This window comes from Charadrius vociferus, unplaced genomic scaffold (genome assembly GCF_000708025.1).
Source record: "Charadrius vociferus isolate BGI_N301 unplaced genomic scaffold, ASM70802v2 scaffold134, whole genome shotgun sequence".
In the NCBI taxonomy this organism is placed as follows: domain Eukaryota; kingdom Metazoa; phylum Chordata; class Aves; order Charadriiformes; family Charadriidae; genus Charadrius; species Charadrius vociferus.
This window is the reverse complement of record NW_009648333.1, coordinates 369183-421987: the sequence shown is the minus strand read 5'-3', so window position 1 is coordinate 421987 and position 52805 is coordinate 369183. Positions and strand designations below refer to the sequence as shown.

The following is a 52805-nucleotide window of genomic DNA, read 5'->3' as shown; positions in this document are numbered from 1 at the left end:
GGAGGGCGCGGGCGGGCGGAGCCGGGCAGGTTTCCGCGGACACCCCCGCCCGTCCCGTCCTTCTCTCCCTCCCTTCCTCCGCCGGTGGAAAGGGAGGGGGGGCGGCGGCGAAGCCCGGCGAGCCCCCGGTGGGTGGTGTAGGGAGGGGGGTGAACTTCAAGCCTGTTGGAAGTGCAGGGACGTCCCCGCCGCCGGGCGCTTCGGCGCTTCCCCGGGAAAGGTAAACAGCGGGAGAGCCGGAGCCGTTCCGCTCGTTATTAGGCAGCCCTCGTCCTTTCCCAACCGGCCCCTCGCCGCCTTTGCAGCTGGTCCGTTTTGGGTGTTTCGGGTCGTTGGGGTTTTTTAGTGCAAAGTGGCACCCTTCTGTCGATCTTTATTTATTTATTTGATTTTGTTTTAAAGGATCTCAGTCTGATACTTTGAGCCAAAGGTTTTTAGTTTTCTCTCTTTAAAGGAGGTGGAATTTGCATGGTGACACCAGGGTACGTGCGCCCGGGCTGCTCCCCGCTTTTTGAAAAGCCCGTGCAACTGAAGTGGGAGAAATTGAACGGTGTCTTGTGAAAGATCAATCTCAGGAAAAGCACAGCGTCACACTGCCATTAATTTATTAAAGATAGGATTCCTGCCAGGAACTCTGCACGTGTGAGCTCCAAGATGCGATGCGTAGTTGATTACAGTGGGGAAGGGATGTATTGGCCTTGGAGACGACAAGATACCGTCCATGGTCATTCCTCCACAGCTGTCACTATGCCAGGTTCCCCAGATGTCCTGCCCTGTGGTTCTGAGGCCTCAGCTGACCACTGCTCGTTCATGAATGTGGCACATGACCTGTATCAAAAACTTTTGTTTCCTGGCAAACACCTGTTTGTCTAGTCTGTCTTCAGGATTGTGTTTTAGATTATAGATTTGTTGGTGTTAATGTCGCTGAGCATCCATGTCTATGCATATAGATAGTCTTGAAAACCATCTCCGGTTTTTAGAGGTGAGGACATCTAACTTTTTTGGTCTTAATAGGTTATTAATGCTGCAGTAAGCATTAGTGGGTTACATCTTGGGAGGCTTTACATGCTTAGCTGTTAAAGTGTTATCCACCTTTACTCATTTCTGTTACTTTCCTAAAGCAGTCATCAGCTCAAAAATATCAAAATGAGGCAAAAAAAAAAGATAATCATAACTTTTGATTTCTTCCTGTATACAGTGAGAGAGAATAAATCCTTGATAATTCCGTCTACTTCTTGTGACCTCTCGAGATGAAAGAAGTCAAGCTATTGTTGTTGATCATTGGTTTGAAAAAGTGACCCTGTCACTGACAGCGTGGCTTGAAACGGTAGAAGCAGTTGGCAAAATAAACGTGATTGTAATGTTAGCAGTACATTAGTCAGTTCAGTCCTGAGTGCTGTTCCTTCCCGTGCCACTGAAGTGGGTGAGTCCAGCCTCTTTGGTTCTTTTTGTCCCATTTTGTAAAATACAAGATCTACAATTTTTGCCTAACTCCAGAGTGGTATAGAGTTCTGTATTTTAAGTGGTTTAAGATTATTTTGTATAAGGCGCGCAACAAGTGCAAAGCTGTACTGGATGTGTTATTGGTCATTCCACAAAGTATTGTCACGTGTGCTTCTCTGGCAGGCAGGGACGTCCCCAACACACTCAGGACCATAAGCCAGGAAGGTCTGCTTTAGAACTGAGATGGTGGTAGCAGTCATTCTGTAGCTCTGGGTGGACCTTATTTTAGCCTAGCTGGATGTTATTTTGCTGACTATAGATATAAATATAATGAACATGGTTCTGTGAAATTCCTTATACCATGCGCATCGTGATGGTTTTGCAGCACCCAAACCACCGTCAAGTCCATTAAGTCCGAAGTGCATAGCGCAGTTACATGGACAGCATTCTGCAACCCATGTTCTTCCCTCGTTCTAAGGGGAAAAATAAGATTAATACTCTTGTTGTTAGAGAAGTAGTATGCATAAAAACAATTTCAAAATTTTAATCGCTTTGTAACTATTGTACCTTCTTTCAAAAGGTTGATATTTGGTTTTAGAGAAAGTTAGTTTCTAACTGACTTCTTGTTTTGTTGTTAACTTCTCATTTTCTACTTTCATATATTTAGACTTCAGAGTTAGTGATGTGTGAATGTCATTTGCATAACAGACGTGTAGTAAAACAAAGTCTATGTTCGTGTTTCAGAATTTTCCCTCCTAGATATTTTGGGTACTTGACATACGTTCTTAAAGACCAAATTTTGTCTCTGCTGAAGTTTGTCATAGCAGAGTTTGGCTTAACAACATCACAAGTCTTCACAGGGCCAGTACAATGAAAGCAGCAAGATCCTCTTTCTCTTCTTATAAGCACATATGAATGAAGAAATTGTACAGTGCCCTGACAGTACCAAGTATCAGATTCTTACTCTGTGTGTTTGAACATTTATCAGATTACTCATCACAACAAATACAAAAATATTTTGGCAGATACATTTATACATAGAAAAATTGATGTCATCTGCCTATATGCTGCTTGGGAAGCAAATCAGAGAGCCCGTGAGCCTGCTTTGCACGCATGCTATTACATACGTGCTTTGCATACATGCATTTACATAGATGCTATTACACTTGATGTTAAGCATGCTTTCCGTTTTAACTTCCTAGGTTATAGATTCAATTTATTAATACGTAAAGATCTATCTAGTTGTTAATGAGGCGCGTGATTCTGCAAGATGCTGAGTACTTCTTGGAAGATCCAAATGCTCCCAGGTCCTCTATAAGTACAGTGGAAGCTAAGAAAACTTTGCAAGGCTATACCACAGAGCCAAATCTTGCACTCCTTATTCAGGTAAAAAAAAAAAAAAAAAAAAAAGAAAAGAAAAAGGAATTCTTTTCCCAGAATAGCTCTTTCAGCTTGTATGCCTTGACTTACCAATGGCTAGCTTCCCCAGTTCCCAAGGAGCCTCGTTTGAAGAAAGACTCCTTAGCTCCTCATTGTGAAGGAATACAGCCAGGGATGTGAGAAGGATCAGTCTGTGTTAGCTGTGTTAGTCTTACTTCTGCTGGACTTCAGTAGCAGTACAGTGGAGATGTATGGTCTTATCCTCCTGTTTCTGTCCCATCACTTACTCCACGGTATTGGCTGGGGCAAGAAAAAGGTCCCTTAGTGATGATTGATGTGGCTTTTCATGAAAGATTTGAAGGTGTTTGGGGAGCAGCCTCTGGCATGATTGAGTGGTTATACATTTGCATGGTTATTAATTGAACAAATATGCTTCAGAGGCTTTAGTCAAAATGTCTAGCTGGTACTTTTACAGATAATGGAACAAATTAGTCCCATTTGGGTGGGAACAGATAGAATTACATTTGATAAAAGTTTTCCTCATTAAGATTAGTTCTGATTCTTCTGCAGCTTTGCATGCATTAAAAACCATGGCTTTCTGGAGCTAAATATAGTTTTATTCTTACTTTATAAAGCTGCTAGACAAATGTCAGATACAAAGAACTGAGCTCTCCTAGGAAAGAAAAGATTTTTATCAGAAAGAACAGAAAAGCTGTACCAAAATGTAGCACCAATCACTTGCATGATATAAGCAGCTGCAATGCTTTATTTGTCAAGTCTTTGTTAAATACAGACCTCTAGTTGAAATAGTTTATGTCAGTTTTCATACATTAAAAAATTAGTTTAGGGAAAAAACAGCAGTTGGAATGAAATTACATGAAGATGTGAAGAAAAGTTGGGGGTTAGCTGTTCAAATAGTTGGACTAAATCAAGTGTGAAACAAAGCTTCCTGGTGTGAGTGGCCTTAGTTTAACAAGAATTCCTATGCAAGTGGTTATGGTGTTGTTAGGGGCTCATCACTTTCATATCTAGGTGAGACTGATTAGATGGCACCTGTCATTAAGCACCCCTATTTGAAAATAGGAGACAAAGCTTTTATTGGAGAGCTCCATGAAATATACAAATATTCTTATATGTACACTTTTCTTGAGCCATGGAGATTGTCGGATGCTTCAGTTTCAAGTTAGTACCTAGAACAAAAGTGTCTAAAGATGAAAAATACCTTCTTTTCTGCAGGAAAACTGTAGAGCCAAAGGTGAGATGCGTGTTGCAAACTAATCCTGATCTCTTGAAATAGTACCATAGGTTTTCCTTGTGCAAATTAATGTCATAGATTTAAAAATCTGTTGCTAGTAGTTGCAGGGGAGACTTTTAGACTTGTATAATTTGCATGGCACTTTCCTTTTGATAATCTAAACTAGTCTGTGAGTCTGCTGAATTAGATGGATGTTATTCTCTGGTAAAAACTGGGTCATCTTTTAGCTAAACATATGTAAATAACCAAGCCCAGAAATCCTGTTAATTGGTACAGATTCCCTCTGGTATAAGTACTGATTAAAAATATTCTAATTGATAAGCTTCAAATTGTTTACTGCAGGTATGTAGAAAACCTGATTCAACTTCCCTTGAAGTCAAAGACAGGCACCCGCTAGCTTCAGATAAAATTTGATCTGGCCTAAAGGGGTTAGGAGTAGGGCTGCCAGGGAGTAGAGCTGCTTTCATCTGAAAATTGAAAATCCTGCTATCTTTCTCAGCATGCTGCTACCCTGCTAAATCTGTTTGCTCAGCGGCAAGTTATTAGAAACATATGTCATCCCTGGAGAAAAAAATAATGAAAATATTCCAAAGAATTTCAGTATAATTCTGTGTTTTGTATGTGGTTAGAGTAACATTAAGGAATAGTGTATTTTTACAGTTTTAAGGATTTAGTAAGGTATTTTGTAATCTAAACAATTGTACTCTTAATAAACAAGTCTCAAAAAACTTCATAGCTCATGGTTCAGGGCTACGCTTGCTGGCTTAGTATGGTGGAAAAACTTTATTTGTTTTGGAACTGTACATTTTGTAAAGGCGTGAATAAGGGAATTTTTTTCTGCTTATTTTTGCAAAGAGATGAAATGTCTAAAAATATCTGAATGATTGACTGTCCAAAAAAATTACTTCAAAATAAGGAGGTTTTGCAGGCCACCTGATCTGCGGTAACTGCCTGGGTGCTCACGGTTAGCTCAGGGCAGCTCTGAAGTATCTCAGCTTAACTTTTTTCTCTTACAGACTGTCATGGTCAGGACACAGACTAAGCAAAATCACGTTTGCTCACAGTTCCCATGGGCTAAGAGCATGTGTGGGGACCATTGCCACAGCTCAGCTGCTGTGCAGTGGCTTTGTTACACCATGGTAATTTGCTCATTAGTTTGAGTCCTGAGCCTCACTGGATGAGCTTTAAAGTTGGATCTGCTTTGAGCTCTCAAGTTGCTTTGGCACATTTGAACATATTAATCATAACCTTGATCCATAAATCTTTTAACAAAAGCAGAGTTGGTTTATGAATAGGTTACATAGTTTGTTATAGGAACATATTCTTTTCCCATACTTGGTCTTTTAAAGTAAATGATTAGTTTTGTGTTACGAAGCCGGAAAGTTAAGCGCAAAACATCTCTTGGGTGGGGTAACTGACAGCAAAGTTGGTTTCCCTGTTCTAATCACATGGAGAGGCTGATGCAAGATGCTCACCTCTGCCATTTTCCATCTGCAGGGAGTACCCTTTATTCTCGCTTCCCTGCAGAAGTCTGCACCCTGGAAGGCCAGCTCCTCATTCGTGTGTAGCCACTTGTTCAGAATCGGGCCTGCCAAAACATTGCAAGACAAGCCTGTAGCCCTGCTTGGTGTAGCACAGCGTGGCTGTCTTCTCAGTGCTGGTGCAGAAGTGCTCTCGGCAGGGGTTTCAGATTCAGTAGGTGTTGCTTCCAGCAGTAGTGCATCACCTGTACTGCTGCAGGGGTGCCGAATTTAGGAAATGGGCAATTGTTGCTGGGGAATGGGAAGAGGAATGTCGATACAAGCAGTGGGGCAGTCTGTAGTGCCAGAGACACTAACCAAAAGCAGAAGAGTAAGCAAATTTTCCTCAGAGCTGGCTCTTCTACTTACCACTCAAGCAGAAAATCCTGTTAAAGTCAAGGAGAGTTCTTGCTTTACTGAAGACCACAGGAGAGGGCTCCCAGTTTGCTCTATAAACTGGTTGAAGTACAATGTGTTAGTGATTTTACAGAGGATAGCCCACCCTTTTGCATTAACATATGTCCAACAAAGTGATTAAATAGCCATTAGTCATTCAGTGCAATAAGAATAATTTTGTTGCCCTGGACCATTGTCTGAGTCTCCTACAGTAGAAATAAATATTAAAGTGAAGCTGAAGCATTTACTTTGCAGAAAGAGGGTATTATTCTTGGACAATGTTCTGTGTCATTGACATCTCTTAATTAGCTTTCATATTCCAAGAGATTTCTTTCAGAAAAATGTCATCATTTTAACAAAAGGGTGACCAAATGCTGACAGCTGGAGTTTGGCAATAACGTTCTGTATCAAATATCAGTAAATGAATTCTAAAATAGCTGGACTGCTTTTTTGGTCCACGACTGGATGTGCATAATTAGCTCCTTTTCAAGTGTTTTGCCTAAAAGAAATGTTAAGCCACCTGCATGGGAATAAGTAAATAGCTTTTTTTAATCTTGGTGGGTCTTATTTAGCTCCCTTGGGGAATTCAGTTTTGATCACTGACATCAGCCTTATAGCCTTAAAGCCTGAAATCTCTCGCTTTGCTCACATATTGGGGACTGGCCATGAAAAGAAAGGTGGGAAACAGTACTGGAACGGTGGAGGGTTTTAATGTGTGGGGTTTTGTTCTCTGAAAGTTGTATTTGACACTGACAAGCCTTAATTAAACTGAAAAAAGCGTCTCTGTCTTCTTCTGTATTTCCCCGATAACACCATTCAGTGTTGAACTGACGCACCTCAGCATACCTGTAACCTTGGTTAGCCTTGTCCACAAATAGTAAGTTTCCTACTGGGTTCCGACTAGATCCTGCCACCCTCTAAAATGGTGTGAACTTTTTCACATAGTTCAGTGAGAGAAAAGTTGTGATGCTTGGCTGTGGAAGGACTTTGACCACAATTGTAAGTCTTTTAAGTTTTCAGGCTGTGGTTCCTCCTTCACTGCTATAGGTGCTAGTGCTGTTGGCAGAGTCGCCAGAAGAATTTCCTGACCCACTCAGAGCAAGTCCAAAATGTCCACATCAGGGTGAAAACTCTAGTGGCTCAGCAATGCTCACAAAGTTGTGGTGGTCACACAGTGGTGGACTTGCGCTGTGCGGACAAGGGATGTACCCATGCTCCAGTAGTCTTGTGAGACCATCAGAAAAAAACCCATCAGGAAGATCCTTAGTGCTTACTTCTTAGTTCTGAGCCTGTCCCTGCTCAAAAGCTCCTTCTCTTATTTTGGCATGTCACTGTAGTGTCCTTCAGTGGCTGGCTCAGCATTTCTTAGTTTCTTTGGTTTTGCTTCTATTTTTAAAGGGTTGCTTTGTATTAAAATAGCATTTGTAAGAAGCACCAGATGGATGACACTGGAAAATTAATTCATAATTTGCTTACATACCAAATGAATTGTGAGACAGTAGCAAAGTTACCCACCAGTATGGCTTGAGCAGGATGTGGCTGGGTGAGCAGTTCTCTTGTGGACCTCCTGCTGGTCTCGATGTCTCTGTTAAAATCAACAGGAACGGCACCAGGTGAATACATCTGTGTGCATGGTTAAGCACTGACTTTTCGATGAGGAAAGGAACTGGCTTAGCGTAATCTGCATTGAAAAGTTCATCTTGGATCTTGTTAATTATCCTGAGAAAAGTTGCAGTGCAAAAATATACTTGCCAACTCATTAGGCTACAGCTGGAAGTCCAGGGAGACATGCTGATGCTTTCAAGTACCAAATCAGCTGCTTTCCCCCCCGCCCCCTAGAATGATAAAGAAAGAGTGGAGAGGATTGCTTTATACTCTGAAAGTGTTGCTGTGTCTAGGAACCCTCTTTGGGTATTGTATCAGCCATCAAAATCAGTGCAGCTCTTTTCCCTAGAAAAGCTAAGTGGATGATCTGAACTGGGACAATTAGTTGGAGAAAGCTGTAATTGGAGCCACGCTTTACTGTGGCAGCACTCCTCCTGGCAGAGCCCACATTTATATCCTGCTGTTTTGCCTTTGCTGCCCAGCCAGGCAGTTGGTTTTCTTTTGTCCTGAAAACTTAATTTAATGCCCAGGAGGAGGCCTGGTAGAAAAGATCATCAGTAGTGCTCTAGAGATCTGTGACCTTGCAGAGCTACTAGATCCTGGTCCACTGAAGCCAATGGGAGTGCTGGTATTTGTTTCAGTAAAAGGAGGATGGGGCTATAAGTGTGGTAGCAATGATGGGAGAGAGCTTCTCTTGCATTGTTAATAAAAGGGATTAAAAATTACTATTATAAAAACGCCGAGTTTACAGTGTTGCAGTGATTCAGATTTAGGTTCTGTGAGGGAATATTGACTTGAACTATCTAAATTACAATAATAGAGGACAACAGATCCTTGGAATGTTTTAATTAGTATCAATTTGTATACAAGATTATTCTTTTTTACAGACCTATTTTTAGCCTTGTTTGAACAGAGGAAGTTGCTTTGTAAAGGAAGTTTCCTTAGAAATCTTTGAGCTTATTTTTGCTGGTTCTATAACCCCGACAATTTAAAACTCTTGAGTAAAAAATCCAGACCACCTTCATTGGGTACTTAGGCCAGCCCCTTGGCCTTTGGATTAATTTTGATTTAGTGCGGTGTCCTCCCCTGTTCCCTTGGGATCACACATCCATTAACTTCAGACAGAATAGCTTTTATTTATTTTAAAGTACTGCTATTTTTCTCTTTATTTTCTCCATATTTCTGTAGTTCCTTTTGTGATCTTTCATCCCTATTCAACTACAAATACTTGTTTTCTTACACTGTCCTGTAGTTTTATCCTGTGTTTAGTTATTCCCTTCCTTTGCTTTTTTAATGGCTCTGTTATAATTTCTGCCTTGTTCCCCCTTTATATTGCTCTGGTGATAGGAAACACGCTGCACTTCTGGTAGTAGCAATTGAAAAAAACTAGAAATTTCACAAAGATCTTTGCAGGTAAAATCACCCAGTCCTATCTATGCATATCTCTGGTTTGGTTTTTTTTAAGAGAGAAACCCCAAATACGTGCTTATTATTTTTCCCCTCTGTCCTCTAACCCAGTCTGAAGACAAACTTGATGCAGAAATCAATGTATAAAGTTACCTGGCCTGTCTTACTCACAAAGTTTAGCTGTAAAACTGAAATAATGGGAAGTTAAATAATAGACTGGTGAGTTGGATATAGGTAGTTAATCAAAATACTAACCAAACATGCAGGAGTCTGTGGGAGGGTGGGTGTGCATGAAGTACAAATATTATAGAAGATGGAAATCAACAGGAAAATGCATTACATAACAAATACAGAAAATTCTGAGTTTGGCTGGGATTCACTGATTTTGAATGTTTAGGCTCCCCTTGGTTGGTTGGTCACAGGTAAGCAGTATTGCCCTACTGACTATCCCTTTATTATTCTACTGTATGCCTAATTGATATTGAATTGGACTTTGTACGACTAGGCAGGATTCAGTGAGTCCAGTCCCTAGAAGAGGCAGGCTTAGAAACAGATTTTGGAGTAACTACTTGCACCAGGAGCATTTTCAAGTGCCTGGTAATGAGTCAGCTGAGGTGCCAGTTGCCCCTGGAGTGCTGATGGTACCCAGGGGGACAGAGTGACCAAGGAGGAGAAGAAAGAGTCCTATAAAAGCAGTGATCGGGAGCTTTATGATGAGCTGATGACAGCAGTCTCTTCTTGCTTTAACTGAAGCAAATTTCCACTCCCTGGGTTGACAGGTACTGTGGTCACGCAGCCACTGTGCCTGGTAGTTTCTCTGGGACAGGACTTCGTGTACAGGGTTGCAAGGGTGTTATGCTACACGAGGCCAGTGTACAGGATGTTTTAGATGCTAGAAGAGGATACTTGGAGGTCATTTGGAGATGGGTAAGATGATACAGAAGAACCAAACTTGGGGCATGCTGGCAAGAAAATAATCGCTGAAAGGGTCAAGTGTTATAAGAAAACATGGGTACTAAGATGGCTTAGGTGCAGGTAGAAAGGCAAGAGAACAAATCCTTTTTAGGGGACTCTGGATGCTTTAGGAGATTCTGGAAGAGTATATGAGAGAGGGTTTCTGCCTCTGACAGTAAGATAAAAACGAACATTTTATCTTTGAGGCAGTGAATTGTTCATGCTTTGTGTATGGCTTTTGCTATTTTAGCCCTTTATCATTTTTCAGAATGCCTGCAGAGGCATAACAAGTCATTTGCTTTCTTTCTACATTTTTATTTTAAATTTTATAAATATTTTCATTTGTTCTGCCGCGCTTCTCTCAAACTGAACTCAGAAGCAAAATTAACTTAATGGCTTGTTAGAGATATTTGACAATTTTGCTTTGAGTTATTACGGTTGGCTGAAAAACAGTAACAAGGAGCAGAATACAGTTTTGTTTCTCTTTAAAGTAACATGGAAAGATTCTGTTACTTGTCTGCTGTATTGTGGGGTATTTTGCTCCCAAGGATTTCTAACTTTCAATCTCCAAGAAGACAGCAACACAGCAAAAATAGTTCTTAGCAGAGGAAATCTTCAGCCACTGTATGTATCGTGTGTGTGACAGGCTACCTTTTACAAGTGTCTGGATCCAGGAAAGATAAGAGTTAATGGGCTTAGAGTTTTGATGGTGAAGATGCCAGGTTTAGTCCATGACAAATTTGCAGTGACTCTGATTTATGTATCATATAGAGTGAGTGTTTCTTTGAATACTAGAATTATAAATATTTTTATGCACTCCTTTATACCAAGGAGTAGAAATCACCAATGTGTACACTTTGACAATCTTGCTAGTCAGCATTGTATTGGAGTCACGTTGGAGGGCATCCAGCACATGGAAAATTGACAAAACTTCTTGTTTGCCTTCATGCTAGAAAGGAATTCAGTTTTGTAATGATTAGGGTGGAGAGAGGCAGAGTATAATTTTTCTCTCCCAGAGCTCACCAGCTGCATGCTATTTACTCAGGAGAGGTGTTGCTGAATTGGGAAATAATGTATAGTCATTGCAATAATTTAAAATACACAAGAGGCTCCAGGTACAACAAAACAATCAGATTGTAGCCATAAGGATTGCTTTTTTTGATAGTAGGGTGTATAAAATATAATACACAGCTGTAGGGCTGGGATTGGGGAAGATAATGAAAGAAGAAACAATTTACAATAATTACTATAACTGAGAATGCTATTTTTTAAATCATGAGAGACTAGAAATATTTTTCAATGTGGCTTCATTGCCTACAATTTCAAATAGATGCTCAAGTCAAAAGGTAATGGTGGGCTTTTATTTCTGTCTTAAATCATCAGAGATCATCTTCCACTTTGCTCCCAAATTATAGTAATTCCGGCTCTGACTGCAGTGTTTTAATTTCAATAGTACTGTTTATGATTGCCTCTGTGGGCCTCTTTACACTGGAAAGGTTATATTGACTGTTTGATGGTACGTCATATTTGTCCATGTTTACTAATCCTGTCCTTTATTATGCTCTCTATCAGTTTTCTTAGCCTAGAGGCCATAATATATACCTTCTCAGCTCTTATCAGTGAGAGCTTCAGCATATTTACCAAATGTATCTTCCAGCTGTTTGTAAACCCCGTGAATTAAATACTGTGCGAGCAGTAATATGGCCAAACCAAAATACAGTCATTTTAAGTAGATGAAAAGTAACTCTCTCAGAGTACTTGAAGGTATTTGACATCGTAGCCTTACCACTTACTGTGGTCTTACCAGTTACTCTATAAATTCCAAGAAAAACAAGGTAACGATAAACGGCAGAACATACAGAAAAATAAGTACAGTAAAATAAAATAAAACGGCAAGCTTTTTTTTTTTCTTTCTTCAGGTCATGAGGAAAAGAATGGAGCACATCCCCCCTTTTTCTGTGATAAATTGTATGTAGAAGGACTGTATTTGCAAAAGGTGGAGAGCTGGTGTGACTCACAGCGAAGAGGTCAGAGCTGGGCAGAACAAGTTAGCCGCTGACGTGAGATCAGACAATTGCAAGTACCGGGAGGCAGGCAGGAAGCACACTGCAATTCTGGAACAGGATTTTGATACAAACAGGCTGCCTAAGAGCATGCAGTGGAGCCAAGGAATTGTGTTCCGTGATATATAAAAATACTAGTCTCTTATTACCAGATCTTACATGGGGTCACAAAACATTAATAAACTTAAGGATCTGATTACAAAGCTTAGTTGATAGTTAATATTTTATGCATTCGAGGTGTGTTACAAATAATACAGTTATTAAGCCAAGAATGTTTTAATGAGGAATACAGATGTGAGAGTGTAATTTTAGAAGTGAAAATCATCATATAGTATAGAGTGGTTCTCTCTTCTTTATAACTGGCCAGCCACATATAAAAGTCTCTTGTTCCCTCCAGTTCCCAGCAAAAAATAATTGCATAAAGGGGGATTAGTTACCTGGGGTTTTTTTAAGTAATAAAATAACCCAAGTTTAGCATCTTTATCAGGGGAAAACTTAGTGCTGTTCCCAAAATAGATGGTCTGTCTTCGGTCCTTTGCCGATGAAAGAGCTTGTTATAGTCTCGGAGGAAGGAAAGATAAAGGATGATTCCTTTCAGCATCATGTGAAGGTGAGAAGGCTTGTAAGGGATCTTTTGTTGAAAGCTTGGATGACATTTTACTTGGTGACACATGTTCTGCTTTATTTTAGCTCATTGAGATAATTCGTCATGTACAATTCGTATGCCTTGGGGTAAATTCCTTCTAGCACACCTCCACTTAAATTTATGATGTTGTATGAAAGATTAATCTTCCCCTTTCATTGTCTAATCTTTTTCAGTTGTATGCTCTACAAAGAATGTTTGCCTTGTTTCACGGGTGGTGACTTTTATCTGATGTTTTGATTTCTTGTAGTCATAGATAGATTATCATTCCTCTATTAATTGCTGTGACATCAATGTGTGTTACTGACTCCTAAATTCTTTCAAGTTACAATTAAATATTGTTTTGCAACTTTACTGGTTCTAATACCTTCTTTTCGATGTCAGCATTATGTCCAGAGAAGCCTTTTTGTGCTATTTAGCAATCAGTGCTTTTACCTTTTCCTTGTGCTAAAACAGTTTTAGAAAGGTTGATGTGGCATATCATCCAAGGAGCTTGTGTAGTTAAAAAATTTCTTCTGTTGCTGTTGTGCAGTTCTTCTGAGATAATTGCATGAAAGTTAGCATAGTAGCTTTATAATTAACTCTCAGAAAAAATCATTAGATCATCTGGTCTCATCTCCTGTATATTGGAGAACATATCTAAACTTGGGTGCTTCTGTACTTTACACAGTAACCTGTATATGGCTGAAGCACATCTGAATGCATTGAGAGATGGGAAATCCACCCCTTCTTTGGCAGTTTGGTGCACTGGTCAGTGACTCCAATGGTAAAAATTTATACCTTGCTTCTCTTTTGAATTTGGTTGATTACAGCTTCTAGTCATTGGTTCTTGATCACCTCCTCATTGAAGAACTTTTTAGTACTCAGGTTTATTTTTCTATGCAAAAGGTACTTGTGTGCTACATAATCAGGTCATCGCTCAGTCGTCTTCTCAGTACTTTGCCAGGTTACTCTTTCTTAGTGTCTAGGCAAAAAGCCTTTCCTCCATCCCGTCAATATTTTTTTGTTTGCCCTTCTTCAGTTTTCAGTATTCTGACCCTAGCAGCTTAAGGGCACTGATGCTCAGACTCCGTAATGAAGATACAAATATCTCTTTCCTTCTTTTACTGTCTGGCTCCCTCCACCATGGCAGGGGATAATAAGGAAGAGTGGTAGGCATTGACAGAGGAAGGACTTCTGAAATGCATTTTCTTTTTTCCATCTTTTTCTTCCCCCATGGGGAAGAACTGTTGTCGTTTTTCATTCTGTTGAATGAAGATATCTTATAGCCATATGGGTTATTCCTCTTTCTCCTAGTGAGGTTAAAACATTAAAACGCTTCTGTGTGATCAAGGCTGTAAGTTTTTATAGGTGATGACTGCAGAGCACATCTGTTGATTCAGCACACCGTTGCCAAATGGCTGGCACCTTCATAAACTACTTGTTTTAGGAAATTGAGAGGATGTATCTGCTCTATGCTGTTGCATTTATTAAGCTTGCCAGTTATCTGACATTAAGGCCCCAGTGCATGCAACACGAAGACAATCTGAATCCAGCTTTATTGATGCCGAGTTAACAAAAATATTTTGAAAATATCGTCACACAGAACTGATCTAATACATCATAAGAGTCCTCATTCAAGAGAAATAAATCCCTGATTTGACCACAAGGGTAGAAATGCCTTGCAATCAGCTACCCATTTTGGCCATCACTTAAGTCACTGAGAAAGCTGATGGTAAATAGTAAAGATATGCTTGTATACGCTTGACATGTTTGGTGTAAGTGGTTTTAGCAGGTGAATAATCTAGAATTGATTCCCCACCATGTCCATTACAGCTTCTTTGAACTTTCTGTATTGCTAAGTGAGTGACCTATTTCTTCAATCTAAAATTAGTGTTTGTGGTTCCATTTTTAAAGTGCTTCCAAGTATATCCACTTTTGCACCCCTGCTGCTTGCTTTCATTATACAGTAAAGCTGATTGTTTCTCCCTGTAGCAAAGAAGTTACCACATTTTAAATTCTTTTCCTGTACATTGATCCAGAGGGAGAATGCCAGCAGTTTGTTAGGGGTTTAAGAGTACAAGTTCCCCTGACTTTTCAAATTGTATTCATACACATAGGAGTCCCACTATGCAGATGAGGGACCAGAATTTAATCTTTGTGGTTCTTGTTTGTTAGGATGTATTTCATAGCGGTGTGTGGGAAAACCCAGGAGAGATGCACAAATTCTTGCAAAAAAATTATTTGGCTCTCTAAGGAAGCCTGTGTGAGACACTGCTTTCAGCAACATCAAAATGTTAACTGCACATACCAGACTTCTTCATTCATGCTGCCAAAGGAATAATAGGATTACCCTGCTTTGTTTTGCTTTTTCACCCTGGCATTAAATGAACTGAAACTTGATGTGTGGGTCTCTGGAAAATAAGGTCAGTTGAAAAAGAGTTCATTGTCCTTTTATTCTTATTCTTCTTAGGTGTTCACAGACAAGTTCAAGTTTATTCAGAGAACCATGGCAGAAGGTGGATTTGATCCTTGTGAATGCATTTGCTCGCATGAACATGCAATGAGAAGACTGATTAATCTGGTAAGGGTAACATGAAGATATTTGGAAGGGTGATTATTCAGACATTACTTCAGCTCTTGCAGATTTGCAGTTACTGATGCTTTTGATTCTGCTTATTCAGATGCATGTACATTTAGAATCTGTATATCTGAGTTTCTGATGAGCTTTTGAATAGTTAATACAAATGATAGCTTTTTGTTTGTTTCCCAGGGCTGCATTTTGACAGCATTAACAGTATTTCTATTGAAGTGTTTCTCTGTAGCCCTTTTTTAGTCTGCATAAACCCAAAGAAACTACCCTGCAAACTCTGAGTTCAAAGTGATACTACACATATGAAGTTCCACGTGCTCATGTGGCAAGATAACAATGTCTAAATTTTTTAAAATTAACCTTTTAAAAATTCTGAAGTTGAGAATCCAGTGATTTTGAGTTCTGAGTTCTGTTTCTTGCTACGTCATTGGTATGGTTGAGCAACTTCAGGCAGATTATTTTAGATTGCTGTAACTGTGACCTGTAAAATAGCAATGATTCTTTGCTTCTGTATGGAACTTGGGTCACTATTTAAGAAAAAGGTACAAAGTGCTATTTTTTTTTTCTGAGTAAAAGTATATATTTTTTAAAATAATGCTAACTGGCATTATTGGCAATATTGGCAAACTGTGGCCAATTAGGTGAACTTGATTACAACTCAATTTTGGTTAAACTGTTTTTCAAGCTCACATTGTAGCTTCATTTGATGTACTTCCTGTTGTTGTTTTTTGTAAATTCGTTTTTATCCCATGACCTTTTAAGTTACTGAGTACATCTACTGCTCAAGGCAGTATGTGTGAAGAACATCCTCTCTAGGATCAGGCCCTTCTTCAAGAGGTTTCTTGTCAGTATTTTAGGAAGGTTGTCAGGAAAATACAGCATCCACTAGCCTATGGTAAGAGCAGGGCTAATGTGCAAGTCCCCAAATAACGTATATCTGGGAATAAGGAATCAATTTGTATGCTTGCCCTTAAAATAAAACCACTTCCATGTGCATACATCCACAAAAGAACAAACTTGTTTTAAACAGCGCTTTACAAGAATTATATATAGCTTGCTCTTGCAAATGTGTGGGTTGCACTCATGTAGCCCTGCTTCACCCTGAATCCTGAGTGTCCACACTTTCTTGGGCTTGGAGTGCATGGTTACGCTTTCTCATGCCAGGGAAGAGCCTAAAGCCATGCAGATGCTGTACCTGTGTGTGCTCTCAGGGAGCTTGGATGACCCTGTTTTCCAGAATTACTCTGCTCAGAGTAAGCAGAATTCATCACCCGTGTCCATAACACAGCACTGCAGAACCTGTGCCGTCATGTTCTCCCATTGTGCCCCTGGGCCCATGCACACACAATGCCTCCTCAAAAATGCATGGGCCATACTGGGAGCCAAAACACTCCAGACCAGGCTCTCTCAGTGGCAGGGCTGCAGCAGTGGCTGCGGCAGAAGGCAAAATGATCCCCCACAAGGACAAGAGGAAATGACAAGCACTTGTCATTTCACAGACCACGAGACCCTTGGGGCTGGAGTTGCCAAACAGACCAGATCCATGTAGTGGCGAGGTGCACCAAAGTCCAAAATGACACCAGACAAATAGGGCATGTCTGCTTAGCCAGTTCCATGGACTTTATGGGCCTGATATAATTTTTCTTTGGTAGTTCCCAAGCGTGGTACAGCCAGCGCTCTCTTGAGTCTCACAAGTCGTTAGAGGTTGACTTGTTTTCTCGTTGCTGAACTGGCAACAGGCTTGTTTGAAGGTGCAAGAAGTGAAAGGGCTGTGTGCCCATTTGCTGGTGTTGTCAGAATTGTTTAGGGTGGAAGGGACTTCAGGAGGTCATCTAGGCTGACCTCCTGCTCAAAGCAGGGTCAACAGTGAATTTGCACCAGGTCATTCAGGGCTTTTATTCCAGCTAAGTCTTGAAAACTTTCAAGGATAGCAATTCTGTAGCCTCTTGGGAAAATTTGCTCCAAAGTTTGACAGTCCCTATGGTAGAGGATTTTTTCCATCCACTGTTTTAGTTGAATGTGCAGCATGGTGAAGAGCCCGTCTCTGTCCTCTCGGTAACCTCCTTGTAAGTGCTGGAGGGCTGCTGTTAGATCTACCCAAAACCATCTCTTCTTTGGGCTGAACAAGCCCAGGTCCCTCAGCTTCTCCTTATAAGGCAAATCCTCCAGCCCCTGGTGACCCTGTGCTGAATTCACTTCAGTCTGTAAATATCTCTTGTGTAGGGGAGCCCGAGACTGGATGCAGTATTCCAGATACAGGTTTGAAGTGCTGAGTACAGATGTGTAATCGCATCCTTCAGTCTACTTATACGCTTTTTAAAGGTCAATGCTTTTGGTACAAGGGCGTAGAAAATTGCAGCTTCTGTGGAGGACAGTTGTCTCTTCTGTGGAGTCTTTACATCAGGGGCCAGCCATCCTATCTCACGCTTGCCAGTTAGAGGCACAATTTCAAAATATTCTGAGCTCTCCCTGCTACCCCCGTAGGGGTGCTCGTACGCATGTTCTTTCCCAAGAAGGGTTTTCCTCTTGTCCTCAATGTGACATTTGTGCCATATCCCACAGTTGTGTTGATTCTAGACCTTGAGGCTTCTGGACACATGCTGCAGTGATGACAAAGAAATCCCCAGGACCAAGTTTCAGGAAGTTGGGAGGGAGAAAGGAGGATGTGTGTTGCCTGCTCTGTTCTCTGAGGCTTGTCAGATGCAAATCTGAACCAGTATGGTTCAGACTTTTGACCGCCATTCAGCATTTTTTATCTTTTAATTTTTTTGCTAGAAGATACAGGCAATGGCACCAATCAGCCAGTCCTTTTTATCTTGTGGCTGGAGGATTCTAGATACGAATGATGTAGGTGAGTTGTGTCCAAAGTCAGAAGAAATGCCGCAAAGGTCTGTGAGATTTTGTTCCTGGGCTGCTCCATGCAGTGTAAGGTGGGTGTAAGTGGATCATCTGGAGATACATTAGTTCCTGCATTGTGAATGTAAACAGAGCACATCATCGGTGCACCCACTTGGGCAGTCACGAAGACCAGTCTAACAGTGTTCCTGTGTAGTTGCAGGAATGGAGTTTATCGCCCAGTGCCCAGCTTCCTAAAAGACCATACCAATTAGCACTGGAAACTGCGAGGAGTAAGGGGAAATGCCAGATCTCATCTATCCTAAAAAGCAAAAAAGATGCTGCTAAATATTTATAAGAGCAAATCACTAGCTGGGATAATTTGGTGGAATCTAGAAAGGAAAAGTCTCAGTCAGCATCCAGACTATCCTCAAGTAACCTGTTGCATGATTTTAGCAGGAGACTCGCTAAACCTTCATTGTTGCATCTGTAACTTTTACACTTCAATAAGAGTTTGCTTTCTAAGCTGCTGTTTTGTCACTCAATCTTACACAACATAAGCAAACAGGAATTTTACTATTTGTTTTAAAAGGAACCCCTGGACATCACTTCTCAGAGTTGCTGAACCCCACAAGTCTCAGTGGAGACTGGGGGCCCACTGCATCTAGTGCCCGCTACATCTAGTTGGATCCTCAAAACCTTCACTCCAAAACCATTGTGATGCAAGAAAGCTAGGCAGTCTGTAGTTGTTCAGCCTTGGGGGGGTGAAAAATATCCAAACATGCTGTATACCCAGAATGGTTCCCTATACCTACTTAATTGTTGATTCTTTTTGACCTAGATATGTATAAAACACACCAGAGCACATTTGAAGGGTGTTACAGCTGGGAGCACTTTTCGGGATTTGTGAGCAAATTGTGTAGCAAGGTGGTTGTAATTATCTCCAGACTGAGGAGTGTAAATCCAGAAGTTCAGAGTTAAGGTCAAATTTAACAGAATAACTATGTAATTATAAGAGATGCCCAAGTGTGAAAACGCACTTTTTGGATTCTTCAGTCCAGTAATGACATTGTGCAAAAAAACCATGATTGATGTAGGCTTTAATAACTTGCATTTGCATTGAAGTAAGCTAATTTTTACAGACTAACTTGTTTATGCCTGTATAGAACAGCACTGATAAGAATCATGGCTTATGCTAATGAAGAAGGCATGATGTATTCAATTATGACTATTACATGTACAGTTAAAAATTCATATTCAAATACACAGGATTTCTGTTAGAGTTAACTATGGGAAATTTGAATGACGCTGCTGTGCCAAGGTTAGAAGGAGGTCAAAAAGTCTGACTCTACAACCTGAAGTTCTCTTTTTAATTCCCGAAGTGTTACTTTTCATTTCTATTTTAATTGGTGTATTTACTTTGAAATTCTTAGAAAAGGTATTTGGTATTCAAAGTACAATTTGTGGATGAATACATTGGTTTTTTATATATAGCATATAATTTAAATCTCTACTTGAAATGCAGACTTCAGTTCATCTTGTCATTACAATTAATGCTTATACAATTAAAAAAAAAGCTATTGTCACTTAAACTATTTTTCCTTTCTGCTATTAGCAACGCTGCAGAAAATTACAAACAAGCAAGCTGTTTGTTTTTGAAAAGCCTAATTCTTACTAAACTATGTGGTTTGATTATTTTCCTGTCCTTCATTTTGCTTGACTAAGCAGGGGTTTGTTTTGTTGAGTTTTTTTCTTCTTGATTCATAATACCATGCAGATTTTATGGACAGCAGACAACTTCTCTAATGTGCATGATACTTTTAAAAGATTTTTTTCTGCTTATTAGGTTCACTGGGAGATCCTGTTCATACCCACAGTCCTTGTAACTATACATACATACTTCAGTGGTATTGAATTCTCTTATGCTGAGTGTTCCATCATGTTCCTGAAGTGGATTTTTCAGGGTTCTCCTGGGTGTCAAAATATGAAAATTTCACACATGGTAAACTTCTATAGTATGGCCACTGTAAATAATAAGCGAATATGATTTCCAAACATTCCTAGGAAGGAACAGAAATCTAAAGTCTTTGGCTGTGACTTCATAAATATCATTTCTAGGATGTAATACTAGAAACAGCTGTTATTATTTGGTGGTGTTGTGTAACAATTTGACTATTGTATGTTGGGCTCGCTATTTACTCTATGGATAGAGCAGATAATTGGGAACTTTCATAAGAGGAAGTAAGCATAGAAGAAAAACATCACAAGACTTTCCATCCTCTGCAGATATACAAGAGTGGTCTGAAGACAATGACAGGTCTGTTAGCTTGTATGACACTATCTCCTGTTCAGTCTCCTCCATCTACAAAACTTATTTTGACAAGAAGAGCCAAAGTTCAAGAATGAAGAACAACAAACAACATCAAGCACTTTAACTGCGGAGACTCTGTCAGACAAGAGGCCAGTTGTTTGAAAGAGTCGCTGTGAAGGATGTTCTGTGGTATCCAGAGGAAATGGTTCCTGTCTTAGTTGTGGCAGAAGACAGCAAATCTCTGGATATAAATGGTGTTATATTCAAACCTTTTTATTGCCCCCTTTCTTCCCCTACTTATTTTGTAAAATAAAAATCTGATTGCACTATGTTACTCCTCCAGACTTTGATGTTTTCTGAGTAGGCATGGCTGATTCATGGAGTATCTTAGCCCAAGGCTCAGTTTAAGTCTGAAAACTAGACTGAAAACACAGTGTATATGGTGGCAGGGGATAATTACACATAGAGCATCTTCCATGAAGCCTGAGACCTGTGTATGACTACTTTGAGTGGCCAGAAATGTCAAACCAAGCCAGTAACACGGGTAACTTTGTATGATGTAAACACCCTTTTTTTTCCTCTTGATACAGTGTTAGTTGCTTTACAGAAAGTGTGACTTTAGAATTATCTCATACTAGTTTCTATGAAGATGAGCAATATGTTCTTTAACCCAAAACATTTCTAATTCTGCAATACAAAAGGATCCGTTTTGATGAACTGCCAGCAGCTGTACAGTGGAGGTTGGATGGCTTTACGGACCTCTGTGGGAATTACAACCTTGTGTTTTGTTCTTCTGTAGCTAATTGCAAAGTAATGGCCCATGTCTAGTTACGTTGCTATACCAGAAGGCTTGAATGTCTCAAAAACTCTGGGGGATACAAAGCAAATCGTTCTTTATTTTAATCTCTCTTGTATTTTGAGGTCTCACTAGGTTTTTGTAGCAGGTGTTGCAAATTCTAAAATTATTTCAACACAATTCTTTCAAACACTCTTTTGTCAACCAAGTTTCCACATAATTCTCTTGGCCAGGTCATTTTAGAGTCTTACTATTATACACTGGCATAGTCTGAAATAGTATCCAGCATGGCCATGAATCTTGGCTGAGGGAGACCTTGTGCAAACAGCACAGAATAAACACAGATGACTAAAATAGATCAGCGTTGTGTGCTGCAAATGGTTGAAAACCTCTCAAGATGTCAGCACAGCTAAGCCCGACTTAAATAGTCCCTCAGGCAACCAGCAAAAGTGAGTTACCCTACTGACGTGGCTGCCTACTGAAAGCACAGCAGAACTATACTGAATATATTTGTGATAATTTAAAGTGACCTTCTAAATGTGGAGGTTGCCCTGGAGACTTCTTACACATGTTCCATGTTATTTGCCTTCTATTTTTTAAATTTTTTTTTAGTAGCAGTTGCTACTGTTTCTAGTCTATAGCCCCTCTTAGCCAACCACTCCAAGAGCAGGAAATTGCATTTTGCTCTCACTTGCCCCTTTTTTTTCCAGACCTGCACCTTCAATTCCCAATTTCTTAGCGTTCAAGCTGGTTCAAAAAGGACCTTTCCCAATAGCTGAGCCTTAGGTTGCTCATTAGGACAAAGAAGCTATCATCCTTCTGAGATGCAGAAATTTGATGAACCTCCTAAGGCACTGTGCCAAAAGAATAAAACACAAGGTTGGAGTGGCAGCGTGCAAGCCTGTTTCTGAGTGCTCTTGCTCCACTGACTTCCATTTCCCCACCTTCACTTGGTGCTCAAGGTGCTGGTGTTCCACAAGTTAAGGCCCCAAAACCGTATCACAGAATTCATGCGCTGCTAATGGTCTTTAACCTAGAAACTAGTCTAGATCAAGTAGTATAAATGGAGACTATTTTCTAGGCAGTTGTGGGTATTTAAAAAAAATAGGGAAAAAAGCCATGAAAAATGGTGTTCACTTAGGTCTGTGTCCCATGGAGACCGTTTTTTCATATAAGGGGTTAGGTATCAGGACTTAACTGAAAGTTGAAGGTGCCTGTCATTCTTTGCATTTCCTATTCCTGAGCTTTATAGTATGCTGGAAGCTGCTGCCTCTTCACTAGTGAATATATTAAAAAAAAAACTAAATAATCTCAGTCATGTCTCATGACTGCCTCAAAGCATGCATAGTGTGACAGTATTGCAAGCACTGTAGAAAATTATGCTTTGAAAATTCTGTCAGCTTGATATTCCAGAAGTAATTAATAGCTATAACCTGTATTATGAATGGCTGAACTGTGTTTGATGATCAGAGCTGTGTTGTAGCTATCTCATTTGAGGAAAAAGGAGAAAATTGTGCTTTTTCTCTCAGGCCACATGTGGATGTAATCAGCGCTTAGAGCAAACTGTACTTATCTGTTGGAACTCCTAGTGCTAAGCCTTTTCCTCAAGGCTGTCTACATGGGAGTACCCTTTTCATTTGCTAATATGCATCATTTTGCAGAAGATACTCAAATGTTTGGTCAAAAAAACCACATGTATTCTGGTTTTGTATTTTAGATAGAAGTTTGCTAATGCCTTCTTGGGAGATCTGCGTACGTTCATGATTGTGTTCAGATGCCTCTGTATTAATATCGTATGATATTCTATCTCACCCATTTGTTGTCTAGTATTTCATGTAGTCAGAGGTGCTGTGAGCTCCTTGTAATGATCCTGACTATCCCATTGCTTCATCTTCTTTTCCCTGACTCTCCCTGTTCTGCTAATTCATTCTGCTTTGCATTCACTAAAAGTCGGATGCCAGTGGTATCCCAGGTCCTCAAAGCCAACAAAATTATAAAATGAATTACCATACCAATAAAAGTCATGCAATTATGGGAAAGTGGGGGAAGTGTGGAACAGGGGGATCTATGCGGCGCCAAGTTGAAACAGCAATCCCAGGAGAAATGAGAAAATAAATGGAAGAATGAGTTCTTGCCCGAATCAGGGCTCCTGTTTGCACAGTGATCCCTCTGACTTGTTCGTCTGCTGCATCTTCCTCCATAAAATTTCATATCTTTCAGTATGAAAGTTAATGTTCTCCTTCTGTCATAACTGGCTGATGGTTCTGGGTCTTAAGAGTTGGTTTGTAATCTAGGAATATTGTTCTGAAAGGGACCAACCATCCTTCTCTCTCATTTGGCATGAGAGAGAAAATTACTTGTCACCTCACAAGCCCGAACTCCATATTTTTATCGCAGATTGTTGTTCTGTCCTTGTATGAACAATCATTTCTTTTATTTTAATTCTGCATATGCTCATAGAAAATGTACAAGTGGGGAAGGCAGTGTTCCCTTTTTCCTTGTTTGTTCCTTTAAGAGAAGCTAATGTAGTTTAAGAGACAATTTAATTCCATTAGCACGCCCTTCTTTTCCCCTTATTTTTCTGTCATTTCTCTTGGCCAGCTTGTAGCAGAATAATGCATGTAGGTGTCATTTTTTGCATCTTTAAATCTGAACTCTATCGATAATGCTACAATTCCATTTGCAGCCTGGCTTGTATTCAGGACTGGCCTATCCTACCACAGCAATTTATTTATCACTTTGTTTACTAAATCGTTTATATACTTTGGACAGAACAGACGTGGCTGCCAACAAAGCTTAAACAGTGATTTCATTACCCAGAAGCATGAGAATGCAGTCGGGAGTATGCCATGGTGTTGTCATCTTCTGGCATTGTTGGAGAGAAAAAGCAGAGCTTACAACTGATCTAAATGGCAAAAAAGTATTTTCACAAGGGATGATATTTTGCCCTTGTTATCACAGAAATTTTTCTATCAATCAACAGTCTTTATGATTTTAAAATTACTTTTAGTCGTGGGATAAATGACCACATCCTTAGTTATTTGTCCTCGCTTTCCTACTTGTCTATCCTTTTCTTTTCATTGCCACCATTATCCATTTCTGCTCTCTTATCTTTTAACTAATTTATCTGTTTCTTTCACACATCTCTCTGAGCTTTCTTCCATCACAATTTTTTATATGGAGGTCTTTTCCTGACCTGGCTCATGAACTTGCTAATTTTTCATTCATGTCTTTTCTGAGGCCTTATTTCTGCTTTGAGCTGTCTCAAAAGTTATTCTAAAAGGCAGTTATTTTAATTATCCCTACATAAATAATTGGCTTTCATTTCATCTGCCATTCACACTAGACTTCATTGATTATTGCACTGTATTCCTGCCACTAGTCCTGTTCTTCTTGTTTTGTTACCTCTCGATTGCACCATTTCTGGAGTTGGAAGGAGCTTTTGGACAGGGATTATGCCATCATTTCTTCTAAAAAATGACAAACTGGTGAGCTGTCTGATCATTGCTATTTTTTTAAATTAAAGTCAATAGCATCTTGCCGGAAAAAAGACTAAATGTTCCTATACAGTACGAACTCTTTTTCTTTTTAACACTTAAGGGTATTATTTAAGAGTTAAAAAAAACCCAACAAAACAACAAAGCATTTGTCTGAGCAGAGATTGCAGGAGCAGTCACAGAGTTTGTGAGACTGTTGAACTCTGGGGTAGCAAATTCTGAAAACTCATCTGAACAGTTTCAGAAAACTCCTCTGAAGAGGAAGCAAGGGGATTGACACAAGAACGAGTTACTGTGGAGGAAGGCAGAACTCTGACTTTCCTTCTCCACAGTAGCTATCTGTGATGAGCAGTAAATGCAAAGTAGTTTAACTTCTTTCATGGGAAGACTGAAATGATCCCAGTGGCTGAGGACTCTGTATTGGAAAAACAAGTTCTCTGTTTAGTTAGATGAAGCCGTTTCACTGGGCTTACTATTTCACTTGGACTTCAGTGATTTTGTGGAGCGGCTAATGTGGAGTAAAGGTTCACACCCTGCTTTCACCACACAGTGGCACGTTTGTGTGCCCATAGTAGGTTTGCACATGAAAAAATAGAGACTTGACTTAATATAGTGACTTCACAAAAAAGTTTCCAGGGGCCGATAGTGGTGTCCCTTTACAGTGACTGTTCACGTTTTGTTCACAGCTGGGGAATTTGTAAAGTGGTGGCTCTCATTGCTAAAAACTGTGCAGACTGCTGTTGGTTCATGGCACCTGTTGTAGCGGTAGCAGCAGAACACAGTCAAGTTTCAGGGTAGATGCTGTTGATCCACAAGATGGCATGTTAAAGCTATATATATAGTGTCAAAGGAGCAGGATCTAAGCGCTTTTTTTGTTAGTGTGAACTGGGGCTAAAAGCTGTGTCTTTTGGAAAAAGAAAAAAAAAAGAAAGGAAGAGTAATTTCAAATTTTAACTGGAAGCCACTTTAAATGTGCTCTTTTTATTTTTGCAATGCTAAATTTGAGTGTCATGGGGAAAGACTGAGGAAAAGCCTTTTTCTGTCTTACCAGTAGAAGTAACTTGATTTTTTTTTTCACAGCATTGTGTTGAGTTTACATTCAAAATATGCCAAAGTCAATACTCAAAATATGATTTGCTGTAATTCAGCCACTGGTGCCTCCCAGTTCCAGGAATTTATGAGGGACTTCATAGAAACCAAATACTCATACTGACCAAGAGTTCTTGTGGTGTGGGGATTATTAATTTAAATTATTTTAGCTTAAGCTGTTCAAAATTTTCAATGTACTTGGAGTGAGTTAAAGTTCACAGTTGTATTTTCAATAATGTGCATTTATAATTAGTATTTTACTTGTATTGCCTGAAAGTTTGCATTGCGTTAAAACTGAAAATTTTGGAGCCTTTTTAGCTCCATTTTAGCTTTTGTGCTGTTTACAATTTGTGTTTACTTCATTTTGGACAATAAAAGATAAATTACTTCATTTTTTGGCTCACATGCACTAAGCCGTTTATTGTATTTGCATTACAAACTGCACACAGAATGTTAAAATTCAGATATAATCTTCATTTAAATGGAAGAAAATAATAATTTCTACAAATATTTAGTTTTGTAGCATTTTTCACTCTCTTCGTTTGTTGAATAAACCCTGACGTTTCACTCACCTAATTTCAGTGTTCTTTTTAAGGGCCTGTTCCAGAAAGCACTGAAAAACATGAAAAAGCTGTTTCTGACTTTAGTAGGTGTCAGATCAGGCAGTCAACTATTAGCCTTCCACTAAATTCACATTTTTGTCAACACAAGGATCTCTGAAATGTGAATAAAACCAAAACCACCACTAATAATATTGCAGTATGCAAGAGGTAACGTACTCTAAGAAATTACTTCTTGATTCAGACTTTTCTCATCAACTCTGTAGTGTTCCCAGTCTGAAAAAGATTGAGTGTATTTGAAAAGTCTTTTTGAGGGTTTTGTTGAGAAGAGGGAAGGTCTGGTTCAGCTTTTTACTACTGTTCCACAGACTTTCATCCAAATGCCCCCTCCACATCGGAATAGAAAATCTGAAAACAAAGGACTGTTTATTTCCAGTCCCTGATAATTGCTTTTTTTTCAATTGTGTGATCACAGAACCACAGAATGGTCAGGGTTGGAAGGGACCTCTGGAGATCATCTAGTCCAACCCCCCTGCCAGAGCAGGGTCACCTACAGCAGGATGCACAGGAGGGCGTCCAGGCGGGTTTTGAGGGTCTCCAAAGTGGGAGACTCCACCACCTCTCTGGGCAGCCTGTATGATGAAATGTCGCACAGCCTGATGATTGAAATGTCTCACGTTCAGTTTTTTTCCAACAGTTGCTATGTCCTTTAAGGGTGTAGCTGTCAAGAGAGAGCTAATTGGTAGAAGGAACATTCCTGTTTCAGCAAAAGGCATTACCTTTCCCAGCCATTCAATTTATGTAAGCATTCCATACACGTGCCAGAATCGCTTCTCGTCTGTTGACTAATTGAGTGACCACAGGGGATCAGATTTGTATTGGGTTACAGAGTTAGGAACTAGTTCATCTGAGTGAATTAAGAAAAACCTGGTTTTACTGCTGCTTGTTTTCTGTCATCTGCCATGTTTCATCCCAAGAGAACGACACACAGCATGTCACTGAGCTGTTAAAACCACATTTGTTACCTGGCTCCCTGGCTTACAGAGCCCTCCTAGAGCTTCTGCTTGTGGATTACTGAGATTTTACATGTGCTTGTAGTCAGGAGGGGAACTGAGCATGAGAAGGTATTTGAGTGTGGTTTTTATGATGTGATCTGTGGCTTCTTAAAACCTATTTGAGTCTATGGGTGGTCCTGTTCTGACCAAATCTTCTCCAGCACAAGCAGTTTTTATAAGAAATTTTTGTATTACCTGGAATAGTTGAGAAATATTTCTGGTAAATATTTATATTGCTGGATATGAATGTAGCAGAGACTATGAAGTGTAATTTTCTTTTAGGTGGGATCTTTAAATCTGCATGATTATATGAGCACGTATTGTTTTCAATTTAGAGGAGTTTCATACAAATTGTAAAAAATGCAGTTTTTTCATACTTTTCTCTTGTAACTGTTTCACAACAGAATTTGAGGTTTCTAAACCTACCTTGTACAGTTAGTTTCTAATTCCCCATGAAAAACATGGAATATTTGTTGTCCAAGCCCTCTGGAAAGCACAGCCCTATTATCAGACAAAGTACAGATGGCTCTGTACTTTGTAAATGTTCCTCTGTACATTGTTCCTCCATACATAAGCAGACTGTTTTCCTTATTGGCAGGATATAATCTAACATAAGAGCATTTTTTCAGCAGAGATCTGTAGAGCAACTCCTAATGGTATTTTTCTTAAGACTGCGTGCTTACTGTCATATTTCTGTCATTGGTGTTTCCAGCAGTACTTTTCATTCTAAGGTCTTGGAGCCTGTCCTGTCTTTTGAGAAGTCATCAAGGATGCCCGTAGGATAGAACTCAGTATCTGAGTGCACCCTCTGGGCACACAAAATCTCAGGTATTTAATACTTACTGTCTCTTAATCAGGTGGCCTACTACATCAACAGGCACTTCCAGACAGCGTGTAGACTTTTAATGAAGAAATGGTCAAGGGGACAGTGAAGGACAAAGCATGGTGTGATCATGGTCGCCACTGAGACCCCTCTTCAAGAAAGGCATCGCTGTAGCCAGATTATCTTTCTCTTGTTAAACAAGCTTCTCTGCTGGTTAACATACTTGTGTCAGTCAAAGCTGGAGCTCCATCATTTGTTTTTTGTGGTGGCAGTGTAAGCCCATCTGGTAGGCAGGTGAAGGAACAGGATGTTAGCGGCAACAAAAAATACCTACACCCTTTTTTGAGGTGGTTTTTATAGAAACGTTAGTTGTGTGGTTCAAAAAAGTTCTGTTTGGACAGAGTGTAACACTTAGAATGGGAGACGACTAATATTGTGGCTAGAACACCTCAAGGCAGCGTTGCCTATGTGGGCAAACGAGATACACTGTATGAGTACTAACCATCCTGGGGACAGAGGGATAACTAGATGCTTGTTGACCTGTATGATGTTTCTGATCAGATACCTATTACCCATTTTAATTCTGGGCATCATTCTGTGTTGAAGAATACCTTTAAACTGTGTTTTACAGAGTACCGATGATAAATTAAGCCCTCTCCAGAATTAAACCCTTATACAAACAGAAGATAATTATGTTGCTGATCTCCTTAAAATGTGGGTATAGCGATATCTGGTTTTCCCAGTTCAGGAATCTCTCTGTGTCAGATATTCCAAATTGGTATTATTGCTAATGTAAAATCTCCCCTTTGAGAACTCATTCCTAAGTTTGAAAAAAAAAAAAAAAAGCTTTTATATAAGAAGGGCAGGAATTATTCATAGTTTGATAGATTTTTTTTTAATAAGGTGAGTAGAAATTTTTTGTTTGAATTTCCCCTACTGCTGTTTTTAACTATAGAAATAGCTGAAAGGTTAAATCCAGCCTTCCCAGTACTTCCTAAGGGATTTCTTTGTAGTCTCAGTAAATTTGCTAGCAGATCTTAATATATTAATGAAAGGATGAATGTGATCAATCTCCAATTACATTTTTTTTATTTCTCAAATGCATCAGTCATTGAAAATCATGATAAAAGAATGAGCTTAGTCTTTTCCAAATGTCTTCCTTCATCAACTGCTCATCTGTTTCCTTGTATTATGACTACATACAGCAAATCAGTTATGCCAATAGAAGGGAAAATTGGGTTTGTAGAAGTTATTCATGTATTTCTTTCATAAGGAACATCATCTTTTCTTCTCTTTTACATTTGTATATTTACACTGATAATAAACAGATTAGCCTGTTGTGACAAGAAGTCAAGAAGTGTTGGGATTTGTGGTGCTACTGTGACATAACACCTGTCAAAAAGCAAATGTCAGTTCTAACCAAGGCATTGTAATAGTTCTGTACTTTAAAAAACTTTTATTATTAATCCGTCTAGTTTACCTAAGCAGAGGATAAAACTTATTTCCATAATACAGCAGATTAAATCCTATCCATTTAACCTCTCTGTGCCTGACGAAGAATATGATATTTGTCTTTCTTTTTTGACCCTGTCATCTGTAAAATAGTTACACTGATTTGCAGGTTAGGCAGTGTTGACTTTTCTTGAAGTTAGCAGGCTTACCTAGTCTGTAAATGCAAATAGACATTACAGTTGCTAAAAGTACTTTAAATTTTACCCATCAGTAATGAGAAAAAACAGTAAAATACGTATTAAAATCTGCTTTTAAAAAACGATCCTAGGTGGAAAAAATAGTAAGTGCTAAGTTTAAATATGAAATTTTAATTCGGCTTCTCTGTGCATAACCATTATCACCATCTGATCACTTATTGCTATGTAATCACAGAGTATTTTAATGTTGTTTGGTCTGGATAACAGTAGTAACACCTATGCATTATAAATCCCAAAATGCATGTAGGGAGTATATCTATATAACAATGTCTATATCACTATAGATTTTTAACTTGAATTTTAAAAGGCATTCAGTGGCTGCAACCTGTGTGGAAGCAATAACGCTTTAGTCAGGCGATTTAAAGGTATTATGCAAATACTGTTCAGAAACTACCTCCATACCTGGCATTCTTCACACACCGTAAGCCAAGCGTGATGCAGTAAAGGATCGGTTATAATCTTATCTTGAACTTGTGCTCTGACATTGTACTAAATCATGATTTTGGTAAAAGCTGACCGAGGTTCGTTGCTAAGTGTGATGCCTTTCTTTTTCTCTGTTTCAGCTGAGACAATCCCAGTCGTACTGCACAGACACAGAATGCCTTCAGGAATGTGAGTAACTATTGAGATCGGGTGCACGGAAGTAAACCAAACAGTAATAATTAAAATACGGTCTGACTGGTATTTAAAATGCAGCAGTTGCGTTAATGTTATAGGAACATATTACATTGGCTCAAATACTACAGTACTAAAATTGGTATTGACCATTGATTGGGCCCCACGCATTACTGAATCTTACCTTGAAAACAGGATGATTTAGGCTCCAAATAGGATGATTGCAATTTCTCCCTAAGGAGAAAATTTGGAGGGCTTTTTCTTTGTCCTCCTTACGGTCATAGCAGCCTCACCAGTGAAGACTGGATATTCAGCACAGACCCCCACATGTACACATGTTCACGGCTGGGGCTGAATAACTTACTGTCAGTACTGTGAACCCTCTACTCCACTGTGAGGGAGAGGAGGTTCCCCACCAGCTCTGACTGATAAGTTGACATACAATGTGACTGCATTTCTGTTTGACTCGGCGGCTGTGTAGTTAATGAAGCAGAGTACTGATGTGTACGCTTCTTTGAAATTTGCTGTGGAATACATCCCAAAACCTCTCCCAAATGGTGAACATAACTAGGACAGTCAAACGTTACCAGCATCTGCAGGGAAATGTAGCTGTGCAGAGGCCATGCAGTAATGTAAGCTTGCCCTGAGGCGCACTGTTTACACTGTTCATGGTCTAGAGGGAACATTGCCAAATGCTTATAAATGAAAATGAAGTGGATGTTTTTCCTATATTGCTTTACCAATTGAGCATATGAACTCCCGCAATCAGCCTGCATCAGGTCTACCATAATGCATGGAGGGAGCAGGGATCACCTCAGTGTTCCTGGAAGGAAGAACTGCTGGTGCCTGTATCTTCTACAGGTCTAGCAGCAGTGCAGTCAAGGTTTCCACCATCTTGGGGAGAGAGCATGCCTTTGTTCACTCTCATGTTCCTCCTTCTTCACTCACCAGTAAAACCTGTTTAGAGGTGGGCATCTAGCTTGGATTTGCACTGTGCCCTCCCGGTGTGAAACAGTCCCAGAATCATTGCCATGTTGGGCTGAAGGGGAAAAGCTATGAGCTTTACCAGGTAACCCCTGAAAAAATAGCGGGGCACACATGTGCCGTAACGGTGCTGCTGGCTTTACTCTTTCTTCATGGGCTTTCCAAGTTCTGCTGTGTGTCTGTGACTTCCAGCACTCCTCCTCTTCCAAATGCACCTGTCCTAGGGCAGACTTTTTCGTCTCCCACATGTCAGACTTCTCTGTGTAGTTTTTAAAAAAATCACAGGCATGTGGGAGAGGGAAAGAGGTAGGTGACAGGAGACTGAATATTTTCCGTAGTAGAAAAAGGCACAGACAGGCTGTGCAACTTTCTGAGCTTTAGTCCGCAGTCAAAACCACGTGATGGTGGGTCATTCTCACTCAAGCCTTGGGAGTCTTGGCTCATCAATATTTATGAAGCTCTTAGGCTAAAGACTGTATAAATGAGGAATTTCTGTTCTGTGTGGGCACAAAGCTTGTGGGATAGCTTTCATGCTACCAAGCTATAGTACAGTGGGGATGTGAATGGTTTGCAGCAAATAGCTTTCCATCCTGAAAGAGATCCTTGCAATAACTGTCTGTGCAGATGCAAGCAATTTGGCAGCAATTGTTCCAAACCAGTGGTTTGTTTCAAAAACCAAAGCAAAAATTATAGAGTAAATCCTCTCCTACGTTATTATAGTGCCTTAAATTTAGTTCCAGCAAAGGTATTTTTCCACTGATGCAATGACACTGGCTGCCTATTTGTCACATTATTTTGTGATGCTTCTGTGATTCTGTGCTTGGGCCAACATGAGCTCTGTAAGACTCCCAGGAGTCAAAGGCAAAAACAAACAGATTGAGCCTGGAGAAGCTTCTAGAGATGTTTTCAGAGACAGATTAAAACAATTCTGGGCCATTCTTCTGTCCATTGCTTCATCCTGTTCTGATGAGCTGTACCGTGATGAGCTTATTTTTGAGGTGGGTCTCCTCTTGGTCCCACAGCTCTGTTTCCTGTTACTTGCTGACTTCGATTCCTCATTTCAGGACCTCGACATGAAGAAGCTTGTTTCACTCCCACCCATTTGCGCATTCCCAGGATTTGGTCTTCCTTCTGGAAGCACAGCTGGGAATGTTGTCATACACAGATTCTTAAGTTGCAAGGTTGTGGAATAACTGATGAGATGTATGTGGTTTTGTTTTGGGAAACGTCAGGGCTGTGGTTCAGCCAGTGTCACAGCAGCGTCATGTGTTATGCTGTTGCTACCAGCTGGAAGTTCTCAGAAACACCCTGCGTTGATTCTTCCTGAGCACACTTTGTTTTTTCAACCCTTGATTTCAGATCTTGTTTAGATTTTTGGAGCCAGATCAAAGCAGTAGCACCAAGGCTCCCTCATTCACATTTTTGCGTTATGGGCTGAAAATTCTTATTTATGGTTTTTGGCACCATTATATTGTATTATTTGGAGTTTGAGATCCTTGAGGCAGCAAGGAGGGTGCGCAGCAAGCTGACCACCCTGGACTTTAGGAGAGCTGACTTTGGCCTCTTGAAGAATCTGCTTGGCATGGTGCCATGGGATGACACGCTGGAGGGAAGAAGGGCCCAAGAAAGCTGATTAATATTCAAGGATCACTTCCTCCAAGCTCAGGAGCAATGCATCCCAGCAAAGAAGAAGGCAGGCAGAAAAGCCAGGAGGCCTGCATGAACAAGGAGCTCCTGGACATGCTCAAAAGTTAAAAGGAGGCCTATAGAGGGTGGAAATAGGGGCAGGTGGCCTGGGAGGAATACAGAGAGATTGTTTGAGCAGCCAGGGATCAGATCAGGCAAGCTAAAGCCCAGATTGAATTAAATCTGGCCAGGGACATCAAGACAAACAAAAAATCCTTCTGTAAGTATGTCAGCAAGAAAAGAAAGACTGGGGAAGATGTGGGCCCTCTCCGGAAGGAAACGGTAGACCTGGTCACCTGGGATAGAGACAAAGCGGAGGTACTGAGTCATGGCAGTCTGGTGAGGTTCCTGCCAACTGGAAAAGGGGAAACATAATCCCTATTTTCAAAAAGGGAAAAAAGGAGGACCCAGGGAACTACAGGCCAGTCAGTCTCACCTCTGTGAGACAAGATCCCAGCAATATCGTAGAGCACATCCTCCTGGAAATGTGCAGGCTAAGGCACATGGAAAAAGAGGAGGTGATTGGCAGCAGCCAACATGGCTTCACCAAGGGCAAGTCATACCTGACAAATTTGGTGGCCTTCTACAAGGGGGTTACAGTTGCAGCGGACAAGGGAAGAGCAACTGACATCATCTAACTGGACTTGTGCAAAGTGTTTGACACTGTCCCGCATGATATCCTGGTCTTTAGATTGGAGACACATGGATTCGATAGATGGACTACTCAGTGGATAAGGAAGTGGCTGGACGGTCACACTCAAAGGGTCCAAGTGGAGACCAGTTACAAGTGGTGTTCCTCAGGGGTTGGTACTGGGACCAGTGCTGTTCAACATCTTTGTTGGTGACATGAACAGTGGGATTGAGTACACCCTCAGCAAGTTTGCTGATGATACCAAGCTATGTGGCGAGGTAGACACACTTGACAGGAGGGATGCCATCCGGAGGGACCTGAACAGGCTGGAGAGGTGGACCCATGCCAACCTCATGAAGTTCAACAAGGCCAAGTGCAAGGTCCTACATATGGGTTGGGGCAATCCCAAGAGCACAAATACAGGCTGGGTGGAGAATGGATCGAGAGCAGCCCTGAGAAGTACTTGGGGGTGTTGGTTGATGAGAAGCTCAACGTGAGCCAGCAATCCATGATCACAGCCCAGAAAGCCAACTGTATCCTGAGCTGCATCAGAAGAAGTGTGGCCAGCAGGTCAAGGGAGGTGATTCTGCCCCTCTACTATGCTCTTGTGAAACCCCACCTGGAGTACTGTGTCCAGCTCTGGAGCCCCTAACCTAGGAAAAACATGGACCTGTTGGAGCAGGTCCAGAGGAGGGCCACAAAGATGGTCAGAGGGCTGGAGCACCCCTCTTGTGCAGACAGGCTGAGAGAGTTGGGGTTGTTCAGCCTGGAGAAGAGAAGGCTTTGGGGAGACCTTATAGCGGCCTTCCAGACCTAAAGGGGGCCTACACAAAAGCTGGGGAGGGACTTTTTACAAGGGCAGGTAGTGATAGGACGAGGGGGAATGGCTTTAAACTGAAAGAGGATAGATTTAGATCAGATATCAGGAAGAAATTTTTCACTCTGAGGGCGGAGAGGCACTGGCCCAGGTTGCCCAGGGAAGTTGTGGATGCCCCATCCCTGGAAGTGTTCAAGGCCAGGCTGGACGGGGCTTTGAGCAACCTGGTCTAGTGGGAGGTGTCCCTGCCTATGGCAGGGGGGTTGGAACTGGATGGTCTTCACGGTCCCTTCCAACCTAAACCATTCTATGATTCTGTGATTCTAGTGACTGCCCTGCAGAGTGTTTCCTGCCAGGGTCAGCACCAGTGCTTTCGGATTTATACTCCTACATACAGGAGAATATGAGCACTGCTTCAGAGAGCATTTGGGCACTCTGCTTGATGGCTGTTCTTCTGCTGATTCTCCATCAGAATATCTGCTGTGACAGTAAAGCATGTATCAGAGTCTGATGACTGTTCCCTCCATTTCAGTGGGTGCCTCGGAGAAAAAAGGCTGCAAGTTTTGAATACGCAGTGCATTTAATATTCTGTTGGGATTGTTTATGCTCAGCAAATCAGAAGATCTTACAGTTTCCCTTGAAGTGAGGAATAAGAGCAATAATTCTTTTCTGAATTCTGTCTAATGCAAGTGGAGCAGGGAAGATTTCTCTGAAGTGCGTTGCAGTTGCAACATCAGCGGTTCGTCCAGCGCAGGGAGGATCCGCAGCTGGTACTGAGCTGCTCTGATGGCTCATAGCCCTTCACAGTCAGCCTTCCGTGTCAAAGGAAATGAGGGGCCACCGCCTGAGTTTTTTCTCTGTGTTCTAGCAATTCCCAGATGTTGTGACCTGGATTTACCACATTTATATTTTCAGCGCTATTCTCAGTGCTCTACTAGCCAGTAATATGGTCAGAGGTGACTGTCTTAAATGTTGTCTACTCTACTTCCACATTTTTATGCATTTTAAAATGAATACATATCTGTGATTCATCTTGAGTTGTACTCATCTAGGGGAGTCACAGCAGCCCAACCTAATGGCGTGAAATGTCTGCCAACTCTTCCCTCCCTTTTCTGGTAATTCCCTTCTCCCTTCCACCGCTCAAGTCCTTTTTGGCTTTCTTCAGTTTCCTAATCCTTGCCTTTGAGAGTGTCAGATTGCAGGGATTATCTACTGAAGGTCCCGCAGGTTCTTTGTCTTCCCTGACGATTCATCTGTAAAATACCTCTCTTCATACAGTTTCCTGCCTTTCTTTCACAGAATAGGAAGGCTAATAACACCATGAAAATAAGAAGGCGCAAGTCAGAGAGCGTGCTTCTGCCTTCCCATATGCAGATGTTAAACAGTAAGAAGATGAAGATCCAAAAGGAGATATTTCTACCATGAGAGGGCAGACAAAAAGCACCACATGGAATATACTTTTACAGTAAAAGAAATGCAATCTTTCCTCTTTTTCTTTAGAGTACAATCTCACTCTGAATGAAAAATAGCACTTTAAGAGGAGAATTAAGTTAATGTAAGGAGTATTTAACAAGAGCATTTATTAATTTTAGTATTGTATTCTTGAGATTTCAGTTGCACAATTAGGAGGTGGTTGACCTTTACTCTTAAGAAATTATTTTTACCAAACTCATCATTTTAGTAGCTTTGACTGCCTTCTAGTATGACATTAAATGAGGTGGCAAGCACCTGTCAGAGAAGATTTTTGTTTCCCTTCCCATTTCTCTCCAAGAGGAGACTAGTTTATGTGGCCTAGTTTCTGTTTCTGTAGGAAGAAGAAGCCAAAGAACTGCATGTCCTATGTGGAGCAACAGATAGGCTTCACCATAGTCATTAGCTCCCATGGGAGTTTATCCCACAGTCTCAGACCAGCCCCTCATAAAGCTTTCTCCCGCACAGACATCATTCAGCCATGATGTAAAAAAAAATCGCAGGTAACCAGAGGGGCAGAACTGCTCACAGGCTTCATTCAGAAGTGCGTGAATATATAGCTATGCTGAGCCCAGGGGACCAGATACTCTGAAAATAAAGACTTTGGCCTGGATTCGTTGTGTGGAAAGGCAGGTTAGAGACTGTAAGTTTCATGTCACTCAGTGACACAGTGATATGTACTGCTATTTTCTGTACTAGTTGGTGTCTCCCAGGCACTGGAGATTAATAACCAGATCCATCCATCAAAATGGATGGTGTCAGGGACATTCTTCTGTGAGGTCAGAACAATACAATCTTCTAGCCATTTGGAAATATTAAAAAATATTGGTGCTCTTATAGGATAGCCTTTATTCTTTAAGGAATCAAAAACCACTTCTAAATTACCTGCAAAAATATCAATTATAGGTAAAGCACTGTGGTTGTGAACTCTTAAAAATAAGATATTTTTTTTTCTTCTGCCTATCAGCATAAATTCCATCCTGCTTGGTTTCATCTTCACTCAACTGTTCTTTATCCATAAACTGGTCTTATCTGATTATTTTGTGATCTCAGTGATGGAGGTAGCAAAAGATTGTCGTCTTCTACATATTACTGCTGCCAGCAGCTGAAACAGCTTCTTGTCTGTTCTCTTGATTTGTGATGCAAAGCTTTGAAAAGTGTGATTCACCCCGGCTATGTGAGATTTTGCTTATCCTCGTGTCCTTATGTTGAGAGATTAAAGTAACAGATTCTGAAATATCTCACGTCCTTATTAAAACACATGGTCATTTGTGAGAGATGTGGGTTTAATGGTACTTGAAGAGTGTAAACAGTGTTGTGGCTGTTTTAGTATCTGGCATGCTTTGAGTAGGTAGTACAGGGCCAAGCTGTTGTCTTGCTTAACTTAGTTTAGAACAGGTTTCAGCACATTTGGTTCCATCCAAACTATATTACAACGCAGGCTGGATAGAAATTGTGCCTTGCACAAACGCCTGTGGTTTCCCTCTGTGTTTCCTTCTTCTCCCTTCCTTGCCCTGTAGCATGAGCTGACCTAGCAGCATTTACATACCCCAGCTCTTGTTTAACCAGAGACCCAAAGTGCGCTATGGTTCAGCAAAAATTCCAGAAGGCAGCCTGACTAGTCCCTGTTTCTCTGCATTGTGTGGGGAATCCAGCCTAGCAGGTGATTGGAATTTTCTATGTTCTACTGAACGTACGTGCCAAAGCAGGTACCTAAGGCTGTCTTATGTGCTGCTGAAGGTAGTCTCAGGGTGGCTATTAATGTTGTCTGGAAGCCTCAACATAAAGCAGTTGTTCTTTTCATGCCAAATTATATGCTAGTTGACTGGATTGCATATATAAAGGTCATCCAAGATTTAAAATATTGATATATCGTGTTGGTAACAATAATATTTTCCTTCAACACAACTGCTGGTCGAAACTTTTACCTGCACAATTCCATATGCTTTCTGAATCAATTAAATGTTAGAGTTTAATGAATTAGAGGCTGTAGCTTTTTTTTTTTTTTTGCAGTATACGTTCTCCTCATGTACAGCACCCTTTATTCACTCAGATCTCCAAAAGAATTTTCACTTGTAATTGTATATACTTCTAATCATAAAATTCCTCTACCTTAGCAACTTCTGGAGTTTTGAAATGTCTATATTTAAGACATTTAAAAGGCAAGAGCTATACAGCAGTTTCATTTGCTCGTACAAGTTAATGGTGCTGTTTGGGCTTTGAGAAGCAACATGTTGTTTTCTTCTTTGACATTTTTGAGTGCATGTGATGTCGGGAAAGGACATCAGTCCAACAGCCGCAACTCATGAAGTCTTATTCATAGAAGAGCAGTGTTGTGAATGGCATAGCTGTAAGCTTCCCCGCAGTGCCCCTCTGCTGTGTCTTAGCTGTGTTATGAAGAAACCACTTTCACAGAAGAGCCTCTGTTAAAAATGCTACCCGGTGTGACAGTGATGAGCATGGTTCTTTGGTATCAGCATTAACATTCAAGGAAATAACTGACTCCAACAGTTCACTGGGTATCTAGCAAATGTTAAATAAGAACAACTTCCAACTCGTACTGAATTCAGACTTTATTGAATAATGAGATGATCCAAATGAGTTAAGTGAAAAATCTGATGGATACGGGTGTCTCTGTGGAATTTCCTGAATGTTAAAGTTTTCAACTTGAGTAATAAAATAGAATAGCTCTTCTCTTTCTGAAAGTTATTCATTATAGCTTTGTATTAATTGCTCTGTATTAATTGATGAGCCATGTGAGTACCATAGGTAACTAACTATACATTGGTTTACACTTCAACTGACAACAGTTTGATTATTTGAAGTTATGTTTCAGAGGAGAAAAGTTTTTGTTTTCAAATGTGCAGGTATTTGCAAGAGTTTCTTGATCCAAAAAGACTAACCAGCCATCTCCAGTCTGAGGGGATTTTCTCAGTTTTATTTCCATGCTGTGATGTCTCAGCCATTCTGTATGAAAATTTCTATATTGTATTCCTGGGCTTCACTTTTTCATGTTATCTCCTCAACACTTTTTCCCCTCCTGACAGATACATTTTCCTTGATACTATCAGAAATGCCAAATGACCTGGACAATTAGTCATGTAGGTCTGGCATATTGACACTGACACTTGTTCAAACAAACTCTCAATAAATAACTTACAGTACCCAACAAAATTATGACCATTAGTTTGCCACCTTCTTACTAGAATTAACATGTTCTCTGTGTGGGCCTGAACAATGGAGTGTAAGCTTTCATCTCTTCAGTCTTCATAGAATCATAGAATAGTTTGGGTTGGAAGGGACCTTTAAAAGTCATCTAGTCCAACCTCCCCTGCAATGAGCAGGAACATCTTCAACTAGATTGGGTTGCTCAGAGCCCCATCCAACCTGATCTTAAACGTTTCCAGGGATGGGGCATCCACAGCTTTTCTGGGCAACCTGTTCCAGTCTCTCACAGTAAAGAATTTCTTCCTAATATCTAATCCAGATCTACCTTCTTTCAGTTTAAAACCCTTACCCCTCATCCTATCACTACAGTCCCTGATAAAAAGTCCCTCTCCAGCTTTCCTGTAGCCCCTTCTGGTACTGGAAAGCTGTCCTGGAGCCATCTCTTCTCCAGGCTGAACAACCCCAACTCTCTCAGCCTGTCTGCAAAGGAAAGGTGCTCCAGCCCTCTGACCATCTTCACGGCCCTCCTCTGGACCCACTCCAGCAGGTCCATGTCCTTCTTATGTTGGGGGCTCCAGAGCTGGATGCAGTACTCCATGTGGGGTCTCACAAGAGCAGAGTAGAGGGGCAGAATCACCTCCCTCGACCTGCTGGCTACACACTGCTGGTGTGGCAAGAGAGATCGCCAGTGAAGACCGAGGCAAGATAGTTGTTGAGTACCTCACCCTTCTCCTCATCTGTTGTTACGAGGTTGTCAGTCTTGCTTATTGAGGGGGCGTACGCTTTCTTTGACCTTCCTTTTCTGGCTGACATACCTGTAGAAGCCCTTCTTATTATGCTTTCCATCCTTTGCCAAGTTCAGCTCCAGCTGCACCTTGGCCTTCCTAACCCTTCCCCTACACAACTGGGCAGTGTCCCTATACTCTTCCCAGAATACCTGTCCCTGCTTCCACTGCCTGTGCATCTCTTTCTTGCCCTTTAGTTTAACCAGCAGGTCTTAACTCAGCCATGCTGGTCTCTTGTCCTCCTTTCCTGATTTCTTACACCTGCTGATCAAGAGCTCTTGCACTCTAAGGAAACCATCCTTAAAGATCTGCCAGCTCTGTTCTGCTCTCTTGTCCCTGACGGCAGTTTCCCAGGGGTTCCTGTTCACTAACTTCTTGAACAGTTGGAAGTTTGCTTTCCTAAAATTCAGGGTCCTGACTTTATTCTTTGCCTGACCCATATCCCTCAGGACTGCAAACTCCACCAGTGCATGATCACTGGAACACAGGCTGCCTTCAATCTTGATGTCACCAATGAACTCACTTGCATTGGTGACTATCAGGTCCAGTATTGCCTCTCCTTTGGTAGGGCTGTCTATTGCCTGGCTTAAGAAGTTATCCTCCATGCACTCCAGGAGTCTCCTGGATTGCCTACAGCTCACTGTGCTACTTTTCCAGCAGATGTTGGGGTGGTTGAAGTCCCCCAGCAGGGTGACAGCCTGCGAGCGTGATGCTTCCGGTAGCTGGAGTAAGAAGGCTTGGTCAATAGGCTCCGCTTGATCAGGTGGCCTGTAGTAGACACCAACCACAAGGTTCCTTTTGTTGCCTCTGTCTCTAATTCTTACCCATAAACTTTCAACCTGCTCTTGGCTATTCTCCAGAGACAGCTTTTCACACCCGACCCATTTCTTGATGCAGAGGGCAAAGTCTCCCCCACTCCTTCCTTGCCTGTCCCTTCTGAACAGCCCGTAGCCATCGATAGCCGCACACCAGTCATGGGATTCATCCCACCAAGTTTCAGTAATGGCACCCAGGTCATAGCTTTCTAGCAGCACAGTGGCTTCCAGCTCCTCCTGTTTGTTGCCCGTGCTGCATACACTGGTGCAGAGGCACTTCAGCTGTGTCACCTTCTTAGAGGAACACCCTTTAATTCCTTTGAGATATTTTTCTGGTGTTTCTCTCTTGGCTTCGATTACCTCAGTAGCTCCTGGCTCATCTCCCGCCGACTTCAAGTGTGCTGCAGTGTAGCCAGCACATCTCAGAACAACAGGCTGCAGACCCTCGCTAGCACCCTGTCCCTCTAACTGTCTTATTCTTTTATTTATTTGAGGCAAAAAACAAACACCAACATATAGATGGGGCTTTTTCCAATACGAATATATTTTGCATCGTTAGATTTCTTAAAAATCAAGTTTGATTTGTTACATACAAAGTGTGTGTTTATCATCTCCAGTTCATTAGAAGTTAATGTGAACTAAGAAATATTCATAATTCTGAGAATTCCAGTGAAATCTTATGAAATAGATTGTCTTTTCAAAGAGATAAGAAATGTGATTAAAAAAACAGTGTAGCACTCACTAAGAATTACTTGTCTCCAGGCCAAAAGGAAGGACTAATCAGAAAACTCGATCGAAAAATATTTCAGTTTTTTTCTGAGACATGTGTTGCATTTTTGTTTTCATTTTGGGGAAAGAACTCTGCTGTCGCTGTGTGTTATAACTTGAGTTTTCCTTGCCTGTAGTGCCAGGACCAAATTCTTCCACTGACAATGGCATCAGCTTTGCCATGATAATGATGGCCTGGGTGATGATCGCACTTGTCTTGTTCTTACTGAGACCTAGTAATCTGAGAGGATCCAACACAGCCGGAAAGCCAACCAGCCCACATAACGTAAGTGTATCTTAAAGTGCCTTGCAGAGAGACTCCACAATAACGTATATGTATTTGGTTTTAATACAGACTATCTTACAGTCATTTTTTCATTACATTGTTTTCCCTGTATTTTCTTGGAACTCTATTAACAATGAAAACGAGTAAAACCAAAGTGAACATAAAATCACAAAGGCCAACTGTGAGGCCTGCCATGGGATGGAGCAGGCATGGGTGACTGAGTGTGGATCATAATGTCCTCTGGACACCGTCTGTCCCTGGTTGGAACTGCCTCCTGCCTTCTTATGTACAAAGAGAAAATCACAGTTTTTGGAGAAGTCAGTAGACAAAATTACAGCATGAAACTAGGAAGATGATCTTTGTCCTAGATGTGGGATCATGAAAAAATCCCTACTGATGCAGGAAACAGTATTGTTCTTTGATGCTCATGTGCTCTGAATACTGAAAGAGATACTGAAAGATCTTAAAAGAAAGCTTAAACAAAAGCACAATGAAACTCTTCTGAGTTCTTCTTTTATTGCTAAATCCTCTTACGTGAAGCACTGTTTCTAATCCTGTGCGTGGTTCTTTTCTTTCTTTTCCTTCTTCCTTCCCCCTAGGGACAAGAACCACCAGCCCCACCGGTGGACTAGAGCATTCAGTATTGGAAAAGTTCAGCAGCTAAAACCTTGCACGACCAAATGAACGAAGTGACCAGATTACTCCTAGACTCCATTCAATACTGTTTTCTTTTCTGATTTATATAGAGCAGAATTATCATTCAGCAGTTATCTTCATGAACTGCTTTTAGCGACTTCAATTTTAATTTTTGCTTTGTATGTTATTACAATTCCTAGTAGATTGTAATTTCAATAATGATAAGGTGTTGCAGGGGTTTTTTGATTGTTAACCGTTACTGTGGACATTCCACTCAGTCTCTTTCTGTTACAACGATCTTAATTTCTTTGCAGTGATTTCTGATATGCTTTGAAAGAAAAAGAAAATCCCTGTGTATCTATAACAATGGAAGGTTACTGACCTTTCCTCAGATTAATCCATATTTTTTCTCCAGTATGCTTTTGAGAGTTACATTACAGTTGCAACTATTAGCTTAGTTAGGTGGTAAAAAATTAAAATTATTTTATATTTGCCCTGGGTTCAGAGCAGCTTTTAGTCTGGTCTTTGGACCACTAACGTAGTTTTCAGGGTTGTTGGCAAAAGCACGGATTGTCCACTAGAATTATACTGTGTGTGTGTGTGTGCGCGCGCGCGTGCGCAAAGCAGTGAATGAGATAATTGCCACGGTCAAAGCTTTGACACATATATTGGGAACTTTACACAAGAGATTATACCACCAAAAAATAAATTAATTTAATTTTGTTCAGTAATAAATGATATATCTTATTTGATATGTTGTCCAAAAAATGTATTACAAAACCAGATTTGGTTACTTACAGACTTTTACAAAAAGAGAAATTTAGTGAGAAGAACTTGGTAGAATTTTCTGTCCTGATATAGTCTTGTAATAATTAGTATCTTAACAAGTTTTTAGCCATGGTGTAATGTATATTGGACAGGATGAAATCATACCAGGAGATTACCGAGGTTACCAACTTTCGGTATACAACGTATACCAGATATTCAGGTTTTTTCACCTGTATGTTATCAGCAATTCTTAACATTTCATCCTTATCTACTGGTTGTAACTGTAGAATAACAAACTTGCAGGTGGCTACATATGGCATGTCTTCTCCCTCTAATATTTGTGTGTATGTGTGGTGTGTTTATGTGTGCGTATGTGTGGCTGTGCACATACCTGTGCACATCTCCCATTGTAGCAAATGGGAATGACTTTTTTATGTACATTAATTTAAGAACATTTTAAAGATGTACAGAAAAGCGACACTGTATATTTTTCTTGATCAATTTGAAAAATTGATGAGAATAATGTAAAGAACATTTTTATGTTACCAACATGAAGCTTCTTTCCGTAAAGGTCAGTAGAACAGACATATGGGAATTCAAAGCCTTACTCTGCAAACCTTTATTTTGTGAGGGCTTGAGTTACGGAGCTGAAGGGACTAACTGTTAAGATGCATAAAGGTTTGTATTAACAGGCTCTAACAAAAATCTCACATCAGATCCCATGGTTGACAGACGCAGGGTTTTCCTCCTCAGGGTAAATGGCAGGCCAGCTCAGCCTCCTTGTAAAGGTATAGCGTAGACCTGAAGAAAGGCTTCTGTGATTTGATGTAACTGCCCTTTGAATTTCTGTGGAATAGTGTGCTCCCAAGCATAGGAGCATGTGTAAAAAAAGTTTAAAAATTTTTAAAAATTAAGAAGATTGGGCCAGGTGCTCTTAGTGATACTGGTGCAGTGCCATGTAAAGCAATGGAGCTGCAGGAGAGAAGCTGAGAGAATTTGTCCTATTATGGCTAATGGTGTACAGGCCACAAACACTGTGTAAAGATGTCACTGGGACAAGCGATCTGACTGTGCTTGCTTTTTGCCTTCCGTGTACGTTTATGTTTGGGATACTCTTTTGAACAGAACAACTAATACAGCATCGTTTTATTGAACCAACAAGAAAATATATATGTAATCTCCTACAATGACCTTTTCTCCAAGAATTTTTTGGCCAGACTTCTTCGCTATCGGATGCATAAAACAGGCTTCCAGTTGGTTAAAAAGCTGACAGAAACGGGCTTCATTTCAGCCAGAGCGCCACTCCTCATCCTATTGGAAGTTGGTGAGATTTACTGCAGATGCTCCTCGCTTGTGAGGATCATTCTCGCTTTACTTAAATGTCTGTGTATGTATTTATAAAACTCACCATGTGCACCCAGCTCTCACAGTCTTGGCAAATGAACTTTTTGTTCAGAGTAATGTTGTGTTTTACATTTAAATGAAGTGTCTTTGCTTGAAAATCCTCTAAGTAATTGTCCCAGTGATTTTATACATGTATGCTTTCCTCATGTAAATTGCTATTTTAAATTTTCTATGTAAAAGAAAAAACATTGGAAATATTTTATTGTGAAATGTTTTACTAAAGAGCCAGGCCACTATCCCATGTCAAAACATATGCCTTTTAAATTCAGATACTCTCTCCAAGGTATAACCTTCAGATCACCACTCTTAATTAAAATAAAAGTAACTAATTGTAGGACTGTATTTTGCCACTCTTATTCATGTTAAATAGTGCCTTACTCATCAAGTAGTTGCACTGAAGTTTGTGGGACTACTCTGAGATAATGTACTAGTAGCAGCTTTAGTAAGAGTGGCAGAAATCTGGCCTTTAGTGATGTAGTTTGCGATGAAATAATTGTGTCATGGTTACAGATGTTCATGGTAAATTTTGAGAAATGTGGAAGAGATTAGTGGTATGTGAAGCTTTGGGATATGATTAATTCTGTAATGATGGTTTTAAGCTTGGTTAGTAAGAGATGCAAGTTGTGGCAACTTGGGAAACACGGAGGGAAGTTTACAATTATACCTTAGCTTAGAACTTTGTTAAAACAATAGTATTTTTAGAGTCTGCTTAACACAATTATTATACTCTGAAATGAGAAATCATATGTATTCATGTATTGTCTGCAGATCACTTAGCCTTGTAATGTTCATGATTGAAAAAGGAAGAGTGATGATGTGATGTACCTAATGTAAATCGGTGGTTTAAAATGTCTGAATTATGCCAAACAAAAAATCATCTGTGCCATTTGCGGTTTCCTAGTAATCTTTTACTGAGTACTTGGATTGGGATAAAGGGCTTGTACTATGCACTTTTTATTGACTTAACAAAATAAATAGCAATCATTAGTAACCTTTTGTCTTTGTCTCTTAGTCTGTATAGAAAATGTAGGACTGCACCAACCTATCAATTTTGAAGATAATTTGAAGTCATCTAAAAATTAAGTATCAGTAAAAATAGCATGTCATATGTGCAGATTTTCAAATGTAAATTCTAACTTTTCTAATGGACACTTGCCTTCTGTATGTATCTCAAGCAAGTCAGAATGGATTATAAGCAGTTTCCAAGGTTTAAGATACTTTGATGACCAGCACAGATGTCTCTGCCTTTTGCTCTTCAACGTAGTTATGCAGCCTAGGAAGTCAGAAATACTACAGTAAGAAAAGTAATGCCAGAGGCCAAATGTGCCAATTATGTTACTTCATTTTAGATCAAATCCTACTACTTTGGGATTTGCAGTCTATTTTCTAGTCCCAGTTCTTGGCAGTGTTGGACCCAGAGCTGCTCTGAGGAAAGAAGATGCTCCAGTAGGTCTGAGGCAGCATGCAGAAGTAGTAGAGACCTGCTGCTTCCTCACTGTTCTCATGGAGCGCAGCACTTTTCTTCCTCCAGCAGCAGCGCATGAAATGCCTAGCACTGCCTCGGCAGCAGCTGAGATCCCACGTTAGGGATTCCTGTGTTAATCTAAGGAAAAAAGGGACAACACCAGGGGAGCATTAGGGTTTAAAATAATAGACAGCTGTCCAGAGGTAGTGGTAATAAATAACAGAGAATTGGAAACAAAATCTGGGTTTATTTTTAATAATAATAATAATAATAATAATAAAATACTGATTTAATAACAAACGTTTGAGGCATTTGAGTCAATTTAGAAACTGTATGATCTTAAGCAGAGATCATTAATATCTGCTCATCAAGATTTACCCTTTTACTCGAACATGAAGTTATAAATAAACCCTAAAACTAAAACTAAACTTTACTTATAAGTACACTTGTTGAAATGTTTGCCAGGGATGCACATGCCTATTATGAAAAGTGATGCAGAAAGGAAATGACCACAAATTTAAATTAACTGTGTTGAATGAATCTGCATGAGGCTTAACTGTTCAAAACCACCAGGTAAGTGGAGAAGATTGTTCTGCCCCAAAGCCTGAAAAAAAATTATATCTTATCTGGGATGTTTGGGAGAAATACATCAAATCATTGCAGCAAAATATTCTGTGAACATGAAGTGGCTTCCTTGTGAAAATGGACAACTTGCGTTCTTTTCTCCTTCCACCTTTACTCGTTCAGTACCAGCCAACAGCCTACAGTGAGATTCACTGCAAATTGGGGTGGGGGAAGAGGTGGATTGTCCCATGGTGAACCACATCCTCAGTTGTAAAACAGCACAACTCTGTTGTCTTCCAGGGAGTTACACTGAATGTCAGCTGAAGATTTGTCTCTTTTCATACAAGAAGCAATCAATGAACAAATGTTGCTTGATCTTGTATCAAAATTGTTGCCAACTCCCATAGCAGGCACTTTGTAGTTAAGTATAATAACTAGAAGAATCTGTCTTCCGCATTACCTTTTTAACATCTGCAGATAAGAGCATTGGTCTGAAATAAATGTATTTCGATACGTGACAGTAAATATCAATTCACCATATATATCCAGCTTTTTAAAGGTTTCACTCTTGCTTGCATGGAAAGTGGTATTATAAAATATTTTATACAATGTTAATTGAAAATACAGCAGTAATTTATAATCAAAGATCATAAGTAGCAAGCTTTAAAAAAAAGTCTTGCATTTATGGGTTTTGTTATTACATCCTCTGAGCTATAAATGATGAAATAGAGGAATAATTTCTGTGACTGTAGTTTTCAGACTTACACCTGTTTTAAAATTCTTGAAGGTTATTATCTTCTGATGCAAAAAATACTCTTAAAATGTAACAGAAGATATTCGAGCCAAGAAAATATGGTTCTTAAGCAGACCAACAAAAAAACCCCACCATTTTACAATACTATGGAGGTCAGAGTCATTACTTTGATATAAAAAGTAAATCTTAGAAAAGATGTAGGAGCTCAGTTTAAAGCCGAACTTGTAGATGAAATGATAAATTCAGTACGACTGGCAAGAAAATGATCCACAGAAGCTCCCACAGGGCTGGACATTACACCAAGCACTGCATGTAACACATCAGAATCTGCTTCATTGTGGTGATGGTGAGTAAAAATCCGGTTTCTTCAGCTCTCCTAGTGATTTCACGCACCCTTGTTTTTCATACTCAGTTTCATATAGATAAAATAGAAAATCCAAATAATCTTTTTTCCCACTTCATCAAATATTAGCTTGCAATTTGAATCACAAGTGCATCTTGTCTCTGACACCCCCTCTGGTTGTATGCTTCTTTTGGGCTTCAGTATGTAGAGGGAAGACATTAAGCCAAATTTGCTTTTAGCTATACTGTAACAGTGGATCAAATCTTTACCTTATTTTATGTGAACAACTGTTAAAGCAATGGGACAACTCAACTGAGTAAAACCCTTCAAAGAAGTCATGCTACAAGCCGATTTCTCTCCAATGGGGCTGTGATGACATGCAGTGCCTTATCTGGCTGTTCTGACTTCCATGGCATTAGTTTTAGCATTTAAGTCTTCCTTATTGTTTTATTGAAATGGCTGTTAGGCCTGGAACGGCTCTTCTGTTGGGAGATTTAGTATGCTCCGTGTTCAGAAAGGCAATGCTGCTGCCCACAGCACTGCTTCTGCAGGAACGGCTTTGATATCTGGTGCAATGATGTGTGTGGTTTCCAGAACATCAGAAGAGAAAGAAAGAAGGGAAAAAAAAAAAAGAAAAAAAAAGAGGTATTTACTAAACAATAGATAAGGCTGTCAAATGTAATCATGCCTGGGAGGAAGTGTGAATAATTTCTGTGTATACTAAGAGATGTAAATAATCTAATTAGAGGAAGGTCATATACTGGAAAACAAAACATTGCTGTGCAGGAACTAAAAGAATAGGGTTTGAGAGGACATTCTCCTCATCAGAGTTTTCAGGGTGGCCTTCCTCTGGTGTTTCAAATGTTGTTGTAATCCTGCATGGCTTTTGGTTTTCATTGATATTGCAATAATGTCCACCAGTCCAGCTGAAATTATTGTCCAGATGTCCTGGGCCCTACACAAACAGGCACGTTGACCCTGACCGGAAACTTCCTGCATTTTGAGACAAACTTTAACAATAATTGCAGTTTGGGGTGTTGGTTGTCACTAATAAAAATATTGTATTAGATTAATCATAAACTGTTTGGGCAAATTCTTGGAGCAAACAGCAAAGTCGAAGTCCTGGTGAGGAGGAGAGGTGGAGGTGAGGAGAAGGCATAAGTAGGGACGTGCCAGGTGGAAAATATCTCTTGTAACAACTCATAATGGTGGCTCTGCGCGGTTGGCTCTCAGCTCACGTTCTGGGAGCTCAGGCATTCTGCTGGCTGTGTCCAAAACTGGCGTATGGCTTGCTGTATGCAGCTGGTGGAGCCTTTTCCAGAGGAACACGCATGCCCAGTCCCACACGTCCCTGTGTAATCTCTTTAGCTGCGTCTCCTTCCTTCCTTTTAGCGTTGTAAAATACAAAGCACAGATTCAAATACTGATCCAACTGGTCTGCAGGCGAGTCTTCTGGGCGCTTGTGTGCTTTGGCCTGGGACTGTTGCCAAGTAGCTCAGATTTCCCCGTTACACGTGGGGTTGCCTCCTGGTTCTGCTGTGTCAAAAGTTAAAGAAAGGCTTGATAGACAGTGGTGGTTGTTGAATCTGTGTCAGATGTCCGTGTCATGAACTGATTACACAAACACAGCTGCCTTTAGTTAATGATCAGCTAAATCTGGTGGGGAACGAGTCTGACATTAAACACTCCCTAGATATGATACAAAACTTCTTTCACATCCAGGGTTCCTTGCTGGCCTTTACTCTCACCTTCAACATCAGGTGCCAGCCAGGAGATTATGCCCTCACTAGCATGCACTTACTTGCTCTTCCTTTTCTTTTCTTCCCTTCCCTTCCTCTTATCCCCCAAATCCTTCATAAATCGCAATTTTTGCATAATGGAACAGCTTATGCACGAGAGGTGAAGAGTGCCCCCTCCACCCACCTTTGGCATTCGGATCGCCCTTTGCTCAGTGGTTTCTGGAAAGGTGGAGACAAGACTTTAAGCCCGCTCTCCTGTTCTCCACACAGAGGGGAGAACATGGGATCCAATCTCATGCTGGTGAGTACTCTAGCCACTGAGCTGTTATATTAAAAAGACATTATGACTTCCCTTGGCCAAGCTATTTGAATGAAGCAGTCTTAAATCTTGGGATTGCATGCTGCTCGATCCTGCTGGTGTTAGGCTTTGCCTGAGCACACATCTCAGGTCTATGAGAGTGTATAGCAAAGGGATTGCTCATTTTCAGGCAGATCAAGGCAACTGAACTGCTCAGGCCAGATTAGACTGAGGCAGAAGATGTACCTTAAGGTACCCAAGGAAATATATTGTCAAAACTTGAGTATGTTTTGATATTATATACTTTTTGGAGTCCATCCCCTAAGACTAGGTTATTGACTAGGTTACTAACCCTGTCCTATGTGTATCTGTATCCTAAAAATTACAAATATCTATAAAAATGCCTATTCTCCTCAAGCAGGTGTGTATGAATTACAATAATCACCTTTCTTGGACATGGATGCTTCCACAAATTACAGTTCAGGCTGTTTAATATCAGGGCCTGAAAAGGCAATCTCCTAGCAGGATGTGTAAGCGAGTGGTGCTCTCAGAAGTATTGATTACTTATGGGTAAATTATTATGCAAACAACAATCTTTAAAATGTAAAATTCTGGATGAATGGAACAGCAACTCTCTCAATTTTCATTCCAAAATAATGCGCGCAGGAATGTACCTGAAAAAAAAAAAATTAACACAGAGATGAACCCTGTAGGGAGACTTCTGACCTGGGTTGCAATGCACGAAACTTAGTTTGGAGAGTGGCAGTCCTTCACTGATGATGCTGTTGAACTGAATGGATGCCCTGCTAAGATAACTTTCAGCAATCATCTAAGGAAATATTTTACTTAAAATCTTGCGTAATATGCATATTAAACTCATAAATTATAAAGAAAAACTGGACTACTATGAACATGTGTTTTGACATCCATAGGATTCGTATTAAATATTTATCTTTTTCACTAGAAAAATATCTTTTAGAAAAACTTTTGAGATGGACCATCTCATTTCAGTGGTTACTTATCTTGACTCTTAGGAAACATCTGTCTTGAAACTGAATTTGTCAAGCTTCAATTTTTATACATTATGTTTTGCTAATTTTAAGGAAGGATTATCAAATTTCTGTTCCTGCAAGAAACGGGCACTGCAAAACTTCATTTTAATCACCTGATTTTTAGGCATTGCCTCCCAGAAGGGACTCTATAGCCCCAAGTTAGATACACAAACTCCTCATGCAGCGGGAAGGAAAGGCTGTCTCGGAGTGAGGTCCAGACTGGCTGATAGGCTGGAAGAAGGATCCATCTGATCTAGTCAATTGGCAATGCTAAAGAAAAACATACACCTGAAATCCCATTCCTTGCGTTATTTAAGTTACTGACACTGCACTGCAAAAGAATTCACAGCCTACAATTGAGCCTTCAAAAAAAACGGAGCAGAACTCACACTTCTATTTAAAAATGTGGCCAGCAGTGGACTGGTCTCATCTCCTTTGTAGCACCCCAGGGCTGCATTTCCCAAGCAGTGTGCTTCAGCAGGTTTAATGGTATGCCCTGAAGCCTTACATTGGCTTTATTGCCTCTGCGCAGTGTTGTAAAAAAAAAAATCTACATATTGGTAAACGATCCGGTCTGCCTGAACGCAAAAAAAAAAAAAAAAAGAAAGAAAACCACATCCAGTAATTCAGAATGTGTTCATTAAGGAGAGGGGTGACCCAAGCTCCGTGTCTTTTTCATTGCAGTGACTTTGAGCCCTGCATTTTTCCCCTGCTAGCACTGCCCTCACCACCAGAGCGTAGGCTATAGGGAAACAAAAGCAGCCCTGGTCATCCTTTCTGGGGAAGTTGTTTGGTTCTACAAGGGAGAATTCAAGATCCACGTCCCAGGCAGGGGGTGTGACAGCATAGTCTGTCAGTGAGGACCCTTTGTTAAGAGAAAAGAGACTGGGGTCTGTTGCCTGCTCCGAGGGCTGCTCAGATGTTTGAAACAGCTCTCAAATCATAGACTACAACCCAGACCTTTCTCCTCCCAGGAAAGGGCCGTGATTACCAGACTGGAAAACTATTCCCTTTCTATCTCCTTGGCAAACTCAGCATAGTTGCAGGTAAATAATTAGATCCCCGTGTTTCTTTGTAACCCATCCGACTCCCCTGAGACGGGTCTGCCTGAACACCCGCAGCTGAGGAAGGCTCCAAAGCTCCTGCCCTCATTCTTAGCAAACGCGGTAACTAGGAGGTATTAGCTGACTCCAATGAACTACTAATTACCCATACACACAGCAACATGCAGACGGAACTCCTCACAAATGTGGCCTTGGGCACAGCAACTACTGCTGTGTTTCAAAAATCCATTTCTTGTTTGCCAGGCATATGCCAAGCACATTTACCATACCAACACCCTTTGGGGACCACATCAAGGGTCTGAAGTGGATTTGGCCTTGCCAAGAGAGCAACAGGCACATACAGAGGGACCAGATGAAGTCCTTAGTAGTACAAATGTATGTGTTTATGGCTATGCTGGCACTTAAGGAGGTCTTGAAAGGAGGTTTTGAAGATGATGGTATAGATAAGGCTGACTCGGTAGTGAGAGCTCAGCAAGCTTCTGTTTGCTTTGCCTAGGCTTCCCTGGAAAAAAGGATGTGTTCGAAATTGAGACATCTGTGCAAATTAGCAATGAGACAAGGCATTACTTGTTTTTACTTGAGGATAAACACGGTGAACCCTGCACCTTCGCCAGGCAGCTTTTTGGCTAACCACACTGACTCCGCTACGATCCCGCACGGAGATTGCAAACCTCAGTAGGCTCTTTCAGTAGAAACGCACATATTTTATGGTACCATTTCCAAAGGACCAGTGAGTTACAATATGTACTCACTTATGTAGGCACAGAGTCTTGTAGGGAA

General features: G+C 40.5%; 1 protein-coding gene across 1 annotated transcript; it reads left to right on the top strand.

Annotated features, from left to right (window-relative positions):
* Nucleotides 1-15124: 15124 nt before the first annotated feature.
* SMIM14 (small integral membrane protein 14) lies at nucleotides 15125-42774 on the top strand. The gene is made up of 4 exons (XM_009884943.1): nucleotides 15125-15229; nucleotides 30477-30525; nucleotides 41790-41938; nucleotides 42538-42774. Exons 1-4 carry the CDS (start codon nucleotides 15155-15157, stop codon nucleotides 42568-42570), a joined length of 306 nt encoding a protein of 101 aa, XP_009883245.1. The 5' UTR covers nucleotides 15125-15154; the 3' UTR covers nucleotides 42571-42774.
* Nucleotides 42775-52805: the final 10031 nt, after the last annotated feature.

Bases quoted from the DNA above. Each gene is read 5' to 3' on its own strand.
- SMIM14 (XM_009884943.1), top strand. From the start codon at position 15,155: ATGGCAGAAGGTGGATTTGATCCTTGTGAATGCATTTGCTCGCATGAA. The intron at 15,230-30,476 runs GTAAGGGTAACA...TCTCTGTTTCAG, and splicing joins TGAGAAGACTGATTAATCTG to CTGAGACAATCCCAGTCGTA. The intron at 30,526-41,789 runs GTGAGTAACTAT...CCTTGCCTGTAG, and splicing joins CACAGAATGCCTTCAGGAAT to TGCCAGGACCAAATTCTTCC.